This window comes from Ostrea edulis, chromosome 9 (assembly GCF_947568905.1).
Source record: "Ostrea edulis chromosome 9, xbOstEdul1.1, whole genome shotgun sequence".
Taxonomy (NCBI): Eukaryota; Metazoa; Mollusca; class Bivalvia; order Ostreida; family Ostreidae; genus Ostrea; species Ostrea edulis.
This window is the reverse complement of record NC_079172.1, coordinates 33,470,988-33,526,924: the sequence shown is the minus strand read 5'-3', so window position 1 is coordinate 33,526,924 and position 55,937 is coordinate 33,470,988. Positions and strand designations below refer to the sequence as shown.

Sequence of the window (55,937 nt, the reverse complement as noted above, 5' to 3'; positions counted from 1 at the left end):
AAAAATTAAGTCCTATAACTCTGTAAAGGCAAAAATCGTTAAATCTGAAAATCAAACGGAGTCTTCCTCTGCCTAATCAAAGTATTATGTATAAAATTTATGTAAATTTTCCCAAGGAAACTACAGTTCATGTGTGCTAAAGGAAGTGCTGACGAACAGACGAATAGACAAGACGGACAGACAGCGATGTATACCAAATAATAGGGTCCTAACAAAGTGAACTGCAATACAGGATTATCTGTAATCTAAGAATCTGCTCCCTTCATGCAGCAAAATTACTAAAGATGCAAGAGCCTAGTCCCCATGGTCCAGCAAAGATTAATAAAAAATTCATTTTAGTATTTGAATTACTCAACACTGTAATTCTAATAACTGTCTACAATGAAATAATGAAATACGCACACAATCATGCTCTGTCGAACTGATACAATGAGAAGGGTGACTTTATTCCTATGCCCTTGATTGGAATTTCATACCCTAGTTTTATCAATAATTGAAAGTAAAAAACTAACACCACTCCTAATTATTTTCAGTTCTTTTCTCTGGGTCTACAATGTGAAGGATGCAACAAAGCACATCTTCTAAACAACAAAGAGAACACCTTCTTAACAGTCACATCTGACAGTTGGAAATTCTTTTTTTCAGTGATTTATTATTTTTATTAACTTGTGGCGTCGGTGGCCTAGTGGTTAGGCCGTCAGACTCTTGACCAAAAGGTCATGGGTTCGAGTCTTGGCCGCAGCATGGCCGACGTTGTGTCCTTGGGAAAGGCACTTTACATGAATTTCCTCACTCCACCCAAGTGTAAAAGGGGTACTTGGTTATAGACAGTGAAAGATATTGTTAGAATGTTAGTGCTCTAGCGCTTGTAATGGCAGCTTGCACTGTATGCTTCCTAGGAGGCTGAGAAAGTTTTAGATTGGTCTGCCGGGGTAATAATGCATTGTAAAGCGCTTTGGGCAGCATACGCTGGAAAAGCGCTATATAAAACCAATCATTATTATATAAAATCAGTTTATTAAAATTCTACCACCTATTGTTTAAAAAATTAAAATAATCAGTTATGCAAATACATGCAGCATATTGTTTCTCTGTATCACATCAAAAAATATTTTTCCACATCCACTCTTACTGATAATGGAAAGAAAACCCATCAATTCAAAACAATCAATAAACAATGGAAAGGAAATTGTCAAGTTTAAACAATCAACTACATGCAGCAATGCAAAAGAAAGTCGTCAACTAACAGTGAAAAAAAAAAGCTCATCAATTTACAACAATCAACTGAAATTGAAAAGAAAGTTGTTATTTAACAATGGAAATGAAACTTCTCCACTAACGGTGAAAAAGAAACTTGTTAATCAACAATGGAAATGAAACTGGTAAATATACAATAATTAATGAAAAAGAATAAATGAACAAATCCTTCCGATAACTAGATTAAGTAGTGCCTTCTCTTGGACTCAGAAAGTGATCTACATATTGTGATTTTTAACCTACTAACCTAGTTTGACTTCTGCATTGTCTGTCAGCAGGACGTTCTGTCCTTTGATATCACGGTGAATCACTTTGTTGCCATGTAAATGTGCTAGTCCCTGAAATAAACAAAAAGATCTAATCTGAATCAACAGACGTGTGCTAGTCCCTGAAATAAGCAAAAAGATCCAATCGGAATCAACACAAAAGGCACTTTGTTTTTACAATTAACATTCTATTCTCAGTGAATATCAAGTATGTCACACATGTAAACTATGTCCAACACAAGAGAAGTATTGTTTCACAAGATCTTGCACATGTAACATGTACCAATACTATCACTCTAGCCATCAAAGTTGTGAAATACATCACTGTTTCTTTGTTTGATTTTCCTGATCAGAAACATTTTGAACGTTACAGAGAGTGATTCTTTCTATCTAATTTACACCATCACAATACAAAATCTTCTCGATATTGAGTTTACATCATGACATTACAGAGAATGGCTCTTAATATCGAGTTTACACCAAGTTACAGTTGGTTTCTTTAGTTTACATGTAGTTTGAATTGCGGCTGAAATGAGTTGTCTCCCTTAATAAATTGAGAAAAAGTGTCTCTCTAGGACTGTGCGACTTAAAGTTTACAGACTTACCCGTAGCATTTCTCTTCCAATATAGGCTATCCACTCCTCCTTCAGACTGCTACCTTTTGTGGCTAAAAAAATATATGCAAATCTCTTTAGACCAAAGAAGTTCCATCAATCAATAGTTCTTCAACAATAAATCTCAAGAATGGAATAATAATTTATATTGGACAACATTTGCTTCATTTGCTCTCCTTGTGTTCTCTTCTGTTGAGCTCCATGCTTTTATATTGTCATGTACATTTTGGCATCTCATTTTTGACATCAAAACCCTAAATCATTGATTGCTTGAAGGACTGAAAAACTCCAAGCTCCAAATAACGAACTGTGACACAAGCAGAAATGACTCATAGTCCACAATTTATAATGTGTAACTTTACAGTTGAATTTGTGTACTTTCACTTTGAGATTTTTTCTTTCGTGTGTTGTACACATGTTTGGGATACCCTCAAATCTTGCTCTTTGCATTTTCCCCTCACAAGAGGAAATATTAACCTCTGACCTCTTACCTTTGACCAAGTCTGTTACTGATCCTGCTCCACAAAATTCCATCACCAGCTATAAAACAAACAACGAACTTTAAAATAAAAAATAAATAATTCCAATGTTATTTATTACAATTGTTTTGATTGGACAAAGATAGAGATTTAACACATCAATAAATCCAAAAACGCTATGTATACATACGCGCCTGAAAACAAATAACATAGTGTGGGGAAACTATTCAAATTTTTTAAATTGATAATACAGGGAACAAATTGGAATTATAAGAATCGAACATTCTTTTTGAAGAATTTATTGGTGTGTAAACTCTGGACATTTTACTCACAAACTGAATAAAAGTGTGTAAGTTTGTAAGTAAAATGTCCAGAGTTTACACATCGATAAATTCTTCAAAAAGTATGTTTAATTCTATATTAACTTTAAAAAGAACACTGTCTTGTCTGTCCTACTGTGTAATTGTTAATGTTAAAATATTTTTACATGTGTCATTTTTTTGTTGAAATGTCATGAAGACACCTTATTACAAATTTTATACTCTGATTAATCAGATCCTACGTTAGTACAAACAACATGTAACAAAAAAAGACTTAAACTAAAATGAAATTTTAACCATCTGTAAAGTGCTTATTAACTGTAAAACTGAACACCAAACCTTGTAAATTACTATTACTTTGCTGGTATAATTTACAAGACATTTTTATCTTTGGGATACTCTACAACTGTGCCACTTTAGCACAGAATTCTGATTTTTTATTCCAGTGCAGTGTGATTTACGATCCCGAGGCTTGACCTATTGTTATTTTAGCACAGAATTCTGATTTTCGACTCCAGTGCAGTGTGATTTACAATCCCGTGGCTTGATATATTGTTATTTTAGCACAGAATTCTGATTTTCGATTCCAGTGCAGTGTAATTTACGATACCGAGGCTTGATCTACTGTTATTTTAGCACAGAATTCAGATTTTCGACTCCAGTGCAGGGTGATTTACGATCCCGAGGCTTGTGATATTGTTATTTTAGCACAATCAAAACATTCTCAAATGAGATGAAATCAAATCAATTTCTTACCCATAATTGGTCGTCTTTCCCCGGTGGACTCTTCTTGATAAATGCCCCGTAGTACGTGGCAATGTTTCTGTGGTTAGAAAACTACAAAATACAGATTAAAATAAGCTGTCATTATATAAACAACAACTGTGGCAAAATCAATACCCCCATTTCAATCTTACACAAGTGAAATTCAATCACATAAAAAAAAATAATAATGCTACATACAAAAAGTGAAATTATCTATAATGTGTAAATTATCTATGATATGTAAATTAACTATGATGTGTAAAACAGGTTGCACACAATATTTAAGTTACTAGAGATAACCTGCCCTGGCTCATCAGTGACTAACCTTTTTCAGGACATTAATCTCCAGTTTGATCTCCTCTTCTTCATCCTAACAATTAAATAATTAAAGATCAATCTATTATAAAATGTTTGTTTACATTTTCTGCTTTTGAAATCCATGAACAGATGGTGGGTCACAAGTCCAATTAACTGTTGTTACAAATAAATACAAGGACAGTATATTCCTAAGTCCAGTTTGACCCTTGATGATATGACCCTAAAATCAATAGGGGTCATCTACTCCTTAGGATGTACCAAGTTTGAAATCTGTAAGGAAAGGGTTCTCAAGATATCGAGCGGACAGTGTCTTCCTATGTCCAGAGTGGATTGAACCTTGAGTTTTTGACCTGAAACTCGATAGGGGTCCTCTAACCATAATTAATCTACACATGAAATATAATTACAATCCAGTGAATGGTTCACAAGATATTGAGTGGATAACATGGTCTACCCACCGACCAACAGGTGCAAAGCAATATGCCCCTCTTCTATGAAGGGGGGGGGGGGGGGGCATAAATAAAGCAAACACTGACCTCTGTGACATTCATGACTTTAATGGCTGCCAATTGTCCGGTCTTGGTGTGTCTACCCTAGAAACAAAAGAAACAAATTGAGTACACATCCGACTATGTCCCAGTGTCTGTGTAGCACGTATTACAACCACTTAACATGCTTAAACTTTCATTCTTGTGGTCAAATTGTGGTGAATCTTTTCATCTTCCACAAAATGTCACAATCTAAAGCATGTTAAAAGTTTCAGGTTTGTTATTTGTATATTATGAGATTAAAGCAAGTATTCCTTTCTGAAATTGGACGAACTTGGACAGGAGTCTAGTCCTAGATGGTTGAAGCTCATCAAATTTCAGCAAAACTTTGATGGAGAAATTCTCATATATGCTGAAGGAAAGGGTGGCATAAGCTAACTCATGGGTGTGATATAATTATATTTCATATATCTATATTCATTCACCAATCAAGGGCCCTCAGGGGGCATATACAATTTTAACAATCGAACATTATAACAACATGATACAATAATTATATACACGTGTACCATATACACATGTTAAGAGTTTCTACATTGACAAAGGTATTGAATTCTCATTACAATACTGATTGAAAATGTGCTGTACAACAAATGTGCTATACGGGAAGTAAAGTCAAACAATATTATAAAATGTTGTCACAAACACAGAGGGTACCAAAGACTGGTAGTCGTGTACCCTAAGTGTTTGAGACAGCTAAATATTTGTAGTACACACAATTAAAAATAAATACATGATACCATATGTACACATGCATACCATATACACGTTAAATATTCAAGACAGCTTACTTATAGTATAGTATACAATTCTAACAATTACATATAACTGCATAATACAATGTACACATGTATACCATATACATATAATTAGGTAGGATGCCCCCTCCCCCTATAATTTGTGATGTTCCACTCCTAAAGTAAGCAAAATCCTCTTGTATGATGGCAGACAATTCTCATACAAATTCCCTGCAATATCTAAAACTAACTACCATTTTTGTTTACATACAATTACGCTTAAAATTCTATGAAGTTGCAAGTATTGATTGTTTGCAGCATAAAATAAATGTCAGCTATTACACATTTACAGATTCAGGCAACGAAATTAAGGGGAAATACTCGCTAAATGCGAGTTAAAAATTGAATTTGCGAGTAAAAAATCACAAGTGATCGCAACCTTTTGCGAGTGAAAAAAACCCTGATCTTTTTCCCGGATTCCCTTGGTTTATTGGCTGTACTTTGAAGTTTACAATAATTTTGTCTTGTGCATAGAAACGCTTTACAGAATGAATATACAAGTATTGAAAAAGTAAACGTGGATCGAATAAATAACTAAGGCCAAGGTCATCTCAGTCAATGATGTCGAAGATGGCCTACTTGTCTTCATACACACTTCGGACGTATCAGAGACGTCTGATTTAAATAGCAAGCATATTGATCTCGTCCGTGTCTACATGAAACAACACATGACAGTGTGTCACCGTTTCACGCGGTGTCCTTCTCTACTCTATAGTCAAACACTTCGAGTTCGCGGGGTTTTCTTTTCAGCTAGAATATTTTTTAGATGAAATTTCCAAAAGTTTTGAACATATAGTTTGAATTGGCGCAAACAGTCTTCAAGATTCCAATCCACATGATGCTGTAAATAGGTGGTAGATCTCTGGACAGCGAGTACGCCGCACAAGTGTACCCTACGACCTTCATCATGCACCAATGACACATGTATGTTGTCTGATAATTCATTAAATTTTAAATGAAAGAATTCGCAATCTTATTTTTATTATTGCACTTTAAAGGAGATTTTAAAAGATTTTCCCAAAATTTTGATAAAGAGACATGCTTGTTTTCTTAAATTCATGTAAAACAGTAATCGATTGAAAAATGCTAGTAAAAGCTCAATTTTGCTAGTTGGAAAATAATCCACTAGCTAAAATTTGCTAGTAGTGAAAAAAGTTAATTTCGATCCCTGAGATTTGTTGGAGAATATCACCCCCACCCCTCAAATCAAAATTAATTTGATAAGCTTTAAAGGGACTAGTTCACAATTCTTGAAAAAAATATTTTTCATTTTTGATGTTAAACATTAAAAATATAACTGATTTAATGTTGACACCCAAAATTTTGACCTTCTGATTGATTGATTGAATATTGTTTAACGTCCCTCTCGAGAATATTTCACTCATATGGAGACGTCACCACTGCCATGACCTTCTGAATGCAAAAATAAAAGCAATATTTTAGCCTTAAATCTGTGTTATGTAAATAGAGACTCGAGTCTTTTCATGTAAACAAACAAACCAGTGAAATGTTAATTTTGTAATGTAAAGCATCTTAATTTTGCATATTCACAAATTTACCCAAAGAATGCTTGAAATGTGAAAGATATGATTAACTTAGATAGATATCCATTTCTTTTGAAAATTTCGTAAACAATAACATATCGTAATCTTTGTTTACAAAACAAATAATAGACTCTCTACAGTGATTTTTTAAGGCCCATTTTGGGTCCGAATTTCGGCCCTTTCCCCTCCTAAAAATTGCCAATTTAGCTTGCCTTTTCCCCAATAATAGAATTATGAAAGGAAAACGTATTTGAAAAAAATAAACATTCGATGTGAATTATATACATAAGAGTTATGGGAATGGTGATTTGGATAGAATAGATGAAATTTTAGAAGGTTAAAAAAAATTAGACATGTAAAATAAAGATAATATAATTTTTGATATGATTTTAAAACTCATTTACGATAAAATTTATTTTTCCCAATTTGACTGAAATATCGACAATTTTTCCCAATTCGAAAGCCACAGGACCCTTGTTAAAAATGTAGAAAAATCACTGCTATAAAATGCCCTTCAATGATAATGTATTACCTTAATTTTTATGTGAAATCTTTTAAACATATCAGACAATAGATTTTGATAATTTAAAGTCAAAAACAAAATTTTGGGGGAAATCTTGAATCAGTCCCTTTAATTGCTTCAAAATTGGTGCTATGCACTTTTGAGGGATTTTCTACAGTGAAATTAAAAGCTACGACTCCCCTGTTTTCTGCCTAGAGTTGGAACAGTTACATGCATGTTTATCATTATGAGTTGTTTGGGAATATTCCGTCTGAATGAAATGGTGTCAGAGATCCACTTTTCTGACACGGCACTTCCTCAGGAAGTCACACTTCCTCGGAAAATGACCTGATACAACATTAACCAGGTCAATGGAACAGTTTCTTTATTTCCTTGTAAATAACTTACAAACTGTGCAAACACCTCTTTTTCAAATTGTTTTTGCAAACAATGAGCAATCTGTTTATTTTTTTCAAACATTGACAATAGTTTGTGCAAAATCTTGAACAAACCTTGAATAACATTCTTACAAACTTGAACTTTCTACATTCTGAATTACCTTTCTATTCTGAAAATCACTGTAAACATGTGAAGAGAACCTTGAGAAGTTCAACATGACTTTAAAACTGGATTATTATAACATTTGATGCCAGAAACAGCATTAAAATGTTCAGTACGCAAGACATGCACAGATGAACCATCGACTACATTTGGTGTACGTACAATGTACGATTAAGGACATAACCACCTTTTGGCCAAATTATTTTAAATACAACAAGGTGGGTGTATTAAACACTAAGCACTTAATCATGACCATGCTTCGTTATGGCAACTTTGACCTTGACATTAACGAATGACCTTGACCTTTATTGCTCACAAAGCTATGACGTGAACAATTACGAACTATCAATCTTGTATACAAATCCCAAATTAATGTTCCAGGTTAAACTGTAGACAGACACACAATAACACATCCCAAATCTTTGATCTCAGGGGCATCAAAAGTTGGGGGTTTTTTTTGTACAGATCATAAATGTATTTTTCAAAAATTTTGTTAGAAGACAGGAAACGTGATATTCTTATGGTTTACTTTGAAAATCATCATTTCTCTTTTGATTCAAAGAGCCTACACATGATTTGTCAATATACACAATGCAGACACCATGAATATATTTGAGCAGGAGGCCTTGCACCTTGTATACTTGACCATAGGTTCCATTTCCAACTACTTCAATCAGGTCAAAGATTCCTGCTGGATCCTGCAAGTATACAACAAAAAGAACATATCAATCTCTTAGACATCAGTAACAACAACACATTGATACCTATCGTGACCAGACTTTAAATATTACATTTGAAATATCTTTGAATTCTAAATATGAAGATTTCTTTTATAGTTAATGAGCTAACTAATCCAGTGACAGAGCAGAATGTTATCCAACATGTCAATCTTGCAAGTTATGTAATGGCATTCATAGCACTTAGGAGTTGGATACATGATCGCTTTACATTGTATAGTAACGACAACGAAGACAAACACAATGCCCAGCAAATATAAATGACTGAGAAACAATTGTGTGTGAATAGAGAAATGAGGAAATCTCAGTTCTCTACGAACTGCTTGTAAAAAAATCTCGAATTGATATATCGAACCTAATTCCCCATCACTAAAGATTCAGAAATAATGATAGCCTAACTCGATACTAGTGGCGTTCCAATCATTGATCATAATCGAAAATTAGTCGATTGAAACAGTTGGCACATTCTAAGCACTCAATTATGAAAATTTTAATCCAATTAATCAGTTTTTAGATTTTGTTTTCTCGACGACTGTAGTTTCTGCTGTGGCCTATCTATTAACCTACAAGTTTTGTTTATCATAATGGCGGCGCAAATGAAAGCGAAAGACATTGGTCTATATCCATACCTGGGAAATAAAGCATGTTCACATGGTCGAATAGATAATACTTTTGATTCAGACATATAAACGAAGGACCATTCATCAAAGAGAATCTTGATACGAACAACTCATGTGTGAATTATGTCGATAAAATTTGCTTTCACAGGCCACTGTTACTTCGTACCTGTGTATCATGCTTTCAATTGGTGACAATTATAGATTTGTTTTCGTATTAATAAAATGAATTTCTTCCCTTGTTTTTCTGTGCTGAATTTTAATTATATTTTAATTATACCGGATCATCGTAACTTAATGCCAATTAACTTGATATATGGGATATAATTGAAGCAAACCGTATTTGTTTTGGCGCGTTGACCCTTCTAAAAATTGTACTGGCTTTTATATATGCAATTAAAGGACATTAAGATAGTTAAAGAATAACAAATACAAAGAGAAAATATTCATTTACACTTTTTCAGCGACAGAAACAACAAATATAAAAGTAGAAAATATTTATTTACACTGTTTCGGTAGTTAAATGACTTTATTTTAGAATATCTAGATGTCCGATTAAAATTTATTATCATTAGTTACAGTAAACCAATCACCGCTTATGAAATTCTCACCGATTCCCATTACTACTGACCCCATATATACTCGTAAATAATAACAATCTTACTCTCCACCACTTAGACTCGTAAATAATAACAAGCTTACTCTCCACCACTTAGACTCGTAAATAATAACAATCTTACTCTTCACCACGACTCAGAAATAATAACAATCTACCTCTCCATCACTTAGACTCAGAAATTCTAAAACAATCTACCTCTCCATCAAATAATGGCAGTCTAATGGGTAAAAGTATCATCATGATATAATATTTTTCTTATCTCAGTATCATACAGGTGGGCAGAGTGGGATCGCAAGGAGAAGTTACGAGGGAAGAAAGATACACAATATATCTAAATGTAAATGATTGTTCTTTATGTGTCATTCTGAGTTTCATTACCTATTTACAACTGTACCAAATCAACTTCTAATATATATTAATGAGCTGAGCACTCTCTCATTTTAGTATCACAATGAATGTGACCTGGAAGATGTAAATGATGACAGCTGAAAGGCATTCTATATCTAGTGTTCTGAAACTGATAGCTGAACAGTTGATATACTGGTCCTCATCCTGTTGTGATCATAACATGTAACATGTCCTGCAGCTGTACCATACTTAGTCTAAACAGGGCTGTCTTTGTTGTTCGTCAAAATAATCGAATAATGTGAGAGAAGCAAATGTGGTCAATATATCTAATGGGAATAGTACAGTTCATTTAGTCTGCCTACATATAACAAAAACTTTACTTTGAATAGTTCCTAACTCCATGATCCTTTGTTACAGACATCAGCTGATTTAACACGAGTTGAACGAGACCATCTCGACCATCACTAAAAACACCTGAAAAATCTCTCCACCCCTGTATACCATTGTACACTTTAAAAAAAATTTATTTAAATAACAACTTCTTTTCTTACCCTCAAACTTGACAAGTCTATGTCGTCCAAACTAACGTTTGTAGAGGCCATTTTGGATTTGATTCATTGAAGAACTTCACTTCCTCTTCAACTTTGCGCCCACGAAAGTTCACCCACGGGTCGATCTCCGGACTTCAACGACTGAGAATATTTAACTGAAGAGGATTTCTCTTTTAGATTCAATGATCATCATGCAAACAACTGCATTGATGAGAAAAGGTCTCCAGACGACTTGCAATTTCGCTATATTTACACATGTAAGTGACAGTTCAGTGCATTGTGGGATAACGAAAGGGCAGTAACTCTAACATTATTACTCAATGAGATCAGCGAGGTGTGGTGTGTGACGTATCCGTCTGAGTTGGGCGGCTTTATCAAACAACTTTAGTATTGTGTCCAATCTAGAATATATATATATATATATATATATATATATATATATATATATATATATATATATATAAGATTTAATTCTATTTTTAAAGGAACGCTTTCAGATTTTGCAGAAGAAAAATGAATAATAATGGTAAATAATAACAAGAGGCCCGTGGGCCACATCGCTCACCCGAATCACCTTGACGCTGTTGTTCAGCTGTTGTGGTTTTCAAATTATATATACACCCATGAAAATTTTTGATCCCATATTGTGACCCCAACCTAGCCCCAAAAGATCACAACATAACTGAAAATGAAGTCACATAACACAAATATGCATCAACACCAGTATGGCTAACATGATCTTGCTGTTCTGGATAAGGCCAAGGTCATACATCATGATATGATCCATGATAAATCTTAGAGTATATGCAAATTAAGAAAGCTCTATCTTAAATAGTTGACTACGGATAACTCCGTTTACCTGATCAGGATAAAGGGCTCGCGGCGGGTGTGACCGGTCGACAGGGGATGTTTACTCCTCCTAGGCACCTGATCCACCTCTGGTGTGTCCAGGGGTCTGTGTTTGTCCAACTATCTATCTTTTATAGCTTATAGGAGTTAGGAGATTGATCACTATTCATTATCTTCACCTTTCATTGAATAGGTCAGATTTTTATCCAAACTAGGTCTATCTTCCAGGTCAAAGTCACAAGATCAGACACCAAAGTATTGCAAGGTCTTGCCATAAAAATGCATACACAAAATATGAAATCTTTACCTTAATTTAAGAAAGTGAGTCAAGGTCACAAGATCAAATACGATTACATATCACAACGTATTGTCAAAAAGAATCTATACACAAAATATGAAAGCCCTACCTTGAATAGTTTGGCCGAAGATATCTAATAGGTTATATTTTCTTAAAATTAGGTCCAATCACAGGGTCATAGTATGAAATGAAAGGTCTTGTCATAAGAAATATATACATACAAAATATGAAAGAACTACCTAAAGTAGTTCAGGAGATATCTAATAAGTCAGAGATTTAAAAAGTAGGTTCAGCTCCAAGGTCAAGGTCACAATGTCAAACTTCACAAAATTATAAGGTCTTGCAGTAAAGAATCTTTATACAAAATATGAAAGCCCTAGCTTAAATAGTTTAAGAGATGTTTTTAAAGATTTTTCCTATATATCAGCATATAACACTTTGATCCGCTAATTTTGGCCCAACCCTACCCCTGGGGGACGATGAATTGCACAAACTTGGATCTATTCTATGTCAGGAAACCTTCAGTTAAATTTTCACTTTTCTGGTCCTGTTGTTTTTGAAAAGACGATTTTAAATGATTTTCCCTATATACTCGTATGTAAAAAAATTATTCCGTATTGTGTCCCAACCCCACCCTCGGGGGCCATGCCTTTTATGAACTTGAATTTGCACTGCATCAGGAAGCTTTCATGTAAATTAGAACTTTTCTGGCCAGTGGTTCTTAAGAAGATTTTAAAAGATTTTCCCTATATATTCCCATGTAAAACTTTAGTCCCCTATTGTGACCCCACCCTATGCCTGGGGGACATGATTTTAACAAATTAAATATGCACTTTGTCGGAGAGCTTTCATGTAAATTTGAACTTTCCTGGCCCAGTGGTTTTTGAGAAGATTTTTTTAAATAACCCCATACTATTTTTGCATTTTCGTGATTATCTCCCCTTAAAATGGGACATGACCCTAGCTTCTTTCGATTAAACTTGAATTTCCTTTATTCATGGCAAGTTTGTACCAAGTTTGATTGAAATTGGTCCGCGATGCTCTAACCACTCGGCCACGGAGGCCCCTTCTGGAGAAGAAGATGAAAATGTGAATAGTTTACGGACAGGCGGACGACAGACTAAAGGTGACGAGATGAGCTTATGATGATAATAGAATTTAAAAGAAAAATCTTATGGGTTTCTACATTGAAGGGGAAAGGAAAACTTGGGACATAGTGCTTGTACAGTATACAGCTATGTGAAATGTGCTTAACCTTTTTGTACTTTCTCACATAAGTTAACGTGTGCAAAGTCTTGCATTATTTAAAATGCAATTTGAAATGGAACTTGAAAAAGTGGTAGTTATAGATCAAATATTTTAATCATTGGCCAAAATCCTATATTTTCGTACAAATTTTGGATAAATTAATGGAGAGTTTTAAAAAAAAAATTGTGTTCTGTTTGGAAAATAGATATCAATCAAATCAACAAATTTGCAACATTTGAATTAGTTCCCTAGTACACGTCGCTTGTATCATAAATTACATTTAAATACTCGGATATATAGATATTGACGATATATTGGATAAAACAGAAACTGTAAAATAATCCAAAATCTTCTAGAGCTTATTGATTCAACAATCCTTTCCCCACAAAATGTAGTCCTTTTCTATATTGAAGGGGAAGGGAAAACTGGGGTCATAGTGCCCAAAAGCCGAAGAGCTAGTTAACATAGACGGGTCTCAATAAGGCACGGCACAGCGCGTCTGTCCGTCCGTCAGCATTAACCTTAGTACAGCCTGTATGATTAAGGTCAAGGGTCAAGGTCAAATAAACGAGTGATTTTATAGACATAAAACGAATAGAAAATAGTACTGATAGGGCTAGGATAGTCAAACTTGAAACACATATTCAACCATCAAAGACGGGTTGTATGATGTACAGTGTTTCCGTCTCTCTGTCTGTCGTCTGTTTATTCATCAGCGCCCTCTAGGAAGGATAAAAGGAGTACTAAACCAAGCTCATAGTCATACGTCCGTGGGTAAGCAACACCTTTTTCTACAGTGTGGTACAAAGTACATTGTAACAAATTACATAATCTAACATATCATTTTAAATTTGCTAATTGGTCCGTTTAGGTTTCCTTCCGAAATATCAATAGAACATAACATACAATAAAATTTACTCAGCAGACGACACCGAAACAACAAAAAACAAATACAACGACTTAAGTGGGATAAAAAGATGCTATGATCTGGAATAAGTTATTAGAGTTTCCCTTAGTCCAATCTCGAAAATTACTTAAGAACTGAGCTGGCTGCTGTCATAAGACAGTAACACCCGCGCGCAAGTGTTTTTGTCTTTAAAGCTACTTAGCCTGGTTCCAATCTGATTGGTTTAATGTACACACTGGAGTGAGGCAAGGCTGTATTATATCTCCTCTTCTCTTTATCACGGCTATAGATTGGTGCATGAGATCTACCCTCGGAAATGAAAATACTGGAATAAGATGGACATTGGAATCATTTCTCGAAGACCTTGATTTTGCCGATGATGTCTGTCTCATCTCTAGCAACAAACAACAAATGCAAAGAAAGACAGCACGACTAGAAACAACTGCACAGTCTATTGGTTTAGACATAAATGCAACGAAGACAAAAGTATTGGCGATAAACAATACCTGTAATACACCCATAAGAATCCAGGATCATGACATCGAAGAAATAGACAACTTTACATACTTAGGTGCCATCATAAGTAAGGACAATGGAACATCAAAAGACATAACATCGAGAATTAGCAAGGCAAGATCAGCTTTTTGTCAGTTAAGACCTTTATGGAGATCAGGAAAAGTTTCCCTTAAAACTTGTTCAGAGCGACCTTAAGAAGCTGTCATCCTTCCATAACACCTGCCTTAGGAGAATCTGCAAAATCTATTGGCCGAAAAAGATCTCTAATAAAGACCTATGGAGTAAAACATCTCAAAAGAGCATCCAATTAGAAATTAAACAACGAAGATGGAGGTGGCTAGGGCACACCATGAGAATGAACAAAGCATGCCCAGCAAATGTCGCTCTCAGATGGACTCCTGAAGTGAAAAGAAAGAGGGGAAGACCAAAAGAAACCTGGCGAAGAATGATAGATGGAGAGTTGAAAGAGATGGGACTAACCTGGAAAGAAGCAGAAAAGAAGGCAAGGGACAGACAAGTGTGGCGGGAGCTGATTTCAGCCTTATGTGCAGACATGCACGAAGAGGATTAAGTAAGTAAGTAGCCTGGTTATAAAGCTACTTTACGACTTGACGGACTTGTGTATAACTAGCAAAGAAACCATAATAGTTATCACATAGTGCTACCATATGAGACTTTCCTAGCAAACGGGGCCTTAAGTATATTAGTGCTAAAGTGTGAACTATTGAGAACATCCCTCAAAATGTTGATTGTAGTGCAATGAACTACCCCCCTCCCCTCCTTTCTACAATGTATAGGATATTGAGATTTGGGCAGAAGTACCCTAAATCCATTTCCCCCCCTTACTTGTCAAGAATTTCATTGCAAGTGTGAAGTTGAAAAGAGTGGGGGGGGGGGGGTCAATTGAACTTTACATGTAGAAAATATGTGATTTGTATGTAAAATTAATGTGAAAAGTAAATTAAAAGGGAAGCGACAAGGGCCCCTGTCCACCCCAACCTCCATTCAACATGCCTGGTATAACATTTACAAAAATTAAAAAGAAAAAGGAAGAAGTTTCTTCAGTGGAATACGAGTACATAAGAACTATAATTTAATTTTAGATGTTTCCTTTTTGTAAATGTAATTAATAATTATCGAAAACACAGCAAGTTTCTTATTGAATTCCTAAAAAAAAAACAAAAAAAAAAACAACAGATAGCAAAATAACGGGAAAATCTGTATTTTTGTCGTCTTTTCCTTATTTCGAGGCGAAAAGTTGCTAATTATCCTTTAGTCGACTTTTAGTTTTGTCGTCTTTTCGCCCCAAAAGGACGACAAAACGCCAAGCGAAAAGACGACTAATCAGCCACCATAGGAAACTGATAAGCATTCCAAATACAAATGTAGTTCGATAGAATTCATATTAATCTTCCCTAATCTTATTCTACAGTCTTGTCCTAGACATTCTTAACAACTTTCTTGGTTGTTTACAGTTTATACAGAGAAATGATCAGTAGCATGAAGTGATCGCTAATTAAATTTTCTGTCGTGATACCGCCTTTGACGCTGTATGCTTGTGTGACCGGTCGACAGGCGATGCTTACTCCTAGGCACATGATCCCACCTCTGGTATGTCCAGGGATCCGTGGTTGCCTAACTCTTTATTTTGTATTCCTTATAGGAGTTATGAGATTGATCACTGTTCGTTGTTTTTGTCTTTCATGCTATCTTTTGTATTTTTTCTAACAGCGGCTCATGCTTCGTCCAGTCTGTCCTGCAAGTGCCATACCCAGGCATGTATTTTAAGGAATACGTTTAAGTTCCCGCAACATTTCATATGCAATATCTAGGGGTGCGATTACCCCCCCCCCTTCCTATCACCTAATCTAGAGACCTCCGTATTTGTCATAGAAAACTATCTGTCAATTTAGTAGAGTCCTTGGACACCGTATACAACGTCAAACTCGAGGAGTCGTCAATGTGGATCATGAGGTCTCGGCTCCGAAGCGGAGAAAACACAGTATCAGCGAGCATTAGATCGATTTTCTCATAAGATACACCATATTTTTGCAAACGTCATATTGCATAGAGTGTGGTAGATATATCTTGATCCATCAAATTTGTCACCGAATTTCAAAAACCCGTACTTACCTCAAACATTTCGTTCGAGTTTCACGAGTAGGTCTACAAAGTTGAAATTGATGATTTAAACCCATCTTTCCCGGTCATTTCATCTCTGCCTACTTGATTTGTTTGATAGAGAGTATGTATATCCCGATACCATGATTATTGATGATTATATCGCCTTTTTCTCACATTTCACATGCAATTTGCACAAACTCGTACCTATTTGTGATGTGTCGCACGAGGGCTAAAATATTGCATTCCACGAGGACTATGCTCCATGCTGTATCATGAGGCTTTAACCTTTGGGCTAATAATCATGGATTTTGTCAAGATCCTTTTTATATATTACATATTTGTCAGTTTTCTTTTTATATTTCAGAGTAAAATATGATGCGAAAGAAGTCAAATCTGATGAAAAAGTGAGCTATTCGCAAAACTTTAACTAAAAAAAAAATGCTCCAACATGTAACCATCGACTCTTTGTCATGTACTCAAATCGTCCTCTACTTGGAAAGTTGATTGATTAATTGAATATTGTTTAACGTCCCTCTTGAGAATCTTTCATTCATGTTGAGCCGTCACCATTGCCGATAAAGGGCTGCAAAATTTAGGCCTATGCTTGGCACTTACAGCCTTTGATCAGGGAGGGATCTTTATCGTTCCACAACTGCTGTGATACGGGACCTCGGTTTTTGCGGTCTCATCCGAAGGACCGCCCCATTTAATCGCCTCTTACGACAAGCAAGGGGTACTTACCGTACTGAGGACCCATTCTAACCCGGATCCTCACGGGACATTGCAAGGACTAACGAAAAAACGAAAAAAGAAAATTTACTAAGAAGTACATCAACATTCAGCGAAATGGAAGGTTTGTAATCTCCCATACATCATTTCCACCATTATCAAATTCCTCCTCGTGATCAAACAAATTAAATCCCATGGGGATCCGCGTTAAAATAGATCCTAAGTAGTACGCCATGTTTGTCGTAAGAGGCGACTAAATGGGGCGGTCCTTTGGATGAGACCGCAAAATTCGAGGTCCCGCGTCACAGCAGGTGTGGCACGATAAAAATGCCTCCCTGCTCAAAGGCCGTAAGTACCGAGCATAGACCTAACTTTTCCTGCCCTTCACCGACAATGGTGACGTCTCCATATGAGTACAAATTCTCGAGAGGGACGTTAAACAATATTTTGATAAATTTTATTTAGTTATGTATTTATGTGGTGGTTACATCTCTCAACTGATTCGATACGCAAGAGCTTGTTCTGCGTATGGCCAGTTTTTAAATCGAAGCAGTCTACTGACAAACAAGTTGATGGTGCAGGGGTGCCAACAGTCTCGTTTAAAATCAGCATTTCGGAAATTCTATGGTCGTTATAACGATCTAGTTTGCCAGTACACCCTATCATTGGGTCAAATGCTGTCTGACGTGTTTCATGCTTATTGTTAGGCCGTTCTTGGCACACTGATTTTGACTACGGATAACTTCGTTTACCTGATCAAGATATAGAGCTCACGGCGGGTGTGACCGGTCGACAGGGGATGCTTACTCCTCCTAGGCACCTGATCCTACCTCTGGTATATCCAGGGGTCTCGTGTTTGCCCAACTCTCTATTCTGTATTGCTTATAGGAGTTTTGAGATTTATTACAGTTCGTTATCTTCACCTTTCATTTAACCATCAAGCTTGTACCTCTCCTGGTGGACAGTCCGTCTCCGAGGATACTTGTCGCTCGATAATACTGGCCGACACGTCGCCCTGTATAAAAAGGTGTCACTCTGTGGAGTCTATAAGGGACACAGATTCCAACAGTTTGGTTGGTGTCCCTTGGATTATCCTTCAGGATATCAAAGATTTGTTGTATGTACAGTCAAATAAACATTAGCTTTGGTACAAAAATCAAAATTCATACACCCAAATTAAAGATTGTCATGTTCCTGCATGTAAGAAATATTTTTGATGATTCCTTTTCAGATCGCATATGCTCGATCTCAAAATGTTCCGTAAAAAATTGTTAAACTTATGACATACTGATCGCTAGAAATCATTTAGTAGAAATCTCACCGGACGTAGTTTCTGTACCAAAACTTTTGGTAATTTGACTTGTAAAACTTCTAACGTTGTCTAGGCTATTGAGTGCAACCTATGTGGCTTGATTTATGTTGCAGAAACTAAGGGTTCACTTAATAAAAGAATATTGGGGCATAGATTACAAATAAATAATGGTGGTAACCAACTTCTTTACAAGTATTTTAACTCACCGGATCACTCCATAATGTTCATGAAGGTAAGGATTTTGGAAATTTTACCACCACACAAATAGTCCAACATTAAGTACCCCTTTTCATAGACAAAGAGACGATCACTGGATCAAGACCCTACATGTAGGTACTGTATTTCCATATGGATGCAATAATAATGTGAGAAATTTGACTAGTCCACAAGGAAATAACGTGAATGTGATGGGATTCTTTCCCAATGTTGAAAGACGGAAACGCAGTCATGGACATCGTTCATATAAAAAAAAAACTTGTTCGGTACCAACTTTGATGTACCAGAAACGCATTTCGACAAATAATGTCTCTTCAGTGATTCTCAAGCTGAAATATTGGAAATCCGAAATAACAATAAAGTTGTAAGAGTTAAAAAAAAAAAAAAAAAAAAAAAAAAAAAACCCCAAAAACCCAGAGTGCCAAAGACTGCTGTCAAATTCATCAAAGGATCAGAGCTATGCATGAAGGAGATAATCCTTAATTTTGAAATGAATTTCTAAATTTATCACAGCAAATTAAATATACATCAGTATTTTCAAGCTAGCAACGAAGTATTTAGCTACTGGGCTGTAGAGACCCTCGGGGACTAAAAGTCCACCAGCAGAGGCCTCGACCTAGGGGTCGTAATGTAAACTTGTACTGTAAAAAGACCAAGTATAAATGATGTCACGTTCGATTCACTTTTACCTTACGTCAACAGACAATTACGTTCACATCATATTCGCACAAAACTCTACTCTGTTCCATTGAGAGTTTTGCATACGTTATTTCCAGAAGCCACAGCTGGCCTATACTTGGATTTTTCAAAACCTGGATACAGACGACTGAACTCTATGATTATGGATGTTGCCAATCACATACTCTTTAAACCATCACGGGTCATGGAGATATCCCTTCCAAATCGTGCCGCCAGTTCCTCAACTCAAATTTACAACAAAGGAATAGATGCAGTCAACATAAGCAACGTCATAAAAAATTTCAGTCGTGTATTCCAACTTATTTCAAGTTAGAGTCTACACCCAGTATTTCCTAATAAAAAATATATATACCTTTACTATTGCATTGAAACTTTTCACCGCCGCGGTGGCCGAGAGGTTAGAGCGTTCGCACCGCATGAGGTAGGCCAGGGTTCGAATCCTGACCGCGACAGACCCAAGTCGTTAAAACGGGTAGTGGCAGTTCCATCGCCAAACGCTCGACATCAGGTGTGAATGTCAAGGGTCCTCGGAGAAGACCTTAAAACAGATGTCCCGTGTCACAGTAGGTGAACCCTCACTGCTCAATGACCGTAAGCGCCGAGCATAGGCCTAAATTTGAAGCCTCTCACTGGTCTTTGTGACGTCTCCATATGAGTGAAAAATTCTCGAGCGAGACGTTAATTAAGATACAATCAATCAATCAAACTTTGTAGTGCCTAGATATAGACCATCTTATACTTAATCCACCTGCGTATTCTTGTTCTTCACCTTCTTTCAACTATAGTCCAGCTGGACATGCCATTACTGGTGATGTTGATATAGTTGAGGACCTCAAATCACTTATTCTAAAAGGTCCTAAATACAGAGAACCTGTTGGCGACAGAACTTTCTATTATGAATTCTGTCGAGGATTATGCTAGACGATGGGCTAAATATGAAGAAGAAGAAGAACTTGATAACATTGTCAGAATGGGTTAAAAGTATAAGAGGAATATTAAAATCCCACATTAGACATATGAAAACAAAAGTACGTACCATCTATCCTTCTGTGTTTAGTAAACCAGAAGTGATAAAAGAATTAGATATGTTACATGAGGAATATGTTTTGGTTCCAGTTGACAAAGCTTGTAACAACATTGTCTTTGTTTGTAAGGCTCATTATTACAACTGTATTTTAAACGAACTTGGCATTACTTCCACTTTTGGCAATCGTACCTATACTTTAACTGCCCTTTCAAAAGACGAAATTTTTCAAAACCATGCTTCAGTTTTAGACACATTTAATATCCCAGTCAATGGGTCGGATGAATATGAGCTACCGTACCTATACTGGATTCCTAAACTTCATAAAAACCCTTACAAACAAAGATATATTACTGGATCCAGTAAATGTTCTACCAAGCCCCTATCTTCGCTCCTCACGAAAATATTAGCAGTTATGAAGGAGAAACTTCAAACGTATTGTGCGACTACATATGCCAGAAGTGGTGTAAATCAGATGTGGATTCTAAAGAACTTTTAGTAAACTGGAAATCACAAAACTTTTCTCAAATCAACAGCATCAAAATGTATGACTTTTCAACTCTTTACACGACCATTCCTCACGATGAATTCAAGACTAGACTTTTCGACATCATAGAGAGTTGCTTCTTCAACAAAAATGGAAAACGCAAATATTCCTCTCCAGTTATCAGTCATCCAAAAATTTACTTTGTTAAACGCCACTCTGATTCCACGCACAAGTACTCTGAAGTTGAAATAAAAAATATGATGGAGTTCCTCAATGATAATATCTTCGTGGTCTTTGGTGATCAGGTCTTCCAACAGTATGTTGGAATTCCCATGGGCACGGATTGTGATCCTTTGTTAGCTGACCTGGTTAGCAGAATTTATTCCAAAACTTCTACTCGAGAAGAAAAAATCTCTTGTTGTGGCCTTCAATTCGACATTTAGATATATCGACAATGTATTATCTATTAACAATAATAATTTTTATTGATATATCGATTCAATATATCCCTGTGAACTCGAAATGAAAGACACCACAGAGTCGTCCACTTCTGCTTCATACTTAGATATTTTATTGTAAGTAGATATTAACGGCAAACTAACAACTCAACTTTATGACAAACGGGATGATTTCATCTTCTCCATCGTCAACTTCCTATGTTTATGTATCAAATTCCATTATCACCTGCATATGGTGTTTACATCTCTCAACTAATTCGATACGCAAGTGCTTGTTTTGCGTATGGTAAGTTTTCAAATGGAGGCAGACTACTGACAAACAAGTTGACAGGGGATGCTTCTGGTGTGTCTATGGGTTCATGTTTGTCCAAATCTCCATTTTAGATTGCTTGTAGGAGTTATGAGATCAATCACTGATCGTTATCTTCACCTTTACAGGAGTTATGAGATTAATCACTGTTCGTTATCTTCACATTTTATGTTTAAGGATTTAGAAATGTTTTGAAATATAAAAGCCGAGGCGTTAACAAAGGCTTTTATATTCCAACAATATTTTGAGACCAAGGAGGTTATTCTGCAACACACACGACAACAAGAACTATATTTCTATTTTACTACGGCTAAGAAATATGCAGCTGGTCGTTTTCTTATATAACTATGAATTAGGTCACTAAGACGTCATGGCAGTTTCCGAAAACGGCTTACATTTTTTTTTTCTTGCAAAAAAGGTGATATAGTAGGGTATTCTAAATCTATTTTAAAAAAATATTTCAAGTATTTAATTTGATGTTAGCGGATCATATCAATTGCTTGAATACAGTTCAAGATAATCATGTCTGTGCATGGCCATGTGTACATGAAAAGTTAATATAACGAACAGTGATCGATCTCATAACCCCTATATGCAAGGTGAAGATAACGAACAGTGATCAATCTCATAACTCCTACAAGCAATACAAAATAGATAGTTGGGCAAACACGGACCCCTGGACACACCAGAGGTGGGATCAGGTGCCTAGGAGGAGTAAGCATCCCCTGTTGACCGATCACACCCGCCGTGAGCCCTATATCCTGATCAGGTAAACGAAGTTATCCGCAGTCAAAATCAGTGTGCCAAGAACGGCTTAACAATCGGTATGAAACACGTCAGACAACATTTGACCCAATGCGAGGTTGTATTGACGAACTAGATCGTTATAACGACCATAGAATTTGCGAAATGCTGACTTCAATCGAGACTGTTGAAATCCCTGTACCATCAACTTGTTTGTCAGTAGCTTACCTCGATTTAAAAACTGACTATACCCAGAACAAGCTCTTGCATATCGAATCAGTTGAGATATATAAACACCATATGCAGGTGATAATGGAATATTGCTACACAAATATGGGAAGTTGACGACGGAGAAGCTGAAATCATCCCGTTTGTCATACAGTTGAGTTGTCAGTTTGCCGTTAATGTCTACTTTCAATAAAATATCTAAGTATGAAGCAGAAGTGGACGACTCTGTGGTGTCTTTTATTTCGAGCTCACAGGGATATATCAAATCGACATATGAATGAAAGCTATCATTATTAATAGACAAAACGTCATCGATATATCTAAAAGTCGAATTGAAGGTCACAGCGAGATATTTTTTCTTCTAATGTAGAAGTTTTTGAATAAATTCTGCTTCATATGAATATAAAAACAGGTCAGCTAACAAAGGAGCACAATTCGTGCCCATGGGAATTCCAACAGACTGTTGGAGGACCTGATAACCAAAGACCACGAAGATATTGTCAATGAGGAACTCTAGCATATTTTTTATTTCAACTTCAGAGTACTTGTGCGTGGAATCAGAGTGGTGTTTAACAAAGTAAGTTTTTGAATGACTGATCACTAGATATGAATGTTTCCGTTTTCCGTTTTTGTTGAAGAAGCAACTGTCTATGATGTCAAAATGTCTAGTCTTTAATTTATCGTGAGGAATGGTCGTGTATAGTGTTGAAAAGTCATAGGTTTTAATGCTATTGATTTGGGAAAATTCTGTGATTTCAAGTTTACTAAAAGTTCTTTAGAATTTTTTAGAATCCACATTTGATTAACACCATTTCTGGCATATGTAGTCGCACAGTAAGTTTCAAGTTTCTCCTTCCCAGCTGTTAACATTTTCTTGAGGAGCAAAGATAGGGGCTTGGTAGAGCACTTACTGGATCCAGCAATGTATCTTTGTTTGTAAGGGGTTTTTTGTAGTTTAGGAATCCAGTATAGGTACGGTAACTCATATTCATTCGACCCATTGACTGGAATATTAAATGTGTCTAAAACTGAAGCATGGTTTTGAAGAATTTCATCTTTTGAAAGGGCAGTTGGAGTATAAGTATGATTACCAAAAGTGGAATTAATGCCAAGTTCGTTTAAAATACAGTTGTAATAATGAGCCTTACAAACAAAGACAATGTTGTTACTAGCTTTGTCAGCTGGAACCAAAACATATTCCTCATGTAACCTATCTAATTCTTTTATCACTTCTAGTTTACTAAACACAGAAGGATAGATGGTACGTACTTTTGTTTTCATGTGTCTAATGCGGGATTTTAATATCCCTCTTATGCTTTTAACCCATTCTGACAATGTATCAAGTTCTTTTTCATATTTAGCCCATCGTCTGGCATAATCTTCAACAGAACTCATAATAGAGATGAAGTTCTGTCGCCAATTAAAAGACCAAGGTTCTCTGTATTTAGGACCTTTAAGAATAAGTGATTTGAGGTCCTCATTTTCAACTATATCAACATCACCAGTAATGACATGTCCAGCTGGACTATAGTTGAAAGAAGATGAAGAACAAGAACATGTTGGTGGATTACGTATAAGATGGTATATATTTAAGCACTGCAAAGTTGGTTTATAATTAAAAAGTTTGGATGCAATAGTAGAAGTATAGCTGTAGGAAATACAGGGTGTAGACTTGAACTTGAAATAAGTTGGAATACGCGACTGAACCCTTTTATGACGAAGAATGTTGCTTATGTTGACGGCATCTATTCCTTTGTTTGTAAATTTGAGCTTAAGGAACTGGCGGCATGATTTGGAAGGAATATCATCCATGGTCCGTGCTGGTTTATAGAGCCTGTGGTAGGCAACATCCATAATCATAGAGTTCAGTCTATATTCAGGTGTTGAAAAATCCAAGTATAGACTAGCCATAGCTTCTTCAAATAACGTGTGTAAAACCCTCAAAGGAATAGAGTAAAGTTGCAATACAAAATAGAGAGTTGGGCAAACACGAACCCCTGGATATACCAGAGGTGGAATCAGGTGCCTCGGAGAAGTTAGCATCCCCTGTCGACCGGTCACACCCGCCGTGATGTATATCGCTCTCGGAATGTAGACGATTTGATTTATACTGAATGACAAATGTTCTTCTGTCATTTATGAATTTGTTTTACAATATATATTGATTGATTTTTATTATTATGAAATTGAATTATCAGTCATCAACTTTGTCGTAGTATTAGCGAAATTCGCGAAGTGCAAGGGAGATGTGTACAATTTTTTTTCATAATCAGTTAATATGTATGAAAGTATACCGTAGAATAATGACCACGACATTCCTTCGATCTTCACAATAACCGTGGTAGAAATAGAGGCAAACACTTGCGTGTGCGTATCCCCCTTTTATATACCAAAGGTTCTGATGCTTGTTTTGCACATGTGGGGATCTTGGTGTAAAAAAAAAATTCTTTGTTTGGCGTTAGACCTTTCAATGGTGTGCGAATATGTTTTCTAACAGATAAGAGCGATTTGAATACAGGACATAGAGTCAATGGTATTTATACATATAGGTATAGTTTGTAGCTTTTAAGTTTCAGTTTTGCGGATAGCCCACAATTCCTCCTATTCCCGGTAAGATTGTACTCTTTCCAACCATATTTTATTCTGAAATATGAAAAGAAAACAGACAAGTATATGATATTAAAAGGATCGTGGTAAAACTTAACGTTAATCAGCCCAAAGGTCAAACATTTAAAAAGGCCTCACGATACAGTAAAATATATGTAGCATAGTCCTCGTGGGATGCCAGATTTTAGTCCTCATGCGGCACATTACAAATTGATACGATTTTGTGCAAATTGCATGTGAAATGTAAGTAAAAAACGATATATTCACCAATAATCATGGTATCGGGATATACATACTCTCTATCAAACAAATCAAGTAGACAAAGAGATGAAATTACTAAGAAAGATGGGTTTAAATCATCAATTTCAACGTTGTAGACCTACTCGTGAAACGCGAACGAAGTGTTTGGGGGTAAGTACGAGTTTTTTGAAATTCGGTGACAAATTTGATTGATCAAGATATATCTATCACATTCCATGCAATATGACGTTTGCAGAAATATGGTGAATTTTATGAGAAAATCGATCTCATACTCGGTGATACTCCGTTTTCTCCGCTTCGGAGCCAAACCCTCATGATCCACGGTGACGACTCCTCGAATGTGACGTTGTATACGGTGTTGGAGGTACTATTAGGGAATGATCACGTTACAATTGTCAATACTGTGTTGACCAATTAAAGTGTGACCTACATCTTTATCCGACCTTGTAAATATATTCGCATATTCATTGAGAAACTCTTTTTAATTTCTCATTTCGTGTCGAGTTAAAAATTTTGATCGTTGAAACAGATCCTGCAAAGAAGGCGATAAATGCAAAGAAGGTACATTCTTTTTGAGCCCTGTTGAATCGCAGAGACTGCATCAACAGAACTTAATTAAATGGGCAACAAACGTCCCTGGATTTACTGTATTGGGTTTACCAAACTAGCCAAATTTTCACCATTACTTAAAAGTACATATTTTTTCAAGTTAGATTTTAATAAAGATATCATACCATGGTATTCTATGAATGATTAATTAAACATTGTTTAACGTCCCTCTCGAGAATTTTTCATTCATATGGACTGGAGACATCATTATTGCCGGTGAAGGGTTGCAAAATTTAGGCCAATGTTCGGCGCTTACGGTTTTTGAGCAGGGAGGGATCTTTATCCTGCCTAACCTGTTGTGACGTGGGCCTCGGTTTTTGCGGTCTCATCCGAAGGACCACCCCATTTAGTCACCTCTTACGACAAGCAAGGGGTACTGAGGATCTTTTCTAACCCGGATCCCCACAGGATTATTCTATGAATGAAATGAAACAAAAAACTCTAATAAATACTAGTATGCAGACAAACATTTACACAGACAATTTCCCCCTACTTTCGCTGCTAAGCATGTCTACTTTTTCTTTATTTCTTTCCTCGACCAGACATAATTTTTGAATTTACTGCATTGAGTTTAGAAGTTACATTTCCCCAAGTTTCCTTCACAGTATTGAAAACTGTGGAGTTTTGTTTAGAACTGTCTTTCCCTTTCTCCACATCTTCAGTCAATATTGATATTGTGAAAAATATGGACATCGTTTTCATAGACATCTTTTAAAAGTATTTTGACATCGATTTATCACTTTTTCGTTTTATTTAGTAATTGACTTTTTCACGTAGGAACGCTTTCGTGCACAGTAGGCCTATGTATTATCGATCACACATTTTCTTAATGCGACGTTTGTTATAAGTTCGCACAAGTACATGTATCAGTGTATTACCTGTGTCTCCGATTTCCCAGACCCACCCACGCCCTCGTTTACGGAACTTTTCTTAAAATCAGTCTGTTAATTTGTTAAACAAAAGCAAGTGCGACGTTGCGAACTTGTAATGAACTCATCAATCCTATTACATCATGTATTGTATTTTATATTCAAATTAGTTATTAAATCTTGTAAATACATAAATCATTACAAATTACTCAAATCATAATACTTCAACTTCCTATTTATATTCTTAAATACTCAAATCTTTCATTTAACATTCAAATTTACCCATGCAGTTAAAATATGATACCCATGCGGTTAAAATAATATATGATAAAAGAAACACGGTATTTTATAATGTAACGAGTATAACAACGTCCTAAGATCTATCTTAAGATTTCTTGAAGTTAAAATAGTTTTGTGAAACGGAACTGCCGTATCTTATGATTGTCATAAGTTAGATCTTAAGACACTCTTATGACCTGTCTTACGATAGTTTTGTAAAACCGGACCAGGTTAGCAACTATGCCAATCTATTGAAACTAGCTAGTTTTGCGAGTGGGTCAGATCGACTGCCATGGGACATGGGACCTCCGTTTTAAAAGGTTATATCCGAAAGAACTGTAATTCTCACTTTTAAGGTAGCTCACTACACTAAAGCTTATAGTCTGTATGACATCACGTCACAAGATGGCGATTTAAACGTTTTGTGAAATTATTTGTATCGATCGATTTGTTTGTGTATCATCGTAGCTCAGTGGTTAAAGCATTCGGCTGGTGAACCGCAGATCTCAAGTTCAAATCCCCCAGAGTCTTTTGTTCATATGTGTTGAAATAATTTTTTTGAAAATCATGTTTTTATCCAAATTTCTATATTTTTTGCCTTTTTTGGCATTCATACTTATTGTATATCATCATGTCTTTTATAATTAAATCAATTCGTACTGTTTTGAAAAACTATTTCTGGGTGTAGTGAGCCATCTTTAAATACCGAGTGTTTGTTGAAGGAGTCATCACTACCTGTTAACGTATTTGAAGCGGCCATGGCACGAGCAGGGCTCAAACTCACAACCTCCCGGTTACGAAGCGAACGCTCTACCACTGAGCTACTGCGACTGGTCTAGACTTGCAAATATATGATAGTACACAATTTCAAAATGTTGGAAAAAGCAAATACAATCACACTATAATATAGATCTCTCTCTCTCTCTCTCTCTCTCTCTCTCTCTCATCTAACTTTTTTTTATTATCATTGCTTTATTAAGAAAACAAGTTGTGATATAAAAACTACAATAAAATTTAATAATTTGTGCAGGAATTACATGTATTACAAATATATTGAATTATGTAATATGTATGTGTATATTAAACACACTCTGGACAACCCTATTTGACTATTCATTAAAATCTCAAAAAATATGTGGGATGATAGACATTTCAAAATGTTACAGGAAAAAAAACCAGTAATTGTGCAGGAGAAAGGGGGAAGGTGGATGATAAATTTCACAATCCAAGCATTTAAGCATATTGGTGAGTTAGGCATTGGATGGGAGAAGAGGATGGAGTATGGAAGATTACTCCCCCCCCCCCCCCCCCCCCCCCCCCAAATACGTAGACTTCACAAACACTGTAAGTATCAGTAGAAAGAGTCAAATTAAACATTTCAATGTGCACACAATTATTCTAAAATACGTCATCTCAATATATTCATAAGTAAAAGTAATCAATCTCCCCTTGTACAATTCGGTGATGTTTGAAATTCAATTAAGATCTCACAAACATGAAGCTGCCATTTTGTTAAAAGTGTGTATAAAAATCCTGTGAATCACAGTAAACCAACGTCTGTGATTGGACAGGCGAGATCACATGATCGTCTTACATCGTGCTATTTCCCTTTGAACGTAACAGTGATGCTGAAGGATTCCTTGAAGACCTTTTGTGCTCGTTTTTTATGTGGATTGTCCACCTCATCTCGAGTCAAGTATAACCTGCAATTATTATTATCTTGCCTCCAATTTGTTTCATATAACATGAATAAAAGAATGTTGTAATCAAACACTAGCATAGTTTTTCAAAGGGGGCACCCAGGAAAAACAAATAGACAAGCAAAGAAAAATAAATAAATAAAAAACCCACCCTTCTTGTCAGCGTGCCACAACTGGCTCATCCCCTCTAGTTCTACATGACTGATAATACAGAGATTGTTGTACATCAGAACTTCCAGACTATCAGCTGATGGACTATTAACAGTTTGATTTCTCTGTTGAATGAGCTTACCTGTTTTTCTCAATGAAGGCCGTATGAAACCAGAAGTAGAACGCACATTTATCATACACCTTGGGAATGTTTTTCTGTGGAAGTGAAAGATAACGAAATTATCAATCTCATAACCCCTAAAAAACGCAAAATTAAGATCAAGGAAAACACGAGACCCCTGGATACACCAGAGGTACGATCAGGGGCCTAGGAGGAGTAAGCATCCCCTGTCGACCGGTCACACTCATCGTAAGCCCTATATCTTGATAAGGTAAACGGAGCAACCCACAGTCAATAGAACGACCTAACAATTGGTATGAAACACGATAAACAGCATTTAACCCAATGATAGGTTGTATTGGCAAAATAGATCTTATAACGATCATAGCATTTGCAAACTGGTGACTTTAAATGAGACTGTTGAAACCTCTGTAACATCAACTTGTTTGTCGGTGATTAAAAAAACCTGATCATACGCATAACAAGCTCTTGCGAATCAAATCAGTTGAGAGACATAAACAGCATGAGCAGGTGATAATGGAATAAAATTGCGTTAGACTTACAGATGTGGATATAAAACGACACTTGACATCTTCCACCAAAGCGGGACACTGAAGGAGAGAGACGTCGATGTAATCTTCCTCCTTGGAATGTGTCAACTGTAAAATTAAAACGCAAGGTTTGTAAAATATACAGAACTGTCAAATTATAACTCAAGGCTTGTCAAAAATACAGAACTGTAAAATTATAACTCAAGGTTCGTCAAAAATACAGAACTGTAAAATTATAACTCAAGGGTTGTAAAATATACGGAACTGTCAAATTATAATTCAAGGCTTGTCAAAAATACAGAACTGTAAAATCATACCTCAAGGTTTGTCAAAAATACAGCACTGTGAAATCATAACTAAAGGTTTGTCAAAAATACAGAACTGTGAAATAATTACTCAAGGTTTGTCAATAATACAGAACTGTGAAATCATAACTCAAGGTTCGTCAAAAATACAGATATGATTAATGCCATAGTCACCACTCCTCCTTCCCTTAACAAATCACCCAAACCTACAATTCATTGACTTTTGCTTCAAGTCATCTATTCATTCAACGTCACTATGATATACAATCTGTTCATGCTTTCTCTCATTCCATTGATTTATGTTTAGTATCGTTCACCATTCTTCTCCTACCCTTCTGTTGACCTACCTGAACATGATCTGGGTTACGGAATGCCCATTCTTCTCCTACCCTTCTGTTGACCTACCTGAACATGATCTGGGTTACGGAATGCCCATTCTCCACTACGTTTGCTTCCCAGCCACACCTGAAGACTCAGGTCTGACCCATCACCTTTACCCACACCTTAGAAAAACAAAAAGAAGCCACATGTTATAATTAAAGCAACAGATGACCAACCTATCATACAAACGTCTCCATATGAGTGAAAAATTCTCGAGTGAGACGTTAAGCAAGATACAATCAATCAATACTATCCAAATTAATCAGTTTTTGGTTTTTTCAAAGGTTTTCATTTACATGCATGTCTAAATGTAAATCCCTGGAGAAAAAATAATAATAAAATGATTCTTCATCTCAAGCTATAGAACCGTACTTCGCTCTAAGAGATATTTGGTAATAATTTATGTTAAGATTACTAATATGTTTTGTATTTTATGGCTGTATCCGAAAATCGAGTAATTTTGGTGTCGGGAATAATTAGCGGATTTTTAAAAAAGTAGTTTAAATTCAAATCAATTTCATTTAACAAGTGTAGGCTTATCATTTTATATGAATAGAAGTTTTGGGGAAATTTCTTTACCCGCTTATAAAATTCACATCTCCAGTGCGCCAATTACCCGATATACGGTAGTTTTAAAGAAAGAATCTCGCCACAAATGTAAAGTATTAGCTATGACTTGGCTTGAAATTCTTTCCAGCCTTATGGAGAATAAGTCCACATTGGGAAAAGTTTACAGACATAAAGACAGACAGTCGCTACCAATCTTCAGTCAGATAATACTGGTTGAGATGACATAGGAAAACATATTATAAACAAAACATTTCACTGAAACAGATTCTAAAATCAAACAGACAGACTCTATTCAAGGATATGATTTGTTTAATGAACAAAATTGGTAAGTGGGTGGGGCTTATATATCATAACTGTCACTCATATCAGCATAGTGGTTATAAGGGTACTCACTTCAGAAGGTTCGATTTTATTTTATTTCAGCGCCATGTCAAACTCCCAACACTCTAAATCTTGCCAAGAGCCCGGCATTTGATGTGAAAATCATGTGACTTTCAGATGTGACATTACAAGAGGAGGTTCTGTATTTTGTATTTTGGTGTCGGGAATAATTAGCGGATTTTTAAAAAAAGTAGTTTAAATTCAAATCAATTTCATTTAACAAGTGTAGGCTTATCATTTTATATGAATAGAAGTTTTGGGGAAATTTCTTTACCCGCTTATAAAATTCACATGGGGTGGACATTTAGCAGGATAAAGAACCTACACTACTGCCACCTAGAGTGACATGCGTCAAATTTTGTGGACGATACCTACAGTTGTTTACGCCTCTCTATGAGTGAAAATTCTGGATTGCGATGTAAACCCCCCCCCCACCCCCAAAAAACCCACAAACAATTTAAATAGCATGCATAACAGTCAGATCAAACTTTGATAGGAGGAGCTCATCTAAATTATAGATACCAAAGTTATAAATACTGAGAGTCAGAAATAAAACAAATAATCAAAGTTCCAATAAACTAAACTAATCTAATCGTACCTTTAATGGCTGTGATTCGAATTGAGGAGATTCGAAGTTTCCGAATGGGAGGGAGATTTCCACCAAGATCCCACTTCACTTTTTCGTAATACTCAACATACCGACTCTACAAATATGATGCCTTTGTGATACTGGAAATGTCCTGTTCACAGTGATACTATCTAGAGTCAACCTGCTTATCATGGAAAATGTTAAAATTAAGATTCCTTAAATGGTGCTATCAAATTAACACATGGAGCATGAAAACTGTATAACGAGTTTGATTTATAGTCAGAATAACCTTTCTATTTATCCTCCATCTCACCTGACTGGGGGTCTCTCACTTGACTAGGGGGTCTCACCTGACTGGGTGTGTTTATGTCTGTCTCACCTTACTGTGGGTCTCACCTGACTGTAGGTATCACCTGACTGGGGGGTCTTACCAGACTGGTTGTTTATGTCTGACTCACCTTACTGGGTGCGTTTATGTCTGTCTCACCTGACTGTGGGTCTCACCTGACTGTAGATCTCACCTGACTGGGGGGGGGGGGGGTTCTTACCAGACTGGTTGTTTATGTCTCACCTGACTGGGGGTCTCAACTCCCTGGAACATGCTTCCTTTGTGTCTGTCTGTGCGTCGCTCTCCAAAGTAGCTCAGGCTTTCCTGTAGAAAAACAAGGTTCGTGCATTTATAGTAAATATATGATTAAATATAACCACATGAGCTTTAACAGGATGTACAACATGATACCAGAAAACATTTCATGACAGCTATTTACGAATTTTCCTATGAGTATTTGAAGACAATTTAAAATAACTTACTGAGTATATTTAGAATTTCTATCGCCAGTATAGGAGGTTTCCTCAATTCTTTTGAATATACATGCATATAAAAATTATAAATTATTTAATTGAACTGGCTGCATGCTATGAACTTGGAACTACTGAAAACTTCAAGATATGGAGTATAACTTCGGTCAATGTTATACGGAAGGTTAAAGTTTGAATAAAGTATAACTTCGGTCAATGTTAAACGGAAGGTCAAGGTTAAAATAAAACGATCATGATTCTCATGTTCTCACCAAGGTATATCTGTACATGCAGACTCATTAGGTTAATCAGAAATCAGGTATATGCCATCAGTGATGGAGAGAGGAACGAAACGTAATCAACCGTGGGTTTCCGACGATGGTTATATGCATGATACAAAGAAGCACATTGTAAAGGTCATACTTAATGAAGATCAAGATGGATGAGCCTTTACCATTGTTTGTTCAAACAACTCGTCATGAATGAAACAATTGTTTTTAACTTAGCTTATTCAAACAGCTCGTTGTGGGTGAAACACTCGTCTTTACCTGAGCTTGTTCAAACAGCTCGTTGTGGATGAGCCACGTACAAATCATGGTCCCTGTTCGGCCCTTTCCTCCTTTACAATGGACAGCGATAATGTTGTTTTCATTTGCCTTCAACCACTCCTTGATGTCTGAGCAAAAGTTGATCATGTCCCTTGTAAATGTCAAGCAAACAAATGTTGAGCAAGACAAGAAACAGATGAGCTTAAGGAGGTATACTACAGCGATATAATGACTGACTTCCTTTCAAAACATAAATGAAATTATAAATATCAACTATATATGTCTATTCTATTGCCTGTCTGGGTAGCTCCGTAGGTTAACGTGTCGACTGCTGAACTGTAGATAGCAGATTAGAGTCCAGCAGGGATTTTTTATTTTTATTCAAATTATTTTCTAATAAAACTGCATTTTGATTTGAAAACTTTCACTTTCAAAATGTTGTTGTACATATCGTCCACTTTTCATCCATATCAGATTTCTCTGGTGCAGTATTCCTCCTTAATGTAGCTCGCTTGTTAGCTGATATCACAATAGAAAATTTTCCTCGCATAATAAGCGAGAAAGTGTGTGTGTGTGTGTGTGTGTGTGTGTGTGTGTGTGTGTGGACAAATACGTAGCTTATGATTATATTCAATATCTGATTGAATGAATTCTATTTACAATCCCCAAACAAGAAATGTTTGTAAAACATATACACCCACATGGTGAAAAATTAAAAGGGGTTATGCACGTGCATCATTTAATTGACTCAAAATAGTGAGTCCACAATATATTCTTATGTTCAGAGTGAATTGTCCCTTGACCTTTGACCATGTGACCTAAAAATCAATAAGGGTCATTTACTTTTTAGGATGTAGTCCAGTGTATCAAGTTTAGTGTCAATCAAGCAAATGATTCTTGAAATATAGGAGACAAACTATTACTATGTCCAGTTTGACCCTTGATCTTTCACCCAAAATTAAGAGGGGTCATCTACTCCTTAGGATGTACCACTGTACCAAGTTTGATTTCTGTCAAGCAATGGGATCTCAAGATATTGAGAGGACAATATCTTCGTATGTCCAGAGTGGTTTGACCCTTGACTTTTGACCCTGTGACCTCAAAATCAATAGGGGCCATCTACTCCTTATGATGTACCATTGTATCAAGTTTGATGTTTGTCAACAAAAAGGTTCTTAGAATATTGAGCGGAGAGTATCTTCACATGTCCAGTTTGACACTTGACCATGTGACCTCAAAATCAACAAGGGTCATCATCCATAACGGCTAATTTAAGACGTGTGTCTTAGTTTCTGACTTTACAAGGCATGATTTTGTAGACATACTGAAAAATAAATATTGTTGAATTTTCAGATTCCATGAAATTATCGAAAGATAAACTCCTGAATTTATTATCGGAATCGGACGACTCGCTCAGAAAATCGGCATTCTCCACAGATTATACAGTAATCAACGATGAAAAAGTGAAGATAACGGACAGTGATCAATTTCATAACTCTCACAAGGAATACAAAATAAAGAGTTAGGCACACACGGACCCCTGGATAAACCAGAGGTCAGGTGTCTAGTAGGAGTAAGCATCCCCTGTCGACCGGTCACACCCGCCGTGAGCCCTATATTTCGAACGGGCAAACGGAGCAATCCGCAACCAAAACTCAGTATGCAAAGAAAACAGCCTGACAATTGTCATGAAACATGCCAGACAGCTTTTGACCCAATCACAGGCGGTATTGGAAAACTAGATTGTTATAACGACTATATACAATTCTAAACAGTCCATAATAGTTTTATTATCCTGAAGAATCTAAACGTTAAAAAAACTATCATACTTTTATTGACTTGTACCATGTATCTTTTCTATTTAAAACCTCAACAAATTCGTAATAACTTCTCTGCAGAAAATTCTGATAACTATTCAATAGTTTTCGAGGGCTGAAATCAATGTTACTCTCATGTAACTATATACATTAGTTTGTTTTACACTCAATGTCATACATTTATTAAATATATATATATGTTAAACGAAAGCAAAACATTGAGGTTTGAGAAAGTTAAACAAGAGAAAGCTTTCAATTGTGACTTCACAGTAGAATGACGCAAAACTATAACGTCAAACGTAAACATTTCGTAACATATTTCAAGACAAAAACGTAAACATGAAATGAAATGCAAAATTGCATTAGAATGGAAATATTTTTCTTCTCATTTCTTATTTGTGACCGTTAATGTTGACGCTGAAGTTTATGATTAACGATCCCGCATATTTTCAATTATTCTTTAGTAGAGCTTTCTCGCGTGTGCCATTAAAAGTTGTCTTCTAAAGGGAGACAACACAGTTGTCACCCGCGCGTGAGGGAGACATCACGAATTGTCTCCCTCCACGTGACCAGCCCTCGACCAATGAAATTGACTGTAATATTCTGAAGGATAATAATAGAATTTGCAAAATGCTGACTTTACATGAGACTGTTGAAACTTCTGTAACATCAACTTGTTTGTCAATAGCAATGGAATATTATCAAATTGAAAGATTTATTCTGTTGATAGCAATGAACATACGTTCCAAAGGACTTGCTCCTCCTAGCAACCTGGTCCTGCCTCTGGTATGTCCATCAGCCCGTGTTTGCCCAAACCCTTATTTTGAATTCCTTATAGGAGTATGAGATTGATTACTGTTCGTTGTCTTCACCCATATATATCCGTAGAACCAACCAGTTGGTAAATAGCCCTCTAGAGCTAATGTTGTATTGTTTTAACTATGTCCAACTTTAATTAAAAATCAGTTGATTTGAGATCCAACCTTATAGAAAGCAAACCCAAAGAAAACCTAGTGTGTAAATAAATATACAATATTTAAAATATTTTTATCTTTTTCATCAGGTTTGTAATCATAATCAATGGATTGCATATTGATATTCAAAATTGTTAGTAAAACAACATACTATCATTATACCTTGTAAATGTGCAGTGCCAAAGTAATAACACATTTCATTCAACTGCCGGTATTCGCACGCTGTATAGTGCTATCTTCGAAGGATTTATTGTTTAAGTAGCATTAAATCTGCACCGTTTAGAAATTATTATCATTCTTTCTTATTTTGAATCTAGTACATTTTCAGTTGATCCAAATATCTACAAAATTATTACATCAAATCAGAATTTCTGCATCGTCGTTCATCGAATAAAAATCGAAATTTCTGCAATGATATAAATACTCTGGAGCTTGGTTTTTCTTCATTGTACCAAATACTCATTACAATCATCACGTGTGAAAACGAAATTTTACCTTTAAAAATATAGCTAGAATTTAGTAATTTTGATTAAATAATTATTGAGTTGCCAAACGTCACCAACTTGATCTTCTCTCTCCACTTACTTCAGGCGTGGAACATTATGGTCATCCACTAGAACTTTCTCCACTCTGTTATGAAAGACATTTCGGTCGTACGTCAATTCACCTGAAATGAAAGAATAAATACTTTGAAATTAAATTTTTCCTTATTTTGTGATTTGAAAGGTTCTAAAGTTGCGAAATGTTAAGAATGAGGTAATAAAAAATGTTAGCATGTCCAAATTTCTGTACTGACATCAGTAAGCTGTAAAACGCTACTCATTTCATCAATCTTATCTCTATCCTTACATGTACAAACAGTGAAACGCTACTCACTTCATGAAAGGTGAATATAACGAACAGTGATCAATCTCATAAGTCCTATAAGCAATACAAAATAGAGAGTTGGACAAACACGGACCCCTGGACACACCAGAGGTGGGATCAGGTACCTAGAAGGAGTAAGCATCCCCTGTCGACTACAGGCAATTGCATCGCTTGGGGTCGAATTTATTATTAAAAAAGTAAATTCGACCCCAAGCGATGCAATTGCCTGTGGTGTCGACCGGTCACACCCGCCGTGAGCCCTATATCTTGATCAAGTAAACGGAGTTACAGCATTTGACCCAATGATAGGTTGTATTGGCAAACTAGATGTTATAACTACCATAGCAATTGCGAAATGTTGAGTTTAAACGAGAAAGCCCTGCACCATCAACTTGTTTGTCAATAGTCTGCTTCGATTTAATAACTAACCATACACAGCTCTTGCGTGTCGAATTAGTTCAGATTAGATACAAACACCATACCGGGTATGCAGATGATAATGGAATATTGCTACATAAACATGGGAAGTTTACGATGGAGAAGCTGAAATCATCCCGTTTATCATAAAATGGAGTTGTTATTTGGCCGTTGATATCTATTTTCAATAAAATATCCAAGTCTGAAGCAGAAGTGGACGACTCTATGGTGTCTTTTATTTCGAATTCACAGGGATATATCGAATCGACATATGATTATGAAAATTGTTATGTTAATAGATAAAACATCGCCGATATATTTAAGGGTCGCATAAATCTTCATCTCTTCACTGATCAACAGCAAAACACTACTTACTACATAAATCTTAATATTTGTCCTTACAAACAGTAAAACGCTACTCACTACACAAATCTTAATCTCTATCCTTACAAACAGTAAAACATTACTCACTTCACAAATCTTTTAAATTTCTATCCTTACAAACTGTAAAACACTACTCACTACACAAATCTTAATCTCTATCCTTACAAACAGTAAAACTCTACTCACTACACACATCTTAATCTCTATTCTTACAAACAATAAAACACTACTCACTACACAAATCTTAATCTCTATCCTTACAAACAGTAAAACACTACTCACTACACACATCTTAATCTCTATCCTTACAAACAATAAAACACTACTCACTACACAAATCTTAATCTCTATCCTTACAAACAGTAAAACACTACTCACTACACAAATCTTAATCTCTATTCTTATAAACTGTAAAACTCTACTCACTACACAAATCTTACTCTCTATCCTTACAAACAGTAAAACACTACTCACTACACAAATCTTAATCTCTATTGTTATAAACTGTAAAACTCTACTCACTACACAAATCTTATTCTCTATCCTTACAAACAGTAAAACACTACTCACTACACAAATCTTAATCTCTATCCTTACAAACAGTAAAACACTACTCACTTCACAAATCTTTTAAATTTCTATCCTTACAAACAGTAAAACTCTACTCACTACACAAATCTTAATCTCTATCCTTACAAACAGTAAAACACTACTCACTACACAAATCTTAATCTCTATCCTTACAAACAATAAAACACTATTCACTTAACAAATCTTAATCTCTATCCTTACAAACAGTAAAACCCTACTCACTACACAAATCTTACTCTCTATCCTTACAAACAGTACAACTCTACTCACTACACACATCTTATTCTCTATCCTTACAAACAGTAAAACTCTACTCACTACACACATCTTAATCTCTATTCTTACAAACAATAAAACACTACTCACTACACAAATCTTAATCTCTATCCTTACAAACAGTAAAACACTACTCACTACACACATCTTAATCTCTATCCTTACAAACAATAAAACACTACTCACTACACAAATCTTATTCTCTATCCTTACAAACAGTAAAACATTACTCACTACTCAAATCTTAATATCTGTCCTTACAAACAGCAAAACACTACTCACTACACAAATTTTAATCTCTATTCTTACAAACAATAAAACACTATTCACTTAACAAATCTTAATCTCTATCCTTACAAACAGTAAAACACTACTCACTACACACATCTTAATCTCTATCCTTACAAACAATAAAACACTATTCACTTAACAAATCTTAATCTCTATCCTTACAAACAATAAAACCCTACTCACTACACACATCTTAATCTCTATTCTTATAAACTGTAAAACACTACTCACTACACAAATCTTAATCTCTATCCTTACAAACAGTAAAACACTACTCACTACACACATCTTAATCTCTATCCTTACAAACAGTAAAACACTACTCACTACACAAATCATAATCTCTATCCTTACAAACAGTAAAACACTACTCACTACACGCATCTTATTCTCTATCCTTACAAACAATAAAACACTATACTATTCACTTAACAAATCTTAATCTCTATCCTTACAAACAGTAAAACACTACTCACTACACAAATCTTAATATCTATCCTTACAAACAGTAAAACACTACTCACTACACAAATCTTAATCTCTATCCTTACAAACAGTAAAACACTACTCACTACACAAATCTTAATCTCTATTCTTATAAACTGTAAAACTCTACTCACTACACAAATCCTACTCTCTATCCTTACAAACAGTAAAACACTACTCACTACACACATCTTAATCTCTATTGTTATAAACTGTAAAACTCTACTCGCTACACAAATCTTAATCTCTATCCTTACAAACAGTAAAACACTACTCACTACACAAATCTTAATCTCTATCCTTACAAACAATAAAACACTATTCACTTAACAAATCTTAATCTCTATCCTTACAAACAGTAAAACACTACTCACTACACAAATCTTAATATCTATCCTTACAAACAGTAAAACACTACTCACTACACAAATCATAATCTCTATCCTTACAAACAGTAAAACACTACTCACTACACAAATCTTAATCTCTATCCTTACAAACAATAAAACACTATTCACTTAACAAATCTTAATCTCTATCCTTACAAACAGTAAAACACTACTCACTACACAAATCTTAATCTCTATCCTTACAAACAGTAAAACACTACTCACTACACAAATCTTAATCTCTATTCTTATAAACTGTAAAACTCTACTCACTACACAAATCCTACTCTCTATCCTTACAAACAGTAAAACACTACTCACTACACACATCTTAATCTCTATTGTTATAAACTGTAAAACTCTACTCACTACACAAATCTTATTCTCTATCCTTACAAACAGTAAAACACTACTCACTACACAAATCTTAATCTCTATCCTTACAAACAATAAAACACTACTCACTTAACAAATCTTAATCTCTATCCTTACAAACAGTAAAACACTACTCACTACACAAATCTTAATCTCTATCCTTACAAACAGTAAAACACTACTCACTACACAAATCATAATCTCTATCCTTACAAACAGTAAAACACTACTCACTACACAAATCTTAATCTCTATCCTTACAAACAATAAAACACTATTCACTTAACAAATCTTAATCTCTATCCTTACAAACAGTAAAACACTACTCACTACACAAATCTTAATCTCTATCCTTACAAACAGTAAAACACTACTCACTACACAAATCTTAATCTCTATCCTTATAAACTGTAAAACTCTACTCACTACACAAATCTTACTCTCTATCCTTACAAACAGTAAAACACTACTCACTACACAAATCTTAATCTCTATCCTTACAAACAGTAAAACACAACTCACTTCACACATCTTAATCTCTATCCTTACAAACAGTAAAACACTACTCACTACACAAATCATAATCTCTATCCTTACAAACAGTAAAATATTACTCACTACACAAATCTTAATCTCTATCCTTACAAACAATAAAATATTACTCACTACACAAATCTTAATCTCTATCCTTACAAACAATAAAACACTACTCACTACACAAATCTTAATCTCTATCCTTACAAACAGTAAAACACTACTCACTACACAAATCTTAATCTCTATCCTTACAAACAATAAAACACTATTCACTTAACAAATCTTAATCTCTATCCTTACAAACTGTAAAACACTATTCACTTAACAAATCTTAATCTCTATCCTTACAAACTGTAAAACACTACTCACTTCACAAATCTTAATCTCTATTCTTATAAACTGTAAAACTCTACTCACTACACAAATCTTACTCTCTATCCTTACAAACTGTAAAACACTACTCACTTCACAAATCTTAATAATAGTAAGACGCTACTCACTACATATTATTAAATCTTAATCTCTATACTTGTGAACAGTAAAACATTACTTACTACACAAGTCGTAGACTTTGTAATGGTCAGAATGCTTCTTATCCAAAAACTTCCCCACCTTCTGTCAAAAAGATTATAGTTATGACATGTGCTTCACATTAAACTACCACTCGTGTTTATTCTCTAATAATGAAATTCAAAGTCGACAGTGTTCACCCCATATGCTAACCTCTCAATGAGTGGAGTTTAAGAGTTTGTTCGATGGTTATTGAAAGAATGTACAGAGATTAAATGGTCTGTTTTGAACTTACTTTGATTGGATTTCTGTACAAAGATCGCATGCCCGTTGATGGGAAAGACATAGCAATCACTCGCTCTGAAAAAAAGTACTTGAATATCAAATTACAAGAGCAAACCCATACCGTCTAGTACTTCAGTCTCATCTCGCTAGGTCAGTACGATATAGAGAAGCAGGATTGTAACATAACCAGCTAAACTATACTTAGCTAAGTGTCGCGTATCTGTGATATACCTAGATAACTACATACCATTATATTGTAGCTATGTTACAATCTCTATGTGATAAATAGCATATCATATTGTAGCTATGTCACAAATACGTGATACATTTCTCATTATATTGTAGCTATGTCACAAATACGTGATAAATGGCATATCATATTGTAGCTATGTCACAAATACGTGATACATTTCTTATTATATTGTAGCTATGTCACAAATACGTGATAAATGGCATATCATATTGTAGCTATGTCACAAATACGTGATACATTTCTTATTATATTGTAGCTATGTCACAAATACGTGATACATTTCTCATTATATTGTAGCTATGTCACAAATACGTGATAAATGGCATATCATATTGTAGCTATGTCACAAATACGTGATACATTTCTTATTATATTGTAGCTATGTCACAAATACGTGATACATTTCTCATTATATTGTAGCTATGTCACAAATACGTGATACATTTCTCATTATATTGTAGCTATGTCACAAATACGTGATAAATGGCTTATTATATTGTAGCTGTGTGATAGATACGTGATAAATAGCTTATTATATTGTAGCTCTGTCACAAATACGTGATACATTTCTCATTACATGTATATTGTAGTTATGTCACAAATACATGATAAATATCTTATCATATTGTAGCTATGTCACAAATACGTGATAAATGGCTTACTGTATTGTAGCTATATCATAAATAGTTTATCATATTGTAGTTATGTCATAAATATGTGATGAATTTCCTATCATATTGTAGCTATGTCATAAAAACGTGATGAATAGCTTATTATATTGTATCTATATCATAAATAGCTTATCATATTGTAGCTATGTCACAAATATGTGATAAATTTCTTATTATATTGTAGCTATGTTACAAATACGTAATACAGGACTTATTATAGTGTGGGTATGTTACAAATAAGTTATGCATCTTATTATGATATCTACATATGTATGTTCAGTAAAATATTCAAATCTTAAGTAGATGTAGAAGACCGTGGTTCTACACCCCCCCCCCTCCGAAGTTCACTGGGATAAATAACATGCAATAATGAGGCTTTATCATAAATACGTGATACATAGCTTATCATAGAGGCTATGTTACAAATACGTATGCAGCTTATTGTGTTTATGTTATAAATACGTGACATATTTGTAACATAACCAGATTAAAGATAGATACATGTAACGTATCTATAACATAACCACACTATAGATAGATAGATGTAACGTATTTATAGATATCCCACCTCTGGTGTGTCCAGGGGTCCGTGTTTGCCCAACTATCTATTTTGTATTGCTTGTAGGAGTTATGAGATTGATCACTGTTCGTTATCTTCACCTTGCATGTAACGTATTTATAACATAACCACACTATAGATAGATAGATGTGACGTATTTATAACATAACCACACTATAGATAGATGTGACGTATTTATAACATAACCACACTATAGATAGATAGATGTAACGTATTTATAACATAACCAGACTATAGATAGATAGATGTAACGTATTTATAACATAACCACACTACAGATAGATAGACGTAACGTATCTATAACATAACCACACTATAGATAGATAGATGTAACGTATTTATAACATAACCACACTATAGATAGATGTAACGTATTTATAACATAACCACACTATAGATAGATAGATGTAACGTATTTATAACATAACCACACTATAGATAGATAGATGTGACGTATTTATAACATAACCACACTATAGATAGATAGATGTAACGTATTTATAACATAACCACACTATAGATAGATAGATGTAACGTATTTATAACATAACCACACTATAGATAGATGTAACGTATTTATAACATAACCACACTATAGATAGATAGATGTAACGTATTTATAACATAACCACACTATAGATAGATAGATGTAACGCATTTATAACATAACCACACTATAGATAGATAGATGTAACGTATTTATAACATAACCAGACTATAGATAGATAGATGTAACGTATTTATAACATAACCAGACTATAGATAGATAGATGTAACGTATTTATAACATAACCACACTATAGATAGATAGATGTAACGTATTTATAACATAACCACACTATAGATAGATATATGTAACGTATTTATAACATAACCACACTACAGATAGATAGACGTAACGTATCTATAACATAACCACACTATAGATAGATGTGACGTATTTATAACATAATCAGACTATAGATAGATAGATGTAACGTATTTATAACATAACCACACTATAGATAGATGTGACGTATTTATAACATAACCACACTATAGATAGATGTGACGTATTTATAACATAATCAGACTATAGATAGATAGATGTAACGTATTTATAACATAACCACACTATAGATAGATGTGACATATTTATAACATAAACACACTATAGATAGATGTGAGGTATTTATAACATAACCACACTATAGATAGATAGATGTGACGTATTTATAACATAACCAGACTATAGATAGATAGATGTAACGTATTTATAACATAAACACACTATAGATAGATGTGACGTATTTATAACATAATCAGACTATAGATAGATAGGTGTGACGTATTTATAACATAACCACACTATAGATAGATGTGACGTATCTATAACATAACCAGACTATAGATAGATAGATGTGACGTATCTATAACATAACCAGACTATAGATAGATAGATGTGACGTATCTATAACATAACCACACTATAGATAGATAGATGTGACGTATTTATAACATAACCACACTATAGATAGATAGATGTGACGTATTTATAACATAACCACACTATAGATAGATTATAACATAATCAGACTATAGATAGATAGATGTGACGTATTTATAACATAATCAGACTATAGATAGATAGATGTGACGTATCTATAACATAACCAGACTAAAGATAGATGTAACGTATTTATAACGTAACCAGACTATAGATAGATGTGACGTATTTATAACATAACCACACTATAGATAGATGTGACGTATTTATAACATAACCAGACTATAGATAGATGTGACGTATTTATAACATAACCACACTATAGATAGATAGAGGTGACGTATTTATAACATAACCAGACTATAGATAGATATGACGTATTTATAACATAACCAGACTATAGATAGATGTGACGTATCTATAACATAACCACACTATAGATAGATAGATGTGACGTATCTATAACATAACCAGACTATAGATAAATATGACGTATTTATAACATAACCAGACTATAGATAGATGTGACGTATCTATAACATAACCACACTATAGATATATAGATGTGACGTATCTATAACATAACCAGACTATAGATAAATATGACGTATTTATAACATAACCAGACTATAGATAGATGTGACGTATCTATAACATAACCACACTATAGATAGATGGATGTGACGTATCTATAACATAACCACACTATAGATAGATAGATGTAACGTATTTATAACATAACCACACTATAGATAGATGTGACGTATTTATAACATAACCACACTATAGATAGATAGATGTGACGTATTTATAACATAACCACACTATAGATAGATAGATGTGACGTATTTATAACATAATCAGACTATAGATAGATAGATGTGACGTATTTATAACATAACCACACTATAGATAGATAGATGTAACGTATTTATAACATAACCACACTATAGATAGATAGATGTAACGTATTTATAACATAACCACACTATAGATAGATGTAACGTATTTATAACATAATCAGACTATAGATAGATAGATGTAACGTATTTATAACATAACCACACTATAGATAGATGTAACGTATTTATAACATAATCAGACTATAGATAGATAAATGTAACGTATTTATAACATAACCACACTATAGATAGATTATAACATAATCAGACTATAGATAGATAGATGTAACGTATTTATAGCATAACCAGACTATAGATAGATAGATGTAACGTATTTATAGCATAACCACACTATAGATAGATAGATGTAACGTATTCATAACATAACCACACTATAGATAGATTATAACATAATCAGACTATAGATAGATAGAGGTGACGTATTTATAACATAGCCACACTAACAGACTAAGGCTGGTGTTACGTACCTGTGATGTAACACAGGTCAAGGTCAAATCCCTCCTTCTTGTATCTCCTTTTGTTTTGGGACACGACCCGCCTTGTAGCCTTCTTAAATTGTCGATACTGAGAAAACATGATGTATATACCACGAATTCCTCTAATGATTCGCACTCCTCGTCCAATCACGCCCAACCTAAATCATCATTATCATCATCTCTACCATTTTCATCAATCATCAACATTGTTATCATCATCTAAATCTTCAATCATCTTCATAATCATCATTATCATTACCCCACGACAAACTATATTTTCAACAGCCTCATTACACCATGGTCTTTATCAATCCATGCACATGGAGCTATAGCCCGTTTGGGCCCGAACTCCATAAATGTTATCATAGAGTTCGGGTACAATAGGGCTTATCCCCATATCTTTTATTTATTCATTCTTTTATTTTCCACAATCCGGAAGACAAGCCCCTGTGACCAATCGGAACACCTCGAATGTCTCGCGCACTCGAGTGCGCGAGACATTCGAGGAGTTCCGATTGCCCCTGTGACTGAATGCGGACACTTCATAACTTTAATACCTAAGACAACATTGGGTTTGCCGTATCCGCAATGTCACACAGCTGCACATGTGTAATCTTATATATATATATATATATATATATATATTCATTTATTTCCAAGAGCCTACTCTATAACAATTTTAAAATAACTAACTAATATAATAGGGCAGCTGCCAGGGATGGGGCCCTGACTAAGCTCCCTTTTCTTTTTAAAAATGTTTCAATAAGGCTTGTATTTTTATATTTTTTTTTTTTTGTTTGTTTCGTTACAAGCGCCCCCCCCCCCCCCTTTTTTTTTTTTACTGCGCTTTGTGAAGACTGTACTAGTTAAACCAATTACAGTTGGCAATCCGGATTTGGAATTTAAAAAGTAGTAGGGTCGATGCGTAAAATTAGGGTCGATCGGGTTACCGGAAACACACATTTTTTTTCTTGCCTAATTTACAGTGAAAATAATTTGTATACACAGTACTACATATCCTCCGTATTCTGAGTGTGTAACCAACAGTAAAGATACTAGTAAATATAGTACACACTTCCCTAGACACCGAGTGTGTAATCTAGCGTGAAGATAAATATTGTACACACTTCCCTAGACACCGAGTGTGTAATCTAGCGTGAAGATAAATATAGTACACACTTCCCTAGACACCGAGTGTGTAATCTAGCGTGAAGATAAATATTGTACACACTTCCCTAGACACCGAGTGTGTAATCTAGCGTGAAGATAAATATTGTAAACACCTCCCTAGACACCGAGTGTGTAATCTAGCGTGAAGATAAATATTGTACACACTTCCCTAGACACCGAGTGTGTAATCCAGCGTGAAGATAAATATTGTACACACTTCCCTAGACACCGAGTGTGTAATCTAGCGTGAAGATAAATATTGTACACACTTCCCTAGACACCGAGTGTGTAATCTAGCGTGAAGATAAATATTGTACACACTTCCCTAGACACCGAGTGTGTAATCTAGCGTGAAGATGAATATAGTACACACTTCCCTAGACACCGAGTGTGTAATCTAGCGTGAAGATAAATATTGTACACACTTTCCTAGACACCGAGTGTGTAATCTAGCGTGAAGATAAATATTGTACACACTTCCCTAGACACCGAGTGTGTAATCTAGCGTGAAGATAAATATTGTACACACCTCCCTAGACACCGAGTGTGTAATCTAGCGTGAAGATAAATATTGTAAACACCTCCCTAGACACCGAGTGTGTAATCTAGCGTGAAGATAAATATAGTACACACTTCCCTAGACACCGAGTGTGTAATCTAGCGTGAAGATGAATATTGTAAACACCTCCCTAGACACCGAGTGTGTAATCTAGCGTGAAGATAAATATTGTAAACACCTCCCTAGACACCGAGTGTGTAATCTAGCGTGAAGATAAATATTGTAAACACCTCCCTAGACACCGAGTGTGTAATCTAGCGTGAAGATGAATATTGTACACACCTCCCTAGACACCGAGTGTGTAATCTAGCGTGAAGATAAATATTGTACACACTTCCCTAGACACCGAGTGTGTAATCTAGCGTGAAGATAAATATTGTACACACTTCCCTAGACACCGAGTGTGTGATCTAAAGTGAAGATGAATATTGTAAACACCTCCCTAGACACCGAGTGTGTAATCTAGCGTGAAGATAAATATTGTAAACACCTCCCTAGACACCGAGTGTGTAATCTAGCGTGAAGATAAATATTGTAAACACCTCCCTAGACACCGAGTGTGTAATCTAGCGTGAAGATAAATATAGTACACACTTCCCTAGACACCGAGTGTGTAATCTAGCGTGAAGATAAATATTGTACACACCTCCCTAGACACCGAGTGTGTGATCTAGCGTGAAGATAAATATTGTACACACTTCCCTAGACACCGAGTGTGTGATCTAGCGTGAAGATAAATATTGTACACACTTCCCTAGACACCGAGTGTGTGATTTATAGTGAAGATAAATAATGTACACACCTTCCGTAGCCGCTGAGTGTATAATCAATGATGAAAGTGACGAATACAATAATCATATCTAGGATATCAGCCCAGTGACGGAAAAAGTAATCTCTGAAATCAAGAAAGATGCAGGAGTTATTGCTTAGAAATGTTAACGTAAACTGTCACAATTATCGTCCAGCTTGTCACATTCAAACTGGTAAATACCTAAGATACAGTTTATTCCGAATATATTGAAATTCAGGGGACGTATCTGCATTGTACATTATATCTAAAGTTCAATATATCCTATGTCTAACTATATAAATGATATTACAGGGGGTTTATATTTACTTCATTATGATAGATAGTTCAATATAAGTGGTGTAGACTGTATTTGTAGATGTATGGAAGTTTTTAAATCAATGCACTACAAAAGTAACATACAAGACAAAATTTAGAAGTCCTATGACCTGAAATAAATGACCTTGGTTGTGGTCAGGTTACACCTTAATGGCATTATGAAAATCAGCGTTAAGAGTTGAGAATAATTACATGCAGATGTGCATATTTAGGGTTAATGTGTTCTGGTCCAAAGAACAAGTTTGTCTCTCACTAAAATGACCTTAACATTATCTAAACAAAACGACCTTGTGTCAGGCTTAGCATAGATCCTTATGTCATATACAGCCTTGGTTTTAAGAATGAGAATCTTGAATTGTGTTTCTCCCTTGTGAAGATATTTCCTGGACAAGATTAGCGACCAGTCTTTTTCTGCGTGACATTGTCCAAATGACCTTGGGATAGGGGTGAAAACACACAGGCAACCTCTGTATAAAGTGTGATACAGAACGTCTGCTCTATTAACATAATCTGCATGTGAATTAATCATGAACTGGGACCAGAACACAAAATGACGACATAAGCAACCCTTGTGTGTCAAACATGGACATATTACTAAATTACTAGTATTTTTTCCAGTTTTCAAATGTATATAAATCATAACTTTCTATAAAATTTGAACAAATCAATCAGAAATACACTGTACCAGGAGCACATCAGCAGTAGCAGAGATATCTATGGACATGGCGATTCCAGAAAGGACAACCACGACACCAACAACCCATAATATAGGCAATATTGGAGTAGAGGACGGTCATTCTATCTAGACAGTCTAAATGTGATGTCATGAAGAACAATTCACAAAGGCGATTAACAGGCACCATTCTTACCCTTTGTAAAAGATCCTAAACATGATTTCTACTGTGAAGTAGGTTATGATAATGCGGCTGCAGAGCTCTAGCTCTGCATGATGGTGCGCCGCTGAGCCAGCTACCAGATCTGTCACCACGATGGAAATGTCCACCAGAATCAGGAGAATCGTAAACACGTGAAAGGCAATGTGATCCATTACCCTGCCCACCATGTAGCGCGCTCTCCTGTCAAAAGAGACAGGGAAAATGTTGGAAAGAATTGGAGAGATGAATGATGGATGGATTCTCTAACATAATAATGATTGATTGAATGTGATTTTATGACCAGTGTACATTAAAAAAAAAACCACTTTCAAAGCATCCCCCGGCATTACTTTTTTTAAAAAAATTGAGATTTCGCTTCACAGCCGGTGGTGCTTGAAAAGAACATTCGGTATGATTGTAGACCACTGTACGCGGCTAGTGTCGTCTCAATAAGTGCATGATATAAACTAGTATACAGAATCTCATACAATCAATCAATTCTCATGTGAATGCATGGTTACTACTTGTAATTTACCCTGACTTAGAGTTGGGAAAATTAAAGGCGGGGTCTTGGGTCTCCTCCAGGATAAATCTATCGTGAGGTGGCTCTTCATCATCATCATCTTCATCATCATCATCATCATCATCCAAGTCATCTTCTATACCTTTGCCCATCAGGATAAACACATCCGCTGCTACACCAGGAGTCTCGTTTTCGTTTCTCGCCACTTCTATGTCTATCGTCTGACTCTGCTGCATACTGCTGCCCTGAGAATATTCCCCGAGATTGTTCTCCGTGTCCACAATGTCCACCGTAACTGAGGTCATCCCCAGTTCTTTATCAATTATTGATAGAGTTTACAAACCTGAAAGAGAAACATGTATTGATCAGAAGAAGAAAAAACTGCATCCAAAATTCTTTAATTTTATCGGCGTTCAGTGACAGAATGGTGACACACAAAAACCCAAACTTCCGAATCATCAGACAGGTTCCTGAAGGTATTCCGATCAATCTAAACCCGGCACATTCAAGAGAAACAAATCAAAGATGGATGCCTGCTATCAGATTCACACACGTCTCATTGGAAATAAGTAACCAAGGCGACAGACATTTCAAAAAGTGTGTGCAAGTATGTTTTTCGAATTGAATAACGTGCGCGGATCTATGATTTTGTGGGTTTGTTTTTTGTTTGTTTTTTTGCCATTTGCAAAGTAATCCTACGGGTGTTTCAATAATTGCTCATTTATGTACATGTACCATGATGTTTTGATGCAAAAGTTAGAATTAATAGAATATAAAGTATTTCAAAATTGATTCCAAGGAAACGCACAGAAATTAAACAAATCATAATAACAGTGCGATCGATATCTTTTATTCAAAGATGAAAACAAAAGATACCATTTTAAATACCCATTTTATAAAAAGGCATTTTAAAATATTATAAGTTATACTTATACTATGATACTTGTGTGACTTATAAATATGACACGCCGATTTTACGTTTATTCCTCTCTAAAGATATCTCATGAATTTTGTAAGATATCTTACAAAGGTTAATGATAAGACAACTTCTAAAGTTTATGAGAATTAGATATCTTATATCCTTTGTGAAATATCTTATTGATAGTGTATACATGTAAGATATGAGATATCTTATATTGATTTCTTTACAAGATATATCACTAAATATAAGAGATATTGTATATAGTATATAAGGTATCTCATAAACTTTATGAGATATCTTATCCACTTTTTGATATATAGGATATCTCATAAACTTTATGAAAATCTTAAGATAACCTTTATAAGATATCTCATAACTTTATAAGAAATTTTATAACTTTTATAGAATATCTTATCAAAGAAAGTTTAAGATATCTCATTTATGTTATAAGATATCTTGAATATGTTTTAAAAACATCTCATAAACTTTACAAGATATCTTATATATTTATAATATATCTCATTCGTGAATTTTCATAAGATACCTTATAAACTTCAGAAAGTATCATATGAATTTGTTTTATAAGATGTCTTATAAAACATATTAGATATATTGCATGTATTACAAGACATCTCATAAAGTTTATGAAATATCTTATAAAGATTCATTTATAAGATATCTCATATGATGTATAGTATATCTTATAAAGTTAATGATAATAACAACAAATTCTTTTATTTTGACAGGATAGCACAATTAGTACAAATGACTAGTTTACATTGTGGTCCTGTATAAAACATATTCACAGACAGATAAATGAGAGAATAGAAAAATAGATAACATAATATAGAATATATACATAAAATATACACACGATATCACTGGGGGGGGGGGGGGGGGGGGGGGGGGATAAACATATACATCATATCTATATATCACTTATTTGAGTAATAATGCTGCAAATATGCTGATTTAAAAGATGTAATAGAACCACAGCTTCTGACAGACTCGGGCAACTGATTCCATAAAATTGTGGAGGATACTTTAAAAGACCGTTTATAATATTCAGTTCGAACTTTTGGTAAATATGAAATGCCACTATCGCTACTTCTTGTTGTTCTGGAACTAACTTGGCTGACAAAACTAAAAACGTTCATATATTCTGGTGTCATGTTATTAAGAACCTTAAAAGCAAGCACTGGTTTTCTATATACAAAATAATCATGAACAGGCATCCATTTAAGAACACTAAAAATATCAGCTGTAGAAGTCTGAGTTACTTTCACCTTCAATATAATTCTGGCTGCCTTTTTCTGTAATTTAAAAAGTCTGTCAATAAAAACCCTGTTTTTGGCTGAGCACCAAACTGTGCAACAATAATTAAAATGAGGAAATATAACAGTATTATAAAATTTCAATAATGCTGCATTTGACATAAAAGTTTGCAGACGACGTAAAATGCATACTGAGTATTTTCTGTGAAAGTTTCTTGCATAAAGAATCAATGTGTACAGACCAGGTTAGACATTCATCTATTTGTACACCAAGAAGTTTGGCCGTTTTAACAGTATCTAAAACAATATCTCCTACTTTGATACACAGTTTTGGTGCAGTGCCAATCAATATACATTGTTTTCTCTAAATTCATCGTAACTTTATTACTTTCCATCCATTTCACAGAGTTTAAAAGATCATCATGTAACCTTTGCTCAATAACATCAATAGATTGATGTGAAACATCCTGAGATATGTCATCTGCATATATAGAGACATTTGAGTGGTTTAGGCATTTAGGATAATCGTTAACAAATAAAATGAAGAACAATGGACCCAATATGGACCCCTGAGGCAATCCTATTGTACATCTTTTTCATCTGACAAAACACTTTTCCATCTAACACATTGTGATCTTCCGTTAAGATAAGACTGAAACCATTTAAAAGAATTTTGACAAATACCAAATGATAAAAGCTTGTGTAACAATACCTGGTGAGTGTCAAAGGCTTTACTAAGATCAATAAAAAGAACACCTGTTAATTTTCCACTATCTATATTAATTAACCATTTATCAATAATGTTATGAAGTGCTGTTTCGCAAGAATGTTTTGGTCTAAAACCGGATTGATGTTCCGTTAAAAGATTGTTTTTATCCAAATACTCGTACAATTAGTTAAAAACATGCCTTTCTATAATTTTGCTCACGATTGCTAAAACTGACACGGGTCGATAATTATTCACCATAAAATTGTCACCAAATTTATAAAGAGGGGTAACTAGCTTTTTTCTCATAAAGTTTATGAGATATTTTATAAAACATATAAGATATCTTCTATTTTTTATAAGATATCTCATAAACTTTACAAGATATATTATTTAATATGCAAAATATCTTATAAAGTTTATGAGATATCTTATATATATTTTTTAGATATCTTATAACTGTAAATTATATGAGATATCTTCTAATATTTGTTAGATATCTTATTAAAAATAGAAGATATATCACAAATTATATAAGATTGATTGATTGTATATTGTTTAACGTCCCTCTTGAGAATCTTTCACTCATACATGTATAAAGATGTCATCATAACCGGTGAAGGGCTGCACAATTTAGGCCTTTGCTCGGCCTAGAGCAGGGAGGGATCTTTATCGTGCCACACCTGCTGTGACACGGGGCCTCGGTTTTATCCAAATTTAGTCGCCTTTACAAGCAATGGGGTGCTGAGGACCTAGTATTCTAACTCGGATACCCACGGATCTAAATTATATAAGATATCTTTAGAGAGAAATAAATATGTCGTGTCATATACAAATGTATGAAATACCACTCAAATATCTAAATACAGTGCTGCAATATGGAAATTTTAAATGCACGAATAAATTTCATCGTCGCAAGCCCCCTTCCCTTTCAAAGGGGAGAGGAGCGTACGTTTCAGCAGTGGTTTGTCACGATGGAAAAAATCTATGCTGACTGCAATGTGTCATTTTTCTTGATAAAGGCAATGACCTATTTAAGAACCTATCCCTCATATAATTCTAGCTTGAAACCTTTTCATTGAACATAAATAGAGACAATGCCCGATAAATTAAATTTTAAAGAAAACTTACTTTATGATATAGATATGTGATTGAAATATTCACACACACCCCATATGTCATGCATTCAAACAATTTCCCTGATCTTTATTGCAAGATCGCATTCACAGCTCGCCCTAAACGTGTGTGAGTATCAAATATTAAACATTTCAACACCTGGATATATATATATATAGACACTGCATGACTACAAATTGCTATCTATCGCGGACTCCATTGTTGGCATCAATCGTCGATACCTCATCACCTATCACCACTGTATTTTGTATTTCTTGTCCCTGTTGATGTTAAACAAATATTATAATAATTGTAATATTTCTGTTAGGCCCCCGGTGGTGACTATATGTGTGTACAATCATTATATTTTCTCGAAAAGAATAAACTCGATGCATTTTTAAATCCGACATTGACCGTGTCCATACTCACGATTTATTGAGAAATCTTATACTATCGTGTTGTTATCGATATTTAGTTCGTTTACCACTCTATACACCGTTATGTCACAGATTAAATCCGCTCGGGACTCTACATTTATTTACAGACTTAACTAAGAACATGTGTAGTTTCTGGCTGTCTAAGGGGAGGACCGAAATTGTGGCAGAACAATTAGTAAATGCCTCTGCGAGTTTATATCTTATTAGTGGATTTTAAATAAATGCATGGGGTGGGATTCTTTCAAAAAGACATCCCGACAACAGCACCCCAACGGGGTTAAAATTACTTAACAAAGTTAGTGCATGCAAATTTTACAACACACCTTAGATCCGCCAATCCGAGAGAAGTACGTATAAAATATATTTATAGGCATCACGCTGTTTATAAGGAATCTGACCATGGTATATATATATATTAACCTCAGAGAGAGAGAGAGAGAGAGAGAGAGAGAGAGAGAGAGTGTGTGTGGTATATATATATTAACCTCAGAGAGAGAGAGAGAGAGAGAGAGAGAGAGAGAGAGAGAGGTATATATATATTAACCTCAGAGAGAGAGTGGTATATATATATTAACCTCAGAGAGAGAGAGAGAGAGAGAGAGAGAGAGAGAGAGAGAGAGAGAGGGGGTATATATATATTAACCTCAGAGAGAGAGAGAGAGAGAGAGAGAGAGAGAGAGAGAGAGTGGTAAATATATATTAACCTCAGAGAGAGAGAGAGAGAGAGAGTGGTATATATATATTAACCTCAGAGAGAGAGAGAGAGAGAGAGAGAGAGAGGTAGAGGTATATATATATTAACCTCAGAGAGAGAGAGAGAGAGAGAGAGAGAGAGAGAGAGAGAGGTATATATATATTAACCTCAGAGAGAGAGAGAGAGAGAGAGAGAGAGAGAGAGAGAGAGAGCACATGCCATATACCTTGTTAGTA

At 35.0% G+C, this 55,937-nt stretch overlaps 2 protein-coding genes across 17 annotated transcripts in view; both read right to left on the bottom strand.

Moving 5' to 3' along the window:
* LOC125657510 (mitogen-activated protein kinase kinase kinase kinase 4-like) overlaps positions 1-11,142 on the bottom strand; it is a 79,509-nt gene extending 68,367 nt beyond the window's left edge. For 6 of the 12 annotated variants that reach the window (XM_056150319.1, XM_056150326.1, XM_056150327.1 and 3 more), the window contains exons 1-8: positions 10,844-11,142; positions 8,604-8,669; positions 4,556-4,612; positions 4,027-4,071; positions 3,693-3,773; positions 2,629-2,677; positions 2,129-2,190; positions 1,505-1,595 (exon numbers count right to left, since the gene is read on the bottom strand). In XM_056150319.1, coding sequence (XP_056006294.1) covers positions 1,505-1,595; positions 2,129-2,190; positions 2,629-2,677; positions 3,693-3,773; positions 4,027-4,071; positions 4,556-4,612; positions 8,604-8,669; positions 10,844-10,894 — 502 coding nt within the window. In that variant the 5' untranslated portion in view covers positions 10,895-11,142. The remainder of the gene's footprint in view (positions 1-1,504; positions 1,596-2,128; positions 2,191-2,628; positions 2,678-3,692; positions 3,774-4,026; positions 4,072-4,555; positions 4,613-8,603; positions 8,670-10,843) is intronic. The other 6 variants (XM_056150320.1, XM_056150321.1, XM_056150322.1 and 3 more) reach the window with 1 other exon arrangement.
* Positions 11,143-28,569: 17,427 nt separating this feature from the next.
* LOC125658782 (phosphatidylinositol 3,4,5-trisphosphate 3-phosphatase TPTE2-like) lies at positions 28,570-55,086 on the bottom strand. Of its 5 annotated transcripts, none has more exons than XM_048890198.2 (15): positions 55,000-55,086; positions 50,565-50,895; positions 50,024-50,230; positions 48,831-48,923; positions 46,291-46,457; positions 41,921-41,985; positions 41,670-41,730; positions 37,088-37,169; positions 33,712-33,862; positions 32,937-33,017; positions 32,375-32,480; positions 30,850-30,947; positions 30,152-30,247; positions 29,610-29,683; positions 28,570-29,320 (listed from the first exon to the last, which is right to left on the bottom strand). In XM_048890198.2, exons 2-15 carry the CDS (start codon positions 50,855-50,857, stop codon positions 29,218-29,220), a joined length of 1,677 nt encoding a protein of 558 aa, XP_048746155.2. In that variant the 5' UTR covers positions 50,858-50,895; positions 55,000-55,086; the 3' UTR covers positions 28,570-29,217. The 5 variants fall into 5 exon arrangements, with proteins under 5 accessions (XP_048746155.2, XP_048746150.2, XP_048746156.2 ...); XM_048890193.2 differs by lacking the exon at positions 55,000-55,086 and adding an exon at positions 50,989-51,127; XM_048890199.2 differs by lacking the exon at positions 55,000-55,086 and having other exon boundaries at positions 41,670-41,727; positions 50,565-51,133.
* Between the last annotated feature and the right edge of the window lie 851 nt (positions 55,087-55,937).

What these genes read in the sequence shown, in the direction of transcription:
- LOC125658782 (XM_048890198.2), bottom strand. Translation starts at nt 50,857, where the DNA reads ATGACCTCAGTTACGGTGGACATTGTGGACACGGAGAACAATCTCGGG. An exon ending in TGTACAGAAATCCAATCAAA is followed by an intron (nt 41,731 to 41,920) that starts GTAAGTTCAAAA and finishes TCTTTTTGACAG; the next exon opens with AAGGTGGGGAAGTTTTTGGA. An exon ending in GTAACCCAGATCATGTTCAG is followed by an intron (nt 30,248 to 30,849) that starts GTAGGTCAACAG and finishes TTAATTTTACAG; the next exon opens with TTGACACATTCCAAGGAGGA.